The sequence below is a fragment of the Xenopus tropicalis genome, chromosome 8 (genome assembly GCF_000004195.4).
Source record: "Xenopus tropicalis strain Nigerian chromosome 8, UCB_Xtro_10.0, whole genome shotgun sequence".
NCBI classification, from domain to species: domain Eukaryota; kingdom Metazoa; phylum Chordata; class Amphibia; order Anura; family Pipidae; genus Xenopus; species Xenopus tropicalis.
Window position 1 is genome coordinate 74361594 of NC_030684.2, and position 72089 is coordinate 74433682.

The 72089-nt window shown below is 38.7% G+C and overlaps 2 protein-coding genes across 10 annotated transcripts; one reads left to right on the forward strand and one right to left on the reverse strand.

Moving 5' to 3' along the window:
• Window positions 1–1378: 1378 nt before the first annotated feature.
• rgs3 (regulator of G-protein signaling 3) lies at window positions 1379–27260 on the reverse strand. 8 transcript variants are annotated; one of them, XR_001171625.3, is made up of 8 exons: window positions 24884–25022; window positions 15508–15945; window positions 7858–7934; window positions 7693–7761; window positions 7107–7168; window positions 5940–6106; window positions 4720–5348; window positions 1379–2811 (listed from the first exon to the last, which is right to left on the reverse strand). XR_001171625.3 is itself a non-coding variant. In XM_031890945.1 (8 exons), exons 3-8 carry the CDS (start codon window positions 15943–15945, stop codon window positions 5169–5171), a joined length of 993 nt encoding a protein of 330 aa, XP_031746805.1. In that variant the 5' UTR covers window positions 18418–18593; window positions 24884–25023; the 3' UTR covers window positions 1379–5168. The 8 variants fall into 8 exon arrangements, 7 of the variants coding, with proteins under 7 accessions (XP_031746805.1, XP_012824836.1, XP_012824835.1 ...); XM_031890945.1 differs by adding an exon at window positions 18418–18593 and having other exon boundaries at window positions 1379–5348; window positions 24884–25023; XM_012969382.3 differs by lacking the exon at window positions 24884–25022 and adding an exon at window positions 27124–27260 and having other exon boundaries at window positions 1379–5348.
• Window positions 27261–28672: 1412 nt separating this feature from the next.
• ltb (lymphotoxin beta) lies at window positions 28673–36859 on the forward strand. 2 transcript variants are annotated; one of them, NM_001113691.1, is made up of 4 exons: window positions 28673–28818; window positions 32504–32528; window positions 34269–34328; window positions 36315–36851. In NM_001113691.1, the coding sequence occupies exons 1-4, from the start codon at window positions 28771–28773 to the stop codon at window positions 36713–36715; spliced, it is 534 nt and encodes a 177-aa protein (NP_001107163.1). In that variant the 5' UTR covers window positions 28673–28770; the 3' UTR covers window positions 36716–36851. The 2 variants fall into 2 exon arrangements, with proteins under 2 accessions (NP_001107163.1, XP_031762740.1); XM_031906880.1 differs by having other exon boundaries at window positions 28806–30119; window positions 36315–36859.
• The last annotated feature ends 35230 nt before the right edge of the window (window positions 36860–72089 follow it).

The following is a 72089-nucleotide window of genomic DNA, read 5'->3' on the forward strand; positions in this document are numbered from 1 at the left end:
TTACCAGGAAATTGATTCCTTCAATAATTAAGAGCAACTTACCCAAGTAAAGTAAAAAGTTTTTTACAGAGACTGTGTAAACTTTACACAGATAATGCACTGTGTTGTGACAAAAGTTGAAATTTGTATTTATTTATATTTATGATGACGGTATGCAGTAATTAAGCAATGAGGAACAGGCACCCAGCCAGGCACAAGTGGCATCTCTATGGCCTTTTTAATTGTATTTACTCTGGCACAACAAGTAGTAAAGCAGCTTCAATGCCTATATATGGATATAGAAAAACTCACCAGCACTCATCAGTGCCTAGAACCACAATAATGGGGAAATATTTCTATATAGATATATTGGTTTTACTAAATATTTATGTGATAAAGTGACATATCTATATAAAGATGCATGTATTTATCAACATAGTTTGTCTTTTTAGTGTAAACTATGGCATCAGGCTCTATTGCTTCAAAAGCATTGAAAGTAAGATGTTATAGTGTCATGAAAAATGTAATGAAGCTGTTACGAGATCCATATTGTTACATTTGAATGAGCACACTCTCTTGCTGTTTAAAAGAAACCCTGAGTAGGATTCCTGGGGCCAAATATAGGAGTCAACAACCCAATGCTTCATAAACACTTCACTGCTTGAAGCAGCCTACAGTGTTGCTATATGGTTCCTACTTGTCTATATAAAATACATAAGTTAGGGGAGGACTGGTACAGAGCTGCATAATAGCTCTTAACCTAGGATTAATATGACAATCCACTCAGCTTTGCAGATCAGTCTGAAAAAGAAATATACACGTCACATATATATTAAAAATACCCCTCATTTAAGCTTTGATGGTATTGCTGAACACTGGAAAATGATGACCATCCCTGCCTCTCAATTAAAAAATTAACCAAATAGGATAATGGTAAATGAAAAGCTCTTTAACATTCTGCAAGACAAATATATCCTACTACCCTCCTTGCTACCTGTCTAAAAGGAAAAGTAACACTAAAAATTGTAAAAAATCGATTCTACCCTGCCCCAATAATTGCCCTATCCTGCAAACCATTTATTATTTTGAATGCTTTAGTACAAAATACCTGTTAAAACTTGGCTTCCAGTCATTTGAAGAAAGGCGATAGGGCGATGCAGGGGAAGTATGGGGGAAGCAGCCACTATGCGGATCAAGTCTAGCCTTGCTTCTGTATAGGAAGGAGTCAGGCTAGGCTCGATCAATCGATCGCCACATAGTGGCATAGTTTAACCTGTTTGATTAGAGCTAGATGCAACAAAATACCTTCGTATGTGTAGGGGTCTGTCGGATGTTTTCCTAACCACACTGGGACTATTCACAAATTGTGGTCAACAGGAGTCTAATTATGCAGAGTATCCTGATTACAGATGACTTTATTTAACTATTTACTCTCCACAGTACTTGTTGTCTTACAACACATTTTCACATTGGATTATTTCCAATTTTTAATTTTTCCATTGTATTTCGAGTTCCCCCATTCTATCTTTTATACACTGTTCCCAAATCCTACCCCTCCTCTCCAGACTGGACAGCTAAATGGCTTTCTTATTCAATATATTTAAGATAATACAATCAAGTTATGGGCTGAAATTATGTGTAAATTATGTTACTATTTCCTTACAATTCATTAAAAATTACTGAAGAAAAAAATTGGACAGTGTAATCAAATAAAGTTGTTTGCAAGCTATCCTCTCTTTTTGCAATCTACTTGCTCACAGGTTAAAGATCTATAAATAGCTTGCAATCTATCTTTTTGCCACCTTTAACAAGAAAAACTGAAAAGGTTCTACAGCTGAACAAGAAAATGTGATACATCTTCCCTTTAATTACACTTAAATGGTTGACTTGCATATTCATTAGAAGATATGGTTACATTATCACATTCTATTACACAGCTTGTACATGCATCAACAGCAATGTAGAGCATCTCCAAACAAAGATGGAGCGGACCTTATTGATGCATCTGGTGCATCCAGCACACCATTGACCTAAAGAAATAAAAACAAAATGTGGCGGGATGTGGTAGATGTTTCAGTAAAGTCTGCTCCATCTGTATACCTCGTGTGACACATACATTGACCACAGGACAATCATCACTATACCCATATTTTCTAAAAGATTGTAAATGCTAAAATACAATTTTGCAGCTATATTTAAGAGTACATTTTGGCATTTATTTATACATATTAAAAGTTTCATAATTAGAAAAAAAAACTAACAAAGACAAAAAAAAACTGTATGTGCTGTTTTAGCAGGATACACAATCTCTTTCTTAACTTTGGGGTGCTTACAAAATGCTAAACAGTGTCAGACTGGGTCTTCTAAGCCCATCAGAGAACCTGACACCCTGGGCCCATTCTGACAATAGTGAATATATGTTTTTATATAGGCCCATGGGTAGATGATATATGTTTATATATAAACCCATGGTGGAAATAAAAATTGGCTAATGGCAATTATACTAGGCTGGGGCCCACTAGGAGATCCTCTGATACCCTAGAAGGCCAGTCTAAGCCTTATGTTGAAAACAGCACAGACAGTCCCATAACTTTATTTAACTAAAGCAATAGCAAGATGTACATTTATAACAGTTAAATTTACAAGTTTGTTTTAATAGTAAAAAAAAACAAAAACATTTATAAATACAAGTTTTTAAAATACTTTTAACATTAACGTACAGGCACGGGTTACAGTTTGTTAGTGTTTCTTCAATACACACTGTCCACAAGGTGTCACTGTAGCCGAGCCAAATACATAAAAAAAAATTACACTGGCTCGGATATCACCAACCTATACAGAAATACACAAATATTATCATGTATTAATACATTTTATAAATCACACACAAAGTGACTGCAGACTGCAATCAACAACGTACCATAGTCATAGTAATAGTTTTACTTTTATAAACAGTGACCCCAGAATGCCATCTTTATTGTGCCATATGCAGAGGGAATACACTGACAGCAACACATAGAAACCAGAGCAGGGGGACTTTGCCCAAGTGCACACAGAAAGTCAGCAGCAGATCCTGAGTGAATGCTGCATATTTAATTCAGTGCTTAAGACTAATTATGGGTTAATGCCTAAAAACATAAATTTAAAAAAAATAAACTTGTTTTTCCTGATTTTGTATATATAGCCACAGATATATGATAAATGATACTCTACTGGTTTAAAATGGACTAACAAATGGCGATGCTATGATATTTTCTCTAGCAGGGCAGAGGTCAACAAATAAGTTCATCCCAGGACAGTTCTATCCCTGCTAGGGAAGACAAATCAAAATGGCTGAAAACATTAGACAAAGTAGCTATAGACAAGGATGAACCAATCAGATATTCAGTTGTACAAAAGAAAAGGACCACATTCATAAATAACAGCAGCACTGGCCGTTTTTTCAAAAACATGTTGGCCACTTTTAACTGAGGCAGCAATGTGAGTAATGGTGTCGGGTAAGGGAAATGGCTTCAGTGCATTAGTATGGAGGCATTAAAATGGTGAAAAAAGGCGCAATAGGCATTAACAGTGCAAAAAAAAAAGGTGCAAGGCTTCAAAGGTTATATAGTGTTATACACAGAAGAGATAGGTTGGAGAAACACAATGAGCCCAAAACGGTCAAAAGTGCTTTGGAAAGAAATGACCAATATTCCAGAGTTTCTGTTTCAACCACAGATAGCTAAGGTTAGATTAATCAAAATGTATGGTAACCCCAAACAAGGACAACTAGTAAGAGTTTTTACTTTGTCCTTGTTCCTGAATTCACATGGTAACCAAGCTCACTGGAGACCAGATTCCACCGAACAAGAGCTTAGAATTGTGTAGGTTCTTGCAGACTGTTACTATGTAATGAATAAGGTCAGACTGAAGATACAAATTTCACAATGGCATAAAAATGTCAATGATGCAAAGGTGGGTCAACTTACTCTCTATCCATGATTGAACAAGAAAGCAGATAGTTCAAATGAAACAATTTAGTGTTGAAACTGCCAACCTCACACACGGAAATTTGAAATTGCTAGTGTAAGCAACATGGCAGATAACTCAAGACCAGCTCAGTTTACAGAAGTAGCTCACATAAATAATTAGAACAATATTTGCAAATATGTCTAATGCTTACATTTGCATGAGCTTATCTGATACATGTATATGTTGTTATTGGCTGGCTTAAATTGTATATCAAACCTATAGTAGCATTAACTGAGAGTACAGAAAAATATTCCCAAAACAATTTAGGTTTAATGGTACTAAATTCATAGTTTCTCCTGCTATCATTTATTTTGTTGCACACAGTTGCAATTTTTTTTCAAAAATACTTACCAGCAATAATGAAGTGGTAGTAGCCATCATTACCTTAACTGGAACAGGTAACATTTAGTATGTACAGGCTTGTACATCTGTGTTTCATGAGGCTGCAGGTTTATGATTTCACTAAATAGTTAATGTATTCTTAGAGAGAAAATGGCAAACTTTGGCATCTTTGGTTGGTAATTTTCAAAAGGAGAGCCAGGGGCTAACAATCACACAGAGCAAAATTAGTAATGACAGGAGACACTACATATTGCTTAAGATAAAGAACCCTAGCTTAGAGGTTTGGGCATATTTTTCTTCGAAAAGTTGTTTTTTAATTTAAGGTGATTAACAAACCTAAAGTTATTCATAGGTTATTATTCAAGTAAAAAACATATAGGATCTTACCTTGGGGCTTGGATTTTGGCAAAGAAGATAGCCATTAGTGTTCAGAATGGCTTACTGTTTTATACAAATAATGAATAACAAATGCCAGACGTGACTAATTCCACTTAAGAACAAAATAACTTCCAGCATCTGCAAGTTTCAGCCAAAAAGCTGTTATCATTTACTTCAATATACAAATGCAGGAGCCTAAGGGAAATAGATTGGTGTTCAAAATCCCAACCCTTTTTACTGCATAGAAGCATTTGCATGACAAATTGTACACTGCCAACAAATTAGACAAGGGCATCCCATTTTTGTTCAAAATGGCTTCAGTTTTGTTTTTCTTTTCATATGAGCACAGCTCACACAAGGTCCAAGTTCTGCTTAAAAAAAAAAAAAGTCTGTTCCGGTAGACATTTGGACCAAGCTGTGTTCTATCCTATACCAGTTCATGAGGTTTATCTTCCATTTTAGCATGCCCCATTGGGGGGGTGAAGCAAACTCTGGTAAAGGTCAGAGCGCAAGAAGCGTGGGTAGGAGTCACGTTCCATTAAACCATAGATTCTGCGCTGAGCCTCATCAAAAGTCGTGCGTGTTGGGATAAGAAGGTTGTGTTCAGTCATCTCTCTGGTACTGGCATCCAGATTCACCTACCAGTGAAGGGATGACAGTTAGAATCTCTAAAGTGTAAAGACAGGGACAGGTAGAGTAAGTAGAGAACTGAAGAGGGTGCTTTGTTGCAAGCATGACTTTGTTGATGTACAAGTTGCAGTATAAAACCAATGAAAGATAATATGGTGTAACTGCATGGTGCAGATCTATCTAAAGTATAGATTCACTAGACAATGCTACTCATTGTGGATAGATGAAAGATTAGTGTGATTAGACTCTGCACCATTGGGTTTAGCAAATGGTATAGTGAACTGTGTAGTCAAATTTATTTATATAGTGCCAATACATTCCACTGTGCTTTACAGAGAATAAGCATTATTCACATCGGTCCCTGTCCCTGAGTGCAATCTGAGGTGCCTATCTAATTTACTCATACTGGGCAATTAAATAAGGAACCAGGTACCCTGCCTGTGTACTTTTAGAGAGTGGAAGTAAACTGGACTACATAAAAAAAAATTCCAGAAAGACATAGGGAGAATATACAAGGAACAAACTCTTTGCAGATCCTGCCTTGACTAGAATCAGACCTAGGCAGCATTACTAACCATTGCACCACCATGCTGCCCTACCTCTTTGGGGGACTGTAGTGCAATGTAGAGCTGGTAAATTTTTCGTGCCCGGCTGTGGAGGATAAAGTTGGGATGAGTGTCTTTATATTCTTCACAGGCTAGCCAGAAATCTAGGTTCTCATCACTAAATTCAGATTGCAAGAAGACACGAAAAAGGGCCCGGCCATCTAGAGTAAAAAAAACAAACAGGCAAAATAAAAATTGTCTTTGGAAAAGAGAGTTTTAAATGATAAAAGGTGTAAATGGAAAAAAGAGTGTAATGGCAAAAATGATTAATTTGAAAACTATTTTACTTATGTGCTAAATTTAATATAGCATGTCAAATGCAGAAAATATTTAGTGACCCCATCTGTCAGTGGACTAGTGTGCAATAAAACTTATTCTTCAATTCCAGGCCATCATAAGTAATTCTAAGTAGGGTTGCAGGATTTGGATGCAGCCAAACCCTAGTGACTGAATCTGAACCTTTTGACTACTGAAGTTGAAATAAAATGTATACTTTTTTTTGGGGGGGGGGGGATTTTTCTAATTTGCATATTCAGATTATGTTTTAGATTCAGACAAAACAGAAATCGGTTTATTTTCTGCCTTCGCTTATAAGCAGGCTGGGGATCAGCCTCTTTAAGCAAGTCAAGTTACTTATAGCCACCCCTGATAAAATAACACTTGCGTCAAGCTTGCTGTTTGTCTCATGGCAACAAGGGTGCTGGCTGGCAATAAGGGAGTAGGAATACTGTAACTTTTAGGTAATTAACTGAATGTACTAAATCACATTTGTAAAGGTGGCCTTACATGGGCAGATTCGGCAGTTTATCTGTTTATCTCCCCAATGGGTCAACCTGACCAATATCTGGTCCTGAATTGGGCAGGTGTTAATTGCGCAGATTTAATATTCCCATCAGATTGGGGATCGTATTGGCTTGTTGATGCAGTCCTCGCTCTTGACAGCGCGTAATCCGATCGTTTGGCCCTAGGGCCAAATGTTTGGAATAGTCTGATATCTTCCACCTTAGGTGAGTATATTGGGGAAAAGATCTGTCCATTTGGTGACCTCGCCAAACAATTGGATCTTATAGTGTTTGGCCAACTCACTGTCCTCTATTTCTGTTTTTGTGGCAAGAATAATAGTAGCAGCTCAGAGCAGGGTAATGAATTTATTTTACTCACATGTATGAGACAGCAAATTTTCAAGAGACTTTCCCCAACTCGTAACGTCATCTATGCTTGGGCTGTGAGAGACATTGACAAAAATTAAGACTAAGTAAGATCTAGAGGAACATGGACAAACATGCCTTCAGCAAGATCCTGTTTGCAGCTGCTCTTCTTGCACCAAGGGGGTCTTTTCATTTTGATAATATTTTTGGAGGTGAAAAAGCCTATTTTAGAGTTTACAGAATCAGGCTATATAGAGACAGACTGCAAGGAGTGTGTGTGGGGTCATATGTTTATATTTTATCGGATAAGAGACCCTGGATGTTTGGACTTAGCAGACAGCAAGAATGAGGGACAGCCTTGTAACATCTTATGCTGGTTCCCTATGCTTCTATTTTTATGTATCTGTACCTATGTTGTATCTTGTTCATTTAACAAGGAATAAATATACTTATTTTTCGATAAATACTACAAGCCTAAAGATTATCATCGTACCCCTAGACACACAAATGAGTCAGCACTTGTATCAGTAGTTTTATACTGCTAAATTGGTAAGCAGTACCATTAACTACTTCCGACACAGACAACTGAAGGTTATTACCGCATTATATTAGACGAGTGAGAAGTCCAGAGACGGAACAAGGACAGATGACTTTTCTTGTGCTTCTGTCTAAAAAAAGAGAGAAAAGGTGAATACTAAACATTAATTGCAGATAGGAAAGAAATGTGTAAAGCAGAGAGCAAAATAAAATGAGGTAACACTTACTCTTTCTTTTTGTGCCTCTGTCCTTTATCAATCTCACAAAGTGAACCAATGTCAGTCTCCCCACTAGAGGGCAGGGGCTACAAGAAAGACACAATGTTAATGACTTGGTTAACATCCAGCAGGGAATGAATATTCAAGGCTGTGCTGTGCTGAAGCAAGAGGGTTTCATAATTACATGTACATAAAGGAATAATACATAGTATCTGCTATTTGTAACTATATTTCAGTGCAAACTTAAATGTGCTGTATATATCTTCTGTATGCATCCTATACATAGCTAGCATTTCTTGCAGTTTGGCCAAACTACCAAGCTTTGTCTACAAATGTATCAAAGTATGTTCTGAATGCTGCAATGCTTTACTGCTACTCAACTTTTTAAACTTGGCAGGCCAAGTTTAAATGATATCGTGCAAAAAAATCTGCCCTTGATCAGACTAGAAGCCATAAAAATCCCTTGGAGAGCCACATCCACCCCGCAGGCCTCCAATTGGACACCCCTGCTTTAGCACCAAAAGGAGCCAGAATGCTTTGTTCTTCTCATGCCCTGGAATCTGACAATTTATGTATAATTAACCCTCCTCAGTTTTAAAGGTCCACTCTGGGACAATAAGGCAATGCTTTAACATCAACTTCCCTTCCCTTTTATTCTAAGCACACATGAAGTGCTTTCCATGCATTTCACAGCCCCAGTATAATTAGAACATGGAGCAAACACAACAGTTTTGTGCATTCAGTGTTTAGAAAAATGCTTTGATAAATGCTAGCGAGTAATGAGATGTACATAATGAACTCATCATCTTTGCTTTGCATTGCAAGTGTCTTTAGACATTAGTTTAGACAGAGTTTGTGGGAGAGGGTTAATTTTAAAGAAGAAGAAAATGTTTTTTGATAACTAATTAAAAATGTAAAAGCATTTCCCTTAGAAACTAATTATATACCTTATATGCCATGCCAGCTTTGGAAAGGAAAGAGCTCTCTATACTCCAAAACCCCCAAATACATTTGTAATCTTTAAATTTAATGTGCTGCTTGGGTTGATTCTGAAACACGAAACACTGAACTTCCTAAACCTGACTGTTCTGCCAACCTTCTCAACCTCTGAAAGCCTTTATAAAACAGAAGGTATTGCCTCATACTACACACATAAAACTGCCTTTAAACCAAAAAGGAAAGGCTTTGACCTTCACTTTTGGCGTTATCTAACATTAATGGACAACTGCCATACAAATATGGCAGCTTCCTCATAAAGGAACACTGGGAATGAATAGGTAATGTAAAAGCATTGTGTAAACAGTTTTTTAATACAATTATAATGAGCATGCAAAGACTGGCATGATAGCTAAAAAAGATTTAATGTTTTTAATGTCAGTATCTCTTTAAGAAATATCCACACAAGGATTGTTATAAGCACTTTGTTTGGTCTTTAAAGGAATAGGAAAGGCTGCAAGAATGGGGTCTAAGGAAAATGATTATAATTACTGGGGGTGCCTAACATATTGGCCCCTCCCAACAATTGTAATTGCTTTCCTTAGACTAGGGCCTGGTGTTCCTCATTACTGAAAAACATGATTGCCTACTATCAAACACCTCTTTATTAAGAGCTCTCCTTACCACAACATTTGTATTTCTTGGCAACAAGGACAGCTGTATATGATCCACTGACCATATTATATCAGATCTAGGTTAAACTTTGTAGTATTTTAGTGAGCACCTTGTCGCCTTGTTTTCCTCCGAGGGAGTCAGGATGTCTGACATGTAAGCATGCTCAATAGAGCAAAACCAGAATTAGTGCTTAAAAATAAAGCTGATCATTTTACCCTACTGCTTTTGCACACAGACCAGTTCTAAAGCGAAGATCCTGAGACAGGAGAGAAGATTGTGGTGCTGCACTCACTAGTTATTTCCCCTAGACCAGTGAGGTACGCAGGTGAAAATCACTGTGATTAACCCTTTCCTTGTCCTTTAATATTTCAGAGCTTTGGAAGTTTAGTAACATAATATTCCAAATCTATTTTCTCTCTATATTATCTATATATGCAAGAAAATACTGGAAATGATGTTAAGGCTCTGTATAATATGCCTATGCCTTTTTTAGAGATTAAGCACAAAAAGTGTTAACAGTTTTCAAGTATGTGGGAATGCAGCTGTGGGATAACAGGAAATAAAGGGTCAGACCCTTTATGGACCCCAGACATATCCTTCTTGTAAAACTCCTGTATACTCTTTAACTCTGCTGCTTCTCAGTTAACTTGTTTTGTTGCTAAAATTCCTCTTTTTCATTCTGGGCACAAATCCTTATTTCTGACAAATCCCCATGTTAAAATATCAAAGGTACACAAAGCTATACATTCATGAACTAAAAGTCTCTCTACATTTTTATTTACAGATCTGCTTTAGCGTGTTTTACAAGAAATACAGCAGGGCCCTGTACATACAGTAGTGGATATTAAACAGCCTTTTGCCAAACCTGCTGCAGTCAGCCCACTCTTTATATAAATGCTGTCCCTGTCTCATGGCTTCTTCACTCTTCCTCTCATTCTCATTTACAAAAGAAGACTGTATTCTTCCATTCCTATTTTGCTTATTCCCCAGCAAACACTCCACCAACACTCACAACCATATTTTTACTTCACAAAAAATGCTTCCAGTCAAATTGCTCTCTATCTCTGCAACTTCAGATCCCCTCCATATTTCACACCTGCATTTTGTTATTACCATTGCCTTTTGCCTGTCCCAGCCCCTTCATTACTTAACTATAGTTCCAACCTCACTCTACTGATTCACCACCCAGCACAAGATATTACAGTTTGTTTGGCAAAACCACCAGCATGTCCTCTCGGTCACTGCATGTCCCCATCAACTCATCAAAAGTATTTCCACTTTAATTTATAAGCATTTCATCTCCCTGTATTTTGCCCTCTTACTTCACATATGCCATAGGAGGAGCACAACTGTGTGTTTCAGGTGAACATACATTTAGAATACACAAGAGCCATGAATATCCTGAAAATTATATCCTTAGAAATTGTGCTTAGTGATATCATCAGTTATAATTATTTCTTAGTGATGTAGTTTCCTTCACTTTGTAGTAGCACCACCCCTGGAGATGAAACATTTTGTGCATCTACCCAATAAAGGGCGGCAATTAAAAACGCTGCTTTTTGACTCTGCTTTCACAACTTTTTACTTTTACGTTTCTGTCACATGACTCACTGAAACCTGTGTATTAAAATAATGGATTATGCATCCCCTGTTATAAAATATTAGAAGTCACATCAGAGTTCCATGACATGTATAAAAACATATTTACATGGCATGTATAATATCCTCATATTACCCAATTGGGGTTACATTATTCGCTATATATATGTACTTACGCTGTGCCTATGTTATTATTATTTATTTATAAAGCGCCAACATATTCCGCAGCGCTGTACAATATGTTCTCTGTCAGTATACTCTATATAAGGTGTATAGATTATTTACTAGACCTTTTAAGTTTGTACTTTATTTAAAGTTACCAGAGGGTGAATAATGGCCAGTTTTCCATTCTGTCTCAGTTGCCATTTGCTAAATATCTGTAAATCCCTAAGACAAACAGTAATTGTTGGATAGTTGTTAGACTGGAAAATGCACAGAAAATTCTCCACCCACAAAGGCTCTGCTGCACAAATGGAAGACAAATAAACAATCAATGCAAACTTAGATCTATAGAAATTATTTTGCAATGTTTTTGCATTTGTCCCCAGAGACTTTCCTTAAAACCATCAGCCATACTAATCAGTAGCAATATCCCATATGTATGGTACAAACCGGATTCCAAAAAAGTTGGGACACTAAACAAATTGTGAATAAAAACTGAACGCAATGATGTGGAGGTGCCAACTTCTAATATTTTATTCAGAATAGAACATAAATCACGGAACAAAAGTTTAAACTGAGAAAATGTACCATTTTAAGGGAAAAATATGTTGATTCAGAATTTCATGGTGTCAACAAATCCCAAAAAAGATGGGACAAGTAGCAATAAGAGGCTGGAAAAAGTAAATTTGAGCATAACGAACAGCTGGAAGACCAAATAACACTAATTAGGTCAATTGGCAACATGTTTGGGTATAAAAAGAGCTTCTCAGAGTGGCATTGTCTCTCAGAAGCCAAGATGGGTAGAGGATCACCAATTCCCACAATGTTGCGCAGAAAGATAGTGGAGCAATATCAGAAAGGTGTTACCCAGCGAAAAATTGCAAAGATTTTGCATCTATCATCATCAACAGTGCATAACATCATCCGAAGATTCAGAGAATCTGGAACAATCTCTGTGCGTAAGGGTCAAGGCCGTAAAACCATACTGGATGCCCGTGATCTCCGGGCCCTTAAACGACACTGCACCACAAACAGGAATGCTACTGTAAAGGAAATCACAGAATGGGCTCAGGAATACTTCCAGAAACCATTGTCAGTGAACACAATCCACCGTGCCATCCGCCGTTGCCAGCTGAAACTCTACAGTGCGAAGAAGAAGCCATTTCTAAGTAAGATCGACAAGCTCAAGCGTTTTCACTGGGCCAGGGATAATTTAAAATGGAGTGTGGCAAAATGGAAGACTGTTCTGTGGTCAGACAAGTCACGATTCAAAGTTCTTTTTGGAAATCTGGGACGCCATGTCATCCGGACCAAAGAGGACAAGGACAACCCAAGTTGTTATCAACGCTCAGTTCAGAAGCCTGCATCTCTGATGGTATGGGGTTGCATGAGTGCATGTGGCATGGGCAGCTTGCATGTCTGCAAAGGCAGCATCAATGCAGAAAAATATATTCAGGTTCTAGAACAACATATGCTCCCATCCAGACGTCATCTCTTTCAGGGAAGACCCTGCATTTTTCAACAAGATAATGCCAGACCACATTCTGCATCAATCACAACATCATGGCTGCATAGGAGAAGGATCTGGGTACTGAAATGGCCAGTCTGCAGTCCAGATCTTTCACCTATAGAGAACATTTGGCGCATCATAAAGAGGAAGGTGCGACAAAGAAGGCCCAAGACGATTGAACAGTTAAAGGCCTGTATTAGACAAGAATGGGAGAGCATTCCTATTCCTAAACTTGAGAAACTGGTCTCCTCGGTCCCCAGACGTCTGTTGAGTGTTGTAAGAAGAAGGGGAGATGCCACACAGTGGTGAAAATGGCCTTGTCCCAACTTTTTTGGGATTTGTTGACACCATGAAATTCTGAGTTATGCACTGTTGATGATGATAGATGCAAAATCTTTGCAATTTTTCGCTGGGTAACACCTTTCTGATATTGCTCCACTATCTTTCTGCGCAACATTGTGGGAATTGGTGATCCTCTACCCATCTTGGCTTCTGAGAGACACTGCCACTCTGAGAAGCTCTTTTTATACCCAATCATGTTGCCAATTGACCTAATTAGTGTTATTTGGTCTTCCAGCTGTTCGTTATGCTCAAATTTACTTTTTCCAGCCTCTTATTGCTACTTGTCCCATCTTTTTTGGGATTTGTTGACACCATGAAATTCTGAATCAACATATTTTTCCCTTAAAATGGTACATTTTCTCAGTTTAAACTTTTGTTCCGTGATTTATGTTCTATTCTGAATAAAATATTAGAAGTTGGCACCTCCACATCATTGCATTCAGTTTTTATTCACAATTTGTTTAGTGTCCCAACTTTTTTGGAATCCGGGTTGTACAAGGATGTAATTACCAAGGAAACACTGATGTCTGAAGTTTCTGTCAAAAATCAAGGGCACCTTATTAAAAAAAGACTCATTCAGTAAAATGATCAATAACAGTTCTTAGTGGCAAATTTATTAAATATTGGACTGGGGAATTCAGGACATTTCCCAGCAGTTCTATATTGTTCCCATTTATCAACATTTTTCTGACAATCAGGAATGTGTTTTAATGAATTTACACATTTATTAATGCAAATACCTTTGTCAATTTGTCTTCTTAGAACAGTTGAGCATTTTTCTGCTCTATGGAGTGTTGGAGCTCATGAGCAGCACTGAGCTCTAACACTCCTCTAAACTGCTAAGCACCACAGCAAACAGGGATTGGCAAATCAGACATTTCTCAATGATGGAATAAATTGTTCCAGTGGAGAAGATACATTGTTATATCTTAAAGGACATGTAAAGCCTACATTTGCCTACAATGTGGCATGCCTCCCCGGCCCAAATGGCATCATTTGTACTGCATATATCCCCTCCGCTTGCCAGCACCATCACATTTTCCTAAAGCAAATAGCAGCTTTCACGCGGTGGCCATTTTTCCTCTGATACATAATCAGTTATATTTAAATCTGCAAACAGCATACACACACACAGACCCTTATTCAGCATACATTTCATCAAGAATACAGGCTCACACAGGCAGAACTGCCCACAAGCCAACAGCCAAAGCAAATTTCTGAGGGAGGGGGCCGAGTGGGTTACAGGAAGAGAAGCAAATCTAATTCATTAAGGGGATGTTGCAGCCTTACTATTAACCTCTGGTAATCACTTAGATTTCCTTCTCCTCCTGTAACCCCCTCAGGAATTTTCTTTGATTTTTGGCTTGCCAGACATGCTCAGTTGTTTTAAGCTCAGATTACTAAACAATCCCTCCGTCTAGCAGCCAGTTAAGAGACATTACTGGTTCCCATAGAAACTCGGCTCTAGCTGTCTGCCTCAGTTTTTTTCTCCTCAGCTCAGCTTTGCCATTACGGTGCTCAAACAAAGCAGAACTTATATCAAAGACAGTTCTGCCTGTTTGCGCCTGTATTCTTGATGAAATGTACGCTGAATATAGGTCTTTGTGTGTGTATGCTGTTTACAGATTTAAATGAATTAAACTGATTATGAATCAGAGGAAAACTGACCACCAGGTGAAAGCTGCTATTTGCTTTAGGAAAATGTGATGGTGCTAGCATATATCTAGGATATACTGTGTACAGTACAAATAGATAGAAATAGATAAAATCTAGATATATACAGTACAAATTATGCCATTTGGTACAAATAGATAGAAATAGATAGAATCTAGATATATCCAGTACAAATTATGCCATTTGGGTGGGGGAGATGTGCCCAACTGATATACATTGTAGGCAAATGTAGGCTTTACATGTCCTTTAAAGGTATCACTGAATGGTAACTATCGTTACTACTATTAATTATAACTATAAAACTGCCATGGCATGATAAATTTGTCCCTTAATTACTGCTGCCAAACCATTTCCTGAGAAAAGACTGTTAAAACTGTTATTTACTTTTAAAAAAAGGATAACAACTTTTCTCCAAGCACATTTCTTGGGGGTGATCTTTGACAAAATGACAGTTCCATCTGTCTGTGTTACCCCTCATGGTGACTGACGAACTCAGAGCAAATTTGTAGTCCGCCCCTTTCAAACTACAAATGTGCTGTTTGTGTCAAACCAATTATCTCTCTTCTCTTACACATGGAGAAATTGTTCTATGGCATGCAAATGGCAGCTATCCTGGTTTTGCCTTAAACCCCATGCACGAGTTTCTATTTTAAGAGCATTTTAAAATTATGAAACATTTTGGAGCAAAACCTTGCTTTCTATATTGAAGTGTCATTAGTGGCAACTGGAGGAAAAATGTAGTTTCATACCACATACAGTACCTTAAGGGATCCTGTGAAGAAGGACAGAAGATGTTGCTTTGCTGCAGTCACCTTTGCTGCTCTTCTCTTCTTTCTTAGTGTTTTGGGGGATGGCAGACTCCATCCACTGGCAGATTTCTCCTTCTGCCCTAGTGCTTCTTGCCCTCCTGAGTCCAGATGTGATTCGCTCCGTGTTCTCCATATGGCTAAAGGAACTCTTAAAGTTTCTGCTTCTTTGGCTTCCTCCTCATCACTGTCACATGCCAAATGGCCAGCACTGAAAGACCGCTCCACCCGCACCTCTGGGACTGGGAGGACTGGAACAGGATGGGATGAGGTGGTAGAATCTGTAGATGGGTGAGGTCTTCGAATAGCCACACGCTTCCAATGTTGAGGATTATCGGGAGAAAGACAAGTGTCACTGCCAGACTTGCGCAAAGGGTTAAACACATGAAGCATCTGTTAAAAAAGAGAGTAAGCTATGCAGTAGTTAAGAGAATATATTGGTATTTCTAAGATTAACATAATGCATATATTTGCAGATTGTGTTGTGCGTGCATTCCAAAAGGCTTTACACAAATCTTAAATATTTCTATTCACTCAAATTGCACATTGAGGCACTGTTCTCGGAGAGAAAAATGCTTCAGTTATATATACAAAATATCTCTGTGCTATAGGCACTGGAAATAGTTGCCTTAAGGTAGTTTAACATTACTTTTTATGACAGACCTCTTTTTTTCTGCCCATTTACAGACCACCCTTAAAATGTCTCTACTTTTCTGTTAGTCAGCCCTAGAGGCAAGAGAAAAAACTCAATTTGCTTTCATAAAAAAATACAGATTTGCAACTCTGAATCAACTGAATTAATTTATACATATGATCAAAAAGCTGTTACTTGCCCCGAATCCAGTGAATGGAAAGTCCCTCAAGTCAATAGGCAACCAAGAAAAGGTATAATCACTGGGGGGTGCAAGTGATTATAATTACTATCCTCAGACCCCAAGCTGACACTTTTCATGCCGGCCAGGATTTTATCTTACACAGTCTTCATTCTGGCTACACAAAGTAGAACCTTGTTCATCTCGTTATGACTAATCTAGAACAGAGATTCTGGATGGGGAAAGTACAAGTCGCTCTTTTAGATTTATTAATAGCCAGTATACAGTACAGCTACAATAAAAATGTTTAAACTACATATTGCAGAGTTTGAAAAAGCTGCTGGCAAAGGCTTAAAGGGGGTATTTGCAAATGTTATTTCTGTTGAAAGCTGCATTTCCTAAACACCTGATTTTGACTTTTTAAACAATGTTGCAAAAGTCAGAGCAACCAGGGCAGGGAATAGAAAAGGACAAACACTTCTTTTTATAGAAATTATATAAACAAAAACGTAACCATTACATATAAGGTATATTGTAAAGTTGCTAAGAATTATGCTTTCTTTTATTAGGCAAAAATTAATTTTGGGTTGATATGTGTTTAAAAGAAGACATATTGGATAAATGGAAAAAAACACAATTATGAAAAATATATGGTGCTGGTTTCACTTCGGGATAAACGTTAATCCTACCTGTAAAAATGGCCCCTATATTGGAGCTCCCTATAGATCCTATCAGTTCTCTGTCCGTGTTTCCAATGAAGGGCGGGCGTGTCCTAACAGTCCCTGCCAGAAGCACAGCAGGAGGGGCAGAGCCAATCACAGCCTTGCACTTACACAAGCAAAGACAGGCTTCAGTTCCCTATCAGGTCAGCCTAGCTGCTGACTGGTTCCTGACCTACAGTGCAGTTTACCGAGAGCCGCAGCTCCCCTGCACATCCAGAGAATTCAGCCAGCAGGAAGTGGAACAGATGGGTGGGACTAGTTTTGGTGGAATTTCTCGATAAATCAGTCCAAAACACAACTTTTTTTAAGCACAATCCTATATTCAGAGGAGTATAATTTACTGGTACATTCTTAATTTTTATATGATATGTCTCCTTTAAATTTTTATTTAGATTTTTTTAACTGCAGGAGTTGCCAAAATGAATTTTAAGGAGATATCTATGGCTGTAACCATCCATGCCAGTGTCAGCTAACAACCACCTAACCTTCTGACCACCCCTACCAACCTCTCTCACAATATGCATGTGCATTTTTATTAATGAGCACTATGGCAAAATATAAACAGCAAACATAGGTCAATAGTGAAAAAGAATGACTACCAAATATGATAAAAGAAGGAATGTCTCTCCTTGTGACAAAAAGCAGCAGTCCTGTCTTGGGAGACACAACATGGCCGTTCTCTTTTTAAGACATATCGGTAATGTGAATGGCTCATAAAGACACAAAAGTCAGAACACCATATTTTGTCAGCAAAGTAGACATGCCACTGTATGTAGTAGGCAGATAAAACATTGTTGTCTCTAAGCTACCAGCCACAAGCAACTAAAAATCAATACTAACAGCAAGCAAAAAGATGACCAGGAAAGATACCTGTATGCACATTTAACAGGGTTGTTTAGCTAAGCTAAAACCAAGTTATCTAACATAACTGAATACATACATGTATACATTTTTACCATTTTACAATTTTTTATAAATACAGGTATGGGACCTGTTATCCAGAATGCTCAGGACATGGAGTTTTTTGAAATAAGAGTTTTTTTAAGAGGTAATTTGGATTGCCATACCTTAAGTCTGCTTAAAATGTATTTAAGCATTAAATAAACCCAGTAGGTTTGTTTTGCCTCCAGTAATGATTAATTACAGGCATTTACGTGCCTGAGTGGGTTTCCTTGGGTACTCCGGTTTCCTTCCACACTCCAAAACATACAGGCAGGTTAAAGGAAAAGTAACACTAAAAAATTTCAAGTAAAAAATCTATTCTACCCTGCCCCAATAATTGCCCTATCCTGCAAACCATTTATTATTTTGAATGCTTTAGTACAAAATACCTGTTAAAACTTGGCTTCCGGTCATTTGAAGAAAGGCGATACGGCGATGCAGGGGAAGTATCGGGGGAAGCGTCCACTATGCGGCGATTGATCGAGTCTAGCCTTGCTTCTGTATAAGAATGGAGTGCATGGGAAATGGCCTTCCCATAATTTAGAGCTTTCTGGAGAACAGGTTTCTGAATAATGTACACATGTACATTTGGTTTAAAAAATTCTCCCATTAATATATATATGTATTGTATACACTTATATGGGTATCTACATGACCTATAGCTACCTGACCAGTTACAAATCTAGGAAGGCTGTATGAGCCAGCTTTTATTGATAGCATTCCTTCAGCAGAACTAACTTAACCTTACAAATTTTGTGTCCCAGCAGTAGTGCCCTAATCCATCATGCCTGTAAGGCTTTCTGGCACTTACAACATAGCTGATAACATTGAAAAATTTCTAGTGACATTTTGTAGCTGAATCATTATAAAGAGACGTGTGCACAATGTAGGCATAATGTGATGCATTGACCATATGACATGCTTAATTTTCTCAACAACAAAACTGTAAGAGTGAGAGCAAATGCAGCATTGAGAATTGATTTCTGTTTATAGGAACGGTAAAATTATTTCTGTGATGGTGGTTAGTTTTTTTAAAAAAATAGGCATTTCCAAGAAAAGAAAAATTGAGGGAGAGAGTTAAAAGCAGGGAGAGTCTCTAAAAAATATAACTGTAAAAATGTTACAAGGCTATAAAGGGGGAAGCTATAGTCCAAAAGCAAGTGAGTGAATTTTGCTACTATAAAGTATCTTTGTTTGAAGAAGAGGCTCCACACCTCTTACTGGTGCGTGACAGTGGCACTCCTATCTACTGAGAAAAGCAACAGCCAATGGGAAATATGTAGATGCTCACTGCAGAGCAAGAACAAGCAATGCCTTGTACTAACTACCTATTTATGACTGTCTGACACTCTGGATAGCAAAAGGGAGTTGCAGTTGACTCTCATTAGCTGAGGGACTGGAGCACCTTCTTTTTTAAGCTGCAGATATACTGTACTGACAAACTGGGTTTTATGATAGCCACTATCTCTAGTGGAAAACAGTAACTTTCGTAATGCCCATGTCTGTCTGTACCTCTGCCAATGTTATTTAATGGCTAGTGCCATGACTGATGCATATGGTTCACTGACAGCTGAATGCAAGGCAGACAGGGGTGTTTTGTTTTAGCATAGAAAAGCCAATCAGAATTTTTAATCTCAATTTAGAAAATTCTAACTTGTATAACTGAGTATTTTGGGGCAAGGTGAGTAGTACAGGAAAATGGCTACTGAAATAAAGTCAGATTAAGCAGAACTAATACAAGACAGAAAACGGTAGAGTTTAGCAGAGCATTACTACAGTAAAACTGTGGTACATATAAGTGAAACACGCACAGCATTATAATAGATTGTTTAAGCCAGACCCTTATAAAAAAGGGAGTACTAGGGCAATGACCATTTGTTTGCCTTCAATATCATATACAGCATTTGGCCTTAGAAAGGAAAATCAAAATCTAGAAATCCCTATTCCATATACCTTGTAATAACTATGTGAAACACAACTTTTTCAGCATGGTATGGCTAACTTTATTTACATCTAAAGAATATATCTATTTGTGCAGCACTTGCAAGTAAAATAATACTCATCAGCAGTGGTACTATTTACCCCACAACCAAGTAGACAGCCACAAATGACACCTGACCTCTGTTTATATTGAGTGAAATTCTGCATAATGAAAGCAAATGTAATTCAAAGCCAACATACATTACAGATTTTCCATGATTTAAAAGTTAATTTAAAATATAATTTAAAACCAGTATGTTTGTCGTTTGCTATTCTCTGCACTGCTAGTTCTGATTACATCTAACATAGAAACAATATAGTAGCAGTCAGCTCCCCTCCGGTCAAGACTTTTCTATTCTATTAATGCCTAGCATATTTTGTGCATAACAGACCTGCAAAGAAGCAGAATCACAAGGCAAGGCATTGTGGGAACTGGATCACTGACTGGATAAAAGATACATTTTGCAACATTGTTTCAATGGTACTGTACCACGGGACAATAATTTGTGTTTAATGTGTATTGGAAAGGTGCTGAGGATACAGTTTGCTATGTAAAATGTTATATTTAGGTTACAAACCTCTTTCTGTTATCTTTTATGCAAATATGGGCCTATCGAAGATTGAATTGCAATTCTATTACTACATAGTGTTTTTAATTATGCAAACTATTTTACAGTCTCTGATGGAAACCACAGTTCTTACCAATGCATAATATTTAAATGCATATAGCCCTCGTTTATTTTCCTTGTCTTACTGGCCCTTTAAATCCTGCCTCTCAACACAACTTGTGTATTCCCACACCTCATGTCACTACCAATTCTGTTAGGACCAAACTACATGAACATGTTGCAGGCTAAAAATAGAATTTACTGATTCCAATGGGACAGACTGTATAGTCCGCAAATTGTGCTATGGACAGCCCCACAGGAAACAATAAAAAAAACATCCTGGACAGCTACAAGGAGCCATTTGCAAGTAATGCACATAAATTAGCCCTATGATAGAGCAGATAACAGATACCATTAGTAGTTACTTAACTGTTTCTTCTACTGCACATATTTAGACATTGAGTGACAGTAACATTGAGACTGTAAGTCTGCTGTTTATTAAAGTTTTTCACCATGTAAATTGCACCCCTTTCACTATTTACAGTAAGTGTTTAAAAGAATGATAGGATACACCAAGATATTTATGTAGCGTTATATATATATGTGGATAACTTTACATTATCCCAGTGTCTGTGTGTTTACAGGAATATGCATGAGTTCTGTGGTTAGTGCTAATTAAAGGGCTTATGCAGAACAGAGCATATAAATAGCAGAGAGGCTGCAGGACAGGGAGGGGATGTGGAGACTGCACTGGTTATGAGGTTGGTGCTGGAACAGCAGAGTGGGCTGCAGGGCAAAGCATGACAGAGAGAATAAAATGCATTGGTCAGTACAGGACAAACAGAGGATTGCAGAGTAATATAGGAATAAAAGTTATATTATTAGGTTGATACACAGGGTGTTATGAATATAGCAAACATAGGAATGACACTAACTTTCACTTCAGACACTAAGTCAGTTAAGAAAGCCTCAGTTTGTGCTTTATAGTTATGCCTAGCTGGGTGTCCAGGCAACAAGAGCACCACGGAAAGTCCCAGAAGGAGTGTAAGTGGCACAACATTCCCAAAATCCACCCCAGGGACATTAGTACAGCACACGGGCTGCAGTGGAGATACAAAGAATGTATGTAACTTAAGGACAATAGAAGACTATATAAGGTGCTGTATCAATATACGAGAGGGGGTATAGAGGAGATATTAGTGTATCAGCATATATGACCATTGCAGCGAGATGCATGTAACATACTATACAGAAATACCAGAGTATTGTTGAGATAACATATTGTACTGAACCAGTAGTCTGAACCGCAATTCCTATTGTTGATGTGTGACATAGCTGCTGTGCAAGTGTTGCAATGTGACCTGGAGGAACTAATGGGGGCTTGATGACTCACTATGATGCATAAAGGCAGGATAATGCCATGATACTGAGGACCGAGGGGTGGTTTGGTGACGCCTCTATAGATGCAGAACAAACGCAGTAACACTGGCCTGTGAGAAAATGTAGCTTGGGTAAAGGTGAAAGCAAAAAAGGGGATGAGCCATACAGTAATGAAGGTGTGAGTAATGAAGCTGCAGTGAGAGAGAGTTCATGGATTAAATGGACTGTAAAAACAGACCAGCATAATGACCCTCATAATATGAGGTAGGTGGAAATGTATGTAGCATTGTAGCAATACAAAATAATCGTTTGGTCTACAGGACCAAGGTATATCAGGTATTTTGTGTGGTACATTACAGGAACATCTAAAGGGGTACAGCAGTATATAAACTGTTTTTGATTTACAGTAATGAGAAATATGGGTCTTCTGGCAAAGATAAAGGGTACTAGAAACACCCATAACCTTAATATACTATTTACCCAGCACTTGCCCCTTACCTGTGCTCTAATAGAGGAGTGTACCACATTAGGTACAAGATACAGCAGGCTTACCATGCTGCGCCCAGGTGAATACCCTCGTCACCCCCATGTGCCATTCTTTACATGGTGGGCAGAAAAATATGAGACTCATAGTAGAGAACACAATTATGCTAGAATGCTGAGAAGGAATAAGTACCTGTACCTAGCAGGAAAAAAATGTCCAGTTCATGCCAGTGTATTAACTTAATATATATTTAGTGAATGAGCCCCATAGGTGTAAGGGGCATATAACAGAAAGAGGTCTGATGGGACAATTGAGAGGGCAGAAACAAAATAATGCCACCTGTTGAAATGGTGTGCAGTAAGGCAGCATAAGGTTGGGGAATGTATGGGACATCCTATGGACAAAAGACATTTAACAACCTCTGCACCTGTCATCAGCTCTCTACAGATTTTTAACTTAATTAAAACTCCATTGGGTTTATATCAACAACGGAGGTACACAGTAACATGAATCCACAACAACTCTGCTCCAAGATGTGAAAGTATAGTTCAACAAGACCTGCAGGGTCAGGATTGGAGGGAAGTTTTGAGAGGAAAGTGATTGAAGGGCATGACCATAGGTGTAGGGTGACCTTTTTGTTTGGGGAGGCTAAAGCTAATGTGAGACTAAATGGATTCACTGCTGGTGTAAAAAATGAACCTCCCAACTACCTCTTGCTGTTCCCAATGACTTCCAGGCATACTTTGCAATAGTGCAGATGGGAGTGCTTTTTTTTTTTTTTACCCTAAAATGCTTAGGATATAAAAGTATTTACTTCTGTGAGGGGTTCTCCATACATTTGTGTTTGGGATCAGTTAACTGAAGGGTAGTTCACCTTTAAATTAACTTTTAATATTATGTAGGCATTGATATTCTGAGACAATTTGCAATTGGTCCTCTTATTTTTAATGGTTTTTCAGTTATTTAGCTTTTTGTTCAGCAGCTCTCCATTTGGTAGTTTAGCAGCTATCTGGTTGCTAGGGTCTTATTTACCCTAGCAACCAGGTAGTGGTTTAAACAAGAGATGGGAATATGAATAGTTAAGGGGCCCTGCATGGAAAAATAAGTAATAAAAATTACAATAATATTAAAATTGTAGCCTCACAGAGCAATACTTTTTGGCTGCATTTGAAAGCTGGAAAGTGGCAGAAGAGAAAGGCAAATTATTCAAGAACTATAAAAAAAATTAATTAGGAAGACCAATTGCAAATTTGGTAGGAATAGGCCAGTCTATAACATACTAAAAGTTAACTTAAAAGTGAACCACCCCTTCAGATGTGTTTATGTTGGTTTTATAGAAAGAAAGGCAGTGGGTACTGACATCCCAGGCACATAATATACAGTGAGATACAGTCGGTATTTACAAAACCAGCACATTATATACAGTGAGAGGCAGTGGGTACAGATGGCAGATATTCAGGCCCTGGCATTATAACACTGGCACTGATACCAACATTGGCTCCACTGTAACTAGAAATGAACAAAACAATGACAAAAGTAGAAAAAAACAACAAATATATAAAAGCACAAGAACAATTAAATTTCAGCTAGTGATTCAGCCTTTAGAACTGTATAGTACCTGCGTATTGCACCTGGGTATAGCACCTGTGGGAGTGGAATGAAATCTGCAGCAAAAGTTCAGAGTTGGTTCTTAGGTAAAGTTTACAGCCTGCAGATTCTCATTATGAGTCTTCATTTCTGCACTGCCTTTAGTTTGTAACATCTCCCCAAGCTCAGTCTGCATCTGTGCCTTGATTGGTCAATTTTACTGTCTGTCAAGAAAGCTGTGCTCTGATTGGAGATCCACAAGAAGAAAGATCCAATCAGTGCATAGCTGATTACAGCAGAACGGAGCTTGCAGGAGGAGAAACGGAGTGAGTTTTTTTTGGTTTGTATCTTTTAAGGTGCCAAGCAGGTTTGGGGAGCCTTAGCCTCCCCTAGCCTTATTGAAAAGGGCATGAGGGACCTGGTGGGAGTGTAGTTCTGCATGGTATGGCAGTGAAGACACGGGGGTGAGATGAGTAGTGCATCGCTGCTGAGAAGAGATCGCTGCGACCTTGCGATTTCTCACAGGACTAAGATAAACAAGCATGCTGCATTCCCACAGGCAACAGCTTTTCCGCACTGTGCACTTCCACTGCTAGTAGCCATGTGTGTAGCCTCGCCTGACTAACGGAAAGGAGAGCTCTCTTATCGCCACACTGGGGCTGATGCACAGCTGGGAGAACTCTGTACCTGCAGGATACGGGGAATGACCCCCTAGCATGCCAAGTCCCACTGCGCCACCGTCCCTCACATCAGCCCAAGCCAATATTAGCAACGCAACAACCATATTCCCACACACTGACAGGCAAAGCGACTCACCTTTCTATGTAGAGAGTCGGCTCCTTTGCTTCCACTGCAGTGTCTGGGAGTCTCCCTGTGCTATGTCACTGCAGTGTCTCCTTCTTTCTCCCCTCCCCTCGATCTGTGACGCTCCTGTATCTCTCCACCTTCTTCTATCTATTCCCTCCCCTGTCTCCTCCTAGAGATGTCTAACACTACAATATATGGACTGTTGTACTACGGCTTCCAATATTTCCTGCCAGTCGCTAGCGTTGTATTCTGGGAGTTGTAGTACACTGCGTCTCACTGTATATAATGTGCTGGTTTTGTAACTACAGACTGCATCTTGCTGTATATAATGTGCCTGGGATGTCAGTATCCACTGCCATTCTTTCTATAAAACTAACGTAAATACATCACTTTTACTTAACTTTTAGTATGTTATAGAATAGCCTATTTATAGCAACTTTGCAATTGGTCTTCCTAATTAATTTTTTTTATAATTCTTGAATAATTTGCCTTTCTCTTCTGCCTCTTTCCAGCTTTCAAATGAGGGTCACTGACCCCGGAAGCCAAAAAGCAATGCTCTGCGAGGCTACAATTTTATTATTATTATTGTCATTTTTATTACTTATTTTTCCATGCATTTTCCCATATCTTGTTTAAACCACTACCTGGTTGCTAGGGTAAATAAGACCCTAGCAACCAGATAGCTGCTAAACGAACAAATGGAGAGCTGCTGAACAAAAAGCTAAATAACTGAAATACCATTACAAATAAGAGGACCAATTGCAAATTGTCTACATCATATTAAAAGTTAATTTAAAGGTGAACTACCCCTTTAAGTTAACTGATCCCAAACACAAATGTATGGAAAACCCCTCACAGAAGTAAATACTTTTATATCCTAAGCATTTTAGGGTACTTTTGCACTATAGCTTTAGTTGGTTCCTCTCCATTGTATTGTTACTCTTCCTATGCTCACATTATGCTGCAAATAAGAATATTATTTTTTTATTATTATTTATTTAGACATCCAGAGAGAACATTTCACTGGGTTCACGACCTGATGAAGGCAGGTCCCCTAGAATGATTCACACAATAGCTGGCTAATTCAATTATATACACTTTTCCCAATTGTTTTAAAAACAAAATAATCTATGGTTTGTTATTTGTAGCTACACAGGGCAAACCGAGTGTCTCTTCCATTTTCTCAAATCTGGCATTTTGTCACTGTATTATCCCATTTCCCAACAACAAATATTTTGGCACTGGACCTCTCTTTCTCAATATTTTGCCATTCTGGCACTGTACCTGTAAGGTTAGAGTAGGTGGGCTAAAAGGAGCCAAACAACTATACTGTATCTTACATACAACACAAACCTCAAAACAAAAGGTATTCACATGCCTTATGTACCACACATTGCACTACCTAAAAACAAAAACATATTTTTTTTTCTAACGCCTTGTCCAATTTTGGCTCCAGAACCACTGGTATAATCAGCGCCGGATTTCAAATTCGCTGCTCCGTACAGGAGCAGAACTTCGGTGCGGCGGGGTGGCATGCCGCCCCTAGATGTTTGCCGCCCCAGGCCCGGGCCTTTGGGGCCTCGGCACAAATCCGGGCCTGGCCATCGACCTTCTATACTTTTTTTTTTTTTTTTCTGTGCCGGTTTTTGCATTTTGCCTCTGCACATTCATTATTATCTTGTTATCTCTTTCTCCTGCTTTCTACAAGTGCTCTGTATTACAAATAGTACTTCTCTTTTAACATACATATTGATTTACCATCCTATGTTGCAACCAATCTCTACTTATTTATTACGTCCCATGATTTTAGGTAATATGTCATCCTTTAATTTTTATTATGCCCACTTAAAGGACAAGGAAAGTCAAAATCAATTAAGCACACTATTTAATAGTACTACTATCGCTATGTAGAAACGCTATATTTCTGGCTTGCCTAATGAAAGATTTACAGAGATACACTTACTACATAATCTTTTCAGTGGACGGCGCCGCCGCCATCTTTTTCCCTCACTACTCTCTACTGCACATGTGCACATGTGTCTCCGGCCAGCCTCCCCCGCTCCCCCAGCACCTGCAGGCTGCGTCTGTCCGACACACCAACAGCACCCACCTCGATCCGACTCACACGCGACCTCCAAAAGCCATCCCTGTCCGTCCGCGCTGCGTGGCAGGGCAGCAGGAAAACTTCATGAAACTATCAGGAAAACATCCCCCCACCCCGCTTCACTCTGCTCCGCTCCCCCCAGCACCTGCCGGTGTCCTCTTCCTATGCCCCCAGCTCCCCGCTGCTTCCACTTCTTTTACAAGCGTCACCATGGCAACCAGACGCTCCTGCTTCTGCGCATGTGCTTGCTAAGGAATTGGTCGTAGTGTCTGTGAAGGAGCGTTGCATTATGGGAATCTTCTCTACCCAGCTCAGCGTTTTTTTTTCTTCCTGTTTGACTTCTGATCATCTGAACTACTGAAATCTGGGGAGACTTAAGGACACTATTGAGACAACTGAAGGTATGCCTGCATTTTGAGATTAACTCTTTACTAGCCTTTCCTTCTCCTTTAAAGGGAACATATAGGAAAAGATTCCCTAGATCAATCTTTTTTCCCATATCAATTTTTAGCACTGGAACAACTCGTTCATTGTAATTCTTTAAATTTATTGGTCATTTAAATTATCAGTAATGCTTAACAGAGTCGTAACTATTGTCAATGTGAGGTAAAACCCATTTATTCGCTTTGCATTATATATCTGGAAATACGAATGAATGTACCTCTAAAAGTCAGTTCAAATAAAGTTGTCATTTTTAAAGGCATGTTATATTATTTATATGCTAAGTATGTGATAAGGGTGGAAATGTTAATGTTGTAACCAGTAATTAGGAAGGCATATACAAAAAAGGAGGAAATGATTGTTGCTGGCAAAGACTGCAAAACAGTCTTTTTTTAAGCATATCAGTGGTACAAAGATGCAGGTTGGGACTGTGGCTTCATTAAAACACAATTTGGTGCTTAATTAGTTTTTAAACTTAAATGTTTACTCAAAGTTAATGTGATCAAGGTACCAGACCCTGATGGAGTACACCTGTGGGTATTTAGTGAGCATAATTCAGTTTTAGCTAGGCCTCTATTTCTGATTTTCTTATACAGGTATCGGACCCCTTATCCGGAAACCCGTTATCCAGAAAGCTCCGAATTACGGAAAGCCCGTCTCCCATAGACTCCATTATAAGCAAATAATTCAGAATTTTAAAACTGATTTCCTTTTTATGTAGAAATAAAACAGAACCTTGTAATTGTTCCCAACTAAGATATAAATAATCCTTATTGGATGCAAAACAATCCTATTGGGTTTAATTAATGTTTTATTAATTTTTTAGTAAACTTAAGGTATGGAGATCCAAATTATGGAAAGACCCCTTATCCGGAATACCCTTGGTCCCGAGCATTCTGGATAATGGGTCCTATACCTGTAGTTCATTTCAACTGGTATAGCACCTATATACCTAAAAAAAAAAAAGTATTACAATCTCAGTCTGGCAGTTATAGACCTATAGTTTTATATACGGGGATGGGCAAGTTATTTCAAAATGTATTAGGAGATCACATTTGAGATTATGTTCTGGATGTCAGGGTCAGACTGGGGGGGTGAAGGGCCCACCGGGGTCCGCCCATATGGCCCATGCCCATAGCCTACCCCCCGAGGTGCCCCCTAACCCCCCTCTCAGGGCCCCCCACCCGACGTCCTTCCCCGAGCGTGTACATTTAACGCGTCGGGGCAGGAGCAGTCGGGCAGGGGGAGCGCCTCAAGGTTCGGGTCTGGGTCTCCGGGGCCCCCCAGGATTTTTCCCAGTCCGACCCTGGATAATGTCATAATATAAAATAAGTAGAAATCAACTTGCTTTATGAGGGACAGATCACGTCAAAAAACTGTAATTGCTTTTAATTATGAGGTAAGTAGAAAGTTGGACTGTGGGGTTGCAGTTATTTATTCGGATTGTGTTGAAGCTTTTGAGACAGTGTTGCATAAACAACTCCTTTCTAAATTAAGGGCTGTTGGTAATGCTGTATGTATATGGATAACAAACTGGATAAAGGATTGTGTACAGAGGGTGGTTGTCAAAAGTACATTCTTTATTTGGAATAGGTTTCTTAGTACAATGCCGCAGAGTTTGTATTTCATCCACTTTTATTGAAACAGAGAAACATTTCTGGTTAGGGTGAAAAGGACTAAAAGGAGCCCTTCACATTGCAAAACATGCAGGAGCAGATTTGTGAGATTAGTACTTACCACAGAAAAAATATATATATAACTGTAGTCCAGTTTGTGCCAGCTGATTCCACCATAAAATAACATTTCAACTGAAATTAGTATGCTAAAATGTGATGAAAATAATAAACTCACTACTGTTTTTTTATTGATTAAAGAATTCAGGAGCTCAAAGCTACTGGGATCCATTCAAATCAATAAGTACTTTAGTGTGTTTGTTTGAACGGAATTCTTTCTGTCATTCCACTTACTCAACAGTTGTTGGGATTTCTTGGTTTGATTTACAGTTTTATATTTTGGATCCAAGCACAATGCAAGACAAATATTCTTAGGTGTTTTCACTCTTGTAACAATATGCTAAATACACAAGAATAAAAAAGTAGAGAAATGGTCCATGACATTTATTGTTTTTTTTATAGTGGTGTAATAGGCTGGTTGTGCCACAGTAGCAATAATACCTGTTTCTGACCAGCTACAGCTATTAATCTGCTTCATTTCTACTACTGTTTCTATCCAGCCTGAGCCTAAGGTCTGTAAATGAAAGCATGGTAACAAAGCCTGATACCAGGCAGCTGGGTTAGTGACATTTGTCTGGGGAAGTAAGAGTGAATTACTTGTCTGTATAAAGGTGATAGTATCTCTTTTTGTATATCATAGAGGCTGAGAGTGAAACTTCACCCGTGTTAAAGGCAGTAGCCTATTTTTGTTTTGGGGATCCCCATTTGGAGGGGTGCCCCCTGTCTCTTTATATGGACTTTCCACTGCCAGACCTACTTATTCACAGTTCTGAAGGTGATTCCCCAACACAGGATGCTGAAGGAGGTGTTTCCCCTGTTTCTGATGTCTGTGTAAAATTGTGTTGCTGGGTCATTTCTTTATATGAGATAGAAGAGGCAAAGAATGAGAGCCAGTCTGGGACCCCTCGTTGCTATACTCTTTGGCACCTTGGTTTTATTGCAACCAGTTGCAGGGTCCAGAGCAAAGGTGGGTAATAACAGCTGAGAAAAGTATTAAGGGAAAGGAGATAAAGAAGTTGGGAAGGGGTAAGATGACTTGCATAAGACCTGGTGACTAATTTATTAAACCATATATTATTATACACATATACAATTATTATTGTATATATAGGAACATACTTTCGGACAATATACAAAAATTGCCTAAATGATATCTGTATAAACAGAGATTTTGTTTCTGTCCTTAATTTGACCTTGATACTCGCATTACTATCTTATTTTAAACTAAAAAGACTTAGTAAAATAATTTCATAAATTGTAATTTATTTACTTATAACATGTTATAATTTTATTTTAATATATTGTTATATTGTATTATTTTTCTTCAACAGACATCCATTGTGGCTTTCTGTACCTTAAATATCTTTCTTGACTGCACTGTTAAGGTGGCCATACACGTGGTGATCTGACGATGTTTCGTACGACCATCGGTCGCATGAAACATCGTAAGATCCGCCACACACCATTCAGGGCTGAATCGGCAGGTAAGGAGGTAGAAACAATAGGATTTCTACCTCCTTCTGCCGATTCAGCTCTGAAGGGAGAATTTTGGTCAGGCGCCTTCTATGGCGCCCGATCAAAATTTTCAAACTTGTCCGATCGGCGAGTCGTCCGATATCGGCAGCTTCCTGCGATATCGGTCGACTCGCCGACATGCCATACACGCACCGATTATCGTACGAAACGAGGTTTCGTACGATAATATCGGTGCGTGTATGGCCACCTTTACTTTGGCTTAAATAACAGATTGCTGTGCTAATAATGTTTTACGGGACTGATTAGAGAATGAGACTGTAATGTGAAGGATGGCTACGAATGAATTGGGAATTCTAGGATAAGTCAGATAAGGAGAACATTAGAGAGATTCACTCAGGGTAGAGATAAAGGGGTGAGCTTGAGAAACAGAGGTAATTAGGAGGACATAGCAGGTGATAACAAGAGATAGTAATTGTAGTGCCGAAGATTGGCAACGGGGGTTTTAAGGGATAGTATGAAAGTAGACTGTATATTCTCTCAACTCACTGACAGTTATTATTTCTTAAATGGCATCTGTCTATTTTTGTAAACAAAAAATATATAAATACCAACACACATATGCATGCATTTATTTTTATATAATATATATATGTGTGTGTGTGTGTTGGTATTTATATAAGAAAACATTTTAAGTAAAAGCCAGTGTCTTGGTATCACCTAGCCTAATACTGTTTCCCATTACTGCCTGTACTTTGACCTTCATACTGAAATTGCTTTCTGTACATGCTTTAGTAGTGATTATCTTTCTCCTTGGCACTATTGTTTTGGCAAAAAAAATAGCTATGCTAATAATGTCTTGTGGGTCTGATTGGGGAATGTGACTATAGATGTGAAGAATGACTTGATGGAGGTGGAACTTAGGATAAGGGAGATAAGGAGGACAGTAGAAAGATGCAGGCATGGTTAGAGATAAAGCAGAGAGCTTGAGAAGCACACAGTTACAGTTAGGAAGACATAGCAGGTCATAAAAGATGTAGGACTTACAGTTGGAATGATTTAGGGGACAAACTCCAGTTTTTTAGAGCTGCATTTGATAAAAGCTTTTATCTAATTCTCCATTGCAGCCCCTAGTATAAATTCACTTGAGCTTATTCACCTGCTTTTTCTGTCTGAATTTATGCACATCTGTAAGGGCTTCCGTGTAGTGGTTTCCTGTTCATCATTTTTTTCCTGTACTGTATGCTATTAAACAGTCACACTGCAAAGGGCACTAAACTTCTATAATTATAGGTGCATTGCCAAATAAAGAGCAGGGGAAGAATACAGTAGTTAGAAAGTCTAGAAAGAACTCTGCAAAGAGTCATTAATTTTAAACCGAGAACTAATTCTTACCTTTGGCATTTCCCAAACGTAAAAATAGATCATATATATTTGCATGGTAGAAAGGAAAAGCTGATGAAACCACATTACATTAGGCAGAGAAAGTAAAAGAAAAGGGTGTGGGGGTGGTGATGATTTAGTAGAGAATACATAGTCAAGACAATATAGAGTAAAGAGACTTTCAAATAAATACTCCCTCATGTGCTCCATTCCGTACAATGAGACAATGCTTCCTTGTTCTTGTAGCTTGCAATTTAATATCTCTTGTTTGAGGTCTTGGAACCAAATAGCCTATATTAACATGTGCTGTTTGTTTTTGAGCTGTTTGGTTTTTTTCTCCTTATACTTTGCACAAATTCAGACAGAGAAACTGCTGTTGATTGTTTAATAAAATAATTTATTATACTAAAGTAAGAGCAGGAATGGTAGGATTTTTTAATGGCATTCTATCTTTGCTATAAGTTTTTTTCTCATCTCTGATACTTGTCATTGCAGGGCACTGATGGAAAACCACAGAGAGGTACTACTCTTACGACTTCTTCAATTAATGATTTGGTGCTTGCACACACATTTCAGTACTTATTACTAATAGTAATTGTGACTAGTGATGAGAAAACTTTTACACCTGGTACAGTCTCCATCATTTGTTTTGTTGGAAAAAAAATGTGTGTTTTTGCGACAGATAAAAACAATATAAACACCAAAGTCATTTGGTGGCGCTCATTGCATTGAAGGGTGTAAAGTGCTAAAAATAAGTGCAAAACAACATGTATTTTTGCCCACATTGACTTTGGCCCACATGTAGCATTGTTTCTGTTTGGCATCTCTCTATTCATGGGGAATGGCTAAAGGGGGCATGTACATGTCTCCCATCCCACCACTTTGTACATTACATAATTCAGACATGCAAGTTAGGGACTGTTGGTAGGTGCAGGATGCTAAGGAACCCTTATGTCCTGTGGTAGGTGGCATAGATAGGACTGCCTATACGGTTGCCAAGCAAAATATGGGCCAGCTCAGAAAAGGGACTGGGTGATGATATAAGTGGAGAGGTAGGGACTAGTGAAGCAGAGCTGGCTGTAAAGGGGACAGGTCTGTGATGTTGATAGGTATGTAATGATGATAAGTAATGTAGCAATTACATTACCAGGAGATTTATAATACTAGCTAAAGCCTTGGCTGCTATTTTGGCTGGTGAAATACAGACCAAGTGACAACCCTAACTGTTTGTTCCTGCCAGCACTGCCCTCATTACCTTAAGTGGTATTTTTCATCTGGCACAAGGTGCACATTCCTGTAAGGCCCCAGATGCAAGTGCTTAGTGAATGAGCAGTAAAGGGGCCCAATTTTGCTTTATCGCGTGTGCCCAGGGCCTTTGTAAATGACCCCTCTGATAATTACATTATTGCCAATTGTTCTGCTCACAGCTGGTTTGCCACTTGTGCTAGGCACTTAATTAGGCATAGCTGACTCTAGAATTCATTGGTTTTAGCATAATAATGATAATAGTGCTTTTTAACACTAAATACTTGCTTGAAAACTTAGAATTCAAGGCGTAACAACAAAAGGACAATTGTTCTGGTGTTGTGCTTGGTTTACTTTTAATCTGTAGTTACTAGCCACACGCAATATAGCAGAAGCAAAGTATCTGGCAAACAAAAGGTTAAATGTTTCTCTCTCTATATATATATTGTTAGTCATTCATTTAGGATTTTCTTGACTTTAAAATATACAATATGGTTCCCTTGTTTGTTTTTATGACTGTTCACATTCTTTCTAAAAGTTTGCTAAACCACATTCCCTTGCAGATCAGCTTTGGCAGCATCCCAGCAATTTCTATCAATGCATAGAACAGTCACTCCCTTTAATAACTTAGCTCTGCCCTAACGTGTAAGGAAGCTAGAGGCAATGCTAGTTAGAGTGAACTCTGGGTAGTCTAACTATTCTTCTCTTAATGGAATACAGAATTAGATATGGTCTTCCTAGCCATATCTATTACAAGTACTGCACTTAATTCCTTGTTTTATTGATTAACACAAAGGGTGCTTAACTTCCACAGCTGCTCCCAAGCCTTTTTTCCATGTATCTTTGCAAAGATATATTTATATGAAGACATTTAAAAATAATTCTTGATGTAATAATATTTATTTCATACTGTTGAAAGGATATGTGTATAGTTGTTAGTAGGTTAATTAGAACCTATATGCTTTTATTTTTGGCTTTATGAAACTAACCTCAATGAGTTTTGTTTATACCTCAGGTAAACAAGTAAATAACTGGCAAAAGCGGAATGCCAATAAATCAGCAGCTCATCTAGTTGGTAAGTTGAAGGATCACAAAGCACATTTTCTTTAGCTACTAGTAAGAAAAACTACTCCTCTTCTTTCTTTGGTAGTAGGCATGCAACGAACCCATTATTTTGGGTTCAGCCGAATACTGAACCGAATCTGAATCCTAAATAGCATATGCTAATTAGGATCTGGAAGGGGTAAAAGTCGCCACGCGCATGAAAATTTTTTCACTTCTGTGTTCACGCGGACATTTAACCCTTCCTAATCCCAATTAGCATATTCTAATTTATGCTAATTCAGATTTGGCCGAATCTGAACCCAGCCGAATCCTGGCAAATACCGAACCGAATCCTGGATTCGGTGCATCCCTGCTTGGTAGTGACAGCTTGTTTTCTTCCCAGTCAAATAAAAAAAGAGTGCTTGCTCCCTTTTCCCAGGAAGTGAAGGACCACTTCTTCCCACTCAACTGAGAAAGAATGTGTTCTTTATTATTGCTAATAAGAAACAGTACCGTCCCTCATGCATGTAAGACAGTAGGGGTGCAAAATACAGGGGCAGTTAGAGCTTGTGCTCACGAGTTTTTGTGTGCACTCCCATATGCCCCTGTACTCACACATGTAAGGGTTGAACACAGCATGTTGTGTTCCACTTACATGCACCTGTGTGAGTACAGGCATGTAGGGAAGTATGGAATGTGTTCCTTCCTGTGCTCCCCTGCGGTGGAACACACCACAGGGCAATGCAAGAAGGAACACTCGTGAGTATGACAGTTTTCTGCACTTTTTGCTTTACAAAATGGGGCAAATGGTGTTCCAGCCATGAATACAACGCTGCCTGTGTTCAGCAGTATTTATGGGGGTGGGGGGAGAGATATCGGTATTTTTAAAATTTAATTTAAAAAATTGCAGTAGCAGTATTTAAACCATTTTAGGCTGATGCCACACGTGGCGTAGGGCTGATATTTTCTTCAAGCGGAAAAACGCTTGGCGAAAATTCAGCCCTACGCCTGCTACTTGTGCCTGCACCCGAATGAATGGAATATGCTCGGGTGCAGGCACATGTAGCCGATATACGCATGAAAACGCGTTTTCATGCGTATATCGGCTACATGTGCCTGCACCCGAGGGTATTCCATTCATTCGGGTGCAGGCACAAGTAGCAGGCTTAGGGCTGAATTTTCGCCAAGCGTTTTTCCGCTTGCCGAAAATATCAGCCCTACACCACGTGTGGCATCAGCCTTAAATGTATATTTCTGTTTTTTAATTCCACCAAAAATTTAGCTATCTCAGCAAGCTCAAACTGTCATACGTTCTTCTGACAGATTGCCCAGAAAGATGTGCTTACAGTCCTGTGGGCTAAGGTGCTGGGATACCATGGGTGACCAATATGGAGTCTGTTTTTTTCTGATGTTATCTACAAATGTTAAGCATGGTGACATTCTGGCCTTTTGCCAAATTCATAATATAAAATCATTGCTGACCTGGGTTCAGCGCCTGTTATAACAATAATGTTTGTTGTGGTTATTTACTCCAGGCTTCATTCCTGACTATCCAGATAGCTGCTAGTCCTGCCTTGTTCCTGAAGTCCAAGTACTGCTAAGTTTAAACCTTCTGATTCCACACCATTGGGTTTTTGGCTGATCTGCCTGCCCCCCAGTGGCAGTTTCATTCCCTGCTTCATTATCTATGGCCTGCAACCCCGACACTACTAACTATATTACATCATGCTAAGAGAAGAAAGATAGTGCTTTGATAGTGCTTTATAATATACATTTCTCAAGTCATTCTACAAACCTGAATAACTGGAAGTATGCAGAAGTTTTATCTTATGAATTGATTTGTGGACTATGATGCTGTCATCTACTGGTATTTGAAATCTAATTTTTTAACCCCAGTTAGCAGGAAAAACAGTATAGAAAATCTTAGGTGTGCAATTTTTAGTACAGTTTTGTAGACCAGCATCTCCAGCTTTTAGTCATAATAAGATAACAGATAATAATCTGTATACATTTCCAGGTATCATACATGGTACAAACAAGACTCTGAGATGGAAGCCAACACACGAATTGTCCTTTATCCGTCCTTCTATGAAATATGCAGACACCAATCTGATAGTCCATCGAGATGGTCTCTATTATGTCTACTGTCAAGTTGGATTCTATGGCAAGGTGCCAAATATTGTGCTTTTTAATCACGTTATTATCCAGCATGATTCCGATACCGTAACTACCCTACTTTCGGGCACAGAAAGTGTTGTGGGTCCTCCACCAGGGTCCTCAATGTGGTATGCAACATTGGCACAGGGAGGGCTTGCAAAGCTGAAGAGTGGAGACCACATTTCTGTAATAGTTAGCCACCCAGACCTTATATATGACAGTGATGGCATGACTTTCTTTGGACTTATTATGGTCTCCTGAACCAAAATTTGTTATATATTTAATGTACAATAAAACAGAGAGAAGCTTTTATTTATGTAACAAAGTATGGTTACATTTTTATAACATATTTTATAAATGTTTTCTTATCATAATAATAACATTACAAAATAATAAAAGTGCCTTGTGTTGCTTTTTGAAGACATGCCAACAAAAATGAAGTTACATAAAAAGAACAGTGATATTGTCTATTCCTAATAACATGTTCTGCCAAGATAGAAACTGTCCTGCACATGCTTTAAGCCATTATGAGAGTGGCACACCATTCCCACTTATCTTAACTGCTGGATTTTGCTGTAAGTGTCCATCAAAAGGCAGAGGAGGCGTAAGCAAAAATACATTTTTTCCTGTGTCGGATCATGTACACTGTCCCTGTAGGCTCTGGTCCGAAGGTGCCTATATAGAAAATACAGTGCTGCCCAATTCACATTTTTTGATTGTCCTATTTTAGGGACTGATTTATTCATGCTTGAACCCCCTGGCTCAAACAATCAGTTACTGAAACCATGCATGAGTTCCTTTGGAGCAGATTTATCTAAGTTTGAAATTAGAGGTCAGCGCAGTAAACTTCTGCCACTCTATATTAATTTCTATGGTATTTTTAAAGGAGAAAGAAAGGTAAAAACTCAGTAAGCTTTATCAGAAAGGTCTATGTAAATACAGCCATAAGCACTCGCAGAAACACTGCACTGAGTTCTCTGTCAAAAGATTTGTTGTCAGTTTTCCTGTGCCAGAGACACACAGCTCTCTCCTCTTCTGCTCCCCCCTCCCTCAAGAATGCTAAGAACTCACTCCCCCCCCTTAGGAATGTGGATCTAACTGATTTCGAATACAAGGAAACCGTCAAGTTAAATTTTTTTTATTTATCTGTTCTGTTCTTTCTTATTCATCCTTTGGCCCCATTATACACCAAAAATGGGACCACCTCTCTCTCTCCTTCCTTCCTTCTTTTCCTTTCTCTTTAAGGATATAGATTGTTCAATACAAGATAACGTTATATTGATATCCAATCTGTAAAAGTTAAAATGCAAATAAAAATCATTGAAAAAGGAATGTGGATCTAAGCCAATCAGCAGGAAGCTTCATCATAGTCTTACTAACTGAGCGTGTACAGGAGTGAGGCATTATGGGAACTTTCTTTACACAGCTCACTGTTTGGCTTCTGATCATCTGAACGGGAGAAATATGGGGAGACTTAAGGGCACTATTAAGACAACTAAAGGTATGCCTGCAGCTTGAGATTAACTCTTTATTATCCTTTCCTTCTCCTTTAAAAGCGTATTTATGAAAGGGTGAACGTTAGAGTTTGATAAAGACACCTCTAAAAATTCCATAGAAATTAATAGACAGCAGAAGAATTTCACTGTTGTGAATTCTGCTCTGCCCCATAGTGTTTATTTAAAAATGCTGCCAATACATGTGCTAGAGCAGTATGTGGCACCAAAAGCTGCACCATTTGGTGCTCACTTTGGGACAGGGTGCAATGTGTGAAAAACATGGCAGCTTACTCTTGCATTTTGCACTCTTCTTCACCATTTGTATGCAAAGCCTCTAGTGTTTTACTCTGGATACTGTGTCATTTTCTTTATTGAGAAATCCATTTTCTTGTTTATTCAAATCTTGTGTAACTGCGACTCCATTGCTTCTCTACTTAGGCACATGTATAGCAAAAAATATGCTAGCAGTGGGTACAGTTGCTGGAAAGAGTGCTTGAAACCATTAAAGCACAAACAATCAGCCCCCTAGCATCCAATTATTGCTTAATGCCACAAATGGAAAGATAAAGCTAATTGCAAATATATTCTATTATTTTTGTAATGAACACTTCTATTTGCAGTCCATGTAGACTACTTTTATAAAACAAACAAACTGTATCTAGCTACAGTCTCTGTATAATATTATGCTTTCTACTGTGCTTTTGCCTTCTCTGCTTTAAGCTGCCTTATCTTTTCTATAATTCTGTATTGTAGTATTGTAAATATAAACAGGCCTTGAAGGAACGAGAATAACCAGTTTACAGTTACTTTGCTGAAAGCAGCACTTGATGCATAACCATGTAAGTACTACACATAGAGGATCACAACTATTGCCATTAGTCAGATTAGACCCACTGTCCTTTAGACTATGAGGTTTGGTTGCCTTGGCTGCTGGGGAACCCTAGAAGTACACCCAGGTGTTAATTTCAGGGTTCCCCTGTGAGTTTTGCCCATGATTAAAAAACAGACATGTTAAATCAGATGCTAATGCAGTTATAGATGCTATACTTGTCGTGCTGGACATGAATCCATTTTGAAAACAACTTGCCAGTAATTGGAAAAGTGGGTGCCAACTTGTGCCTATAGAGGTGCATTGCACACACATTGCATCGAACACAGTTACACTAGAATTCAAAAACATTTGAGATTTCGGTCAGAAAATTGCACTTTTAAGAATGTGTTGTGTTTGTAGATTAGCCCATGTAACCACTAGTTATTGACAAAGTTATAGATAGCTTTAGCAGAATACTCATAGTAAACACACACATGTAGTATATGTCATCATGCTACATGGTATTCTCTCACCAGGCTATAACTACTGTAAATGGCTTCACCACAGGGAAAACTCATTCCTTGTGCCCTACTGTGCCTGCATGATATCAAGCTGAAAAGTCCCAATTCTGGAGCCGTTAGGAATTTTCCATTTAAGGTAACGGGAGATGGAACAGGGCAGTGTCTGTGCTATTAGCTCCTCTACTGGTTCTGTAAGGTATTTCTCTTTCAAGTCAATGGGAGGTAGCAAGGCAGGATTTCACACCCTTTGAAGCCAGCAGAAAAACAGTTTCCAGCAGCTCTAATCCTGCAGTGATATGTGGGCTTTATGCAGAATCATTGGAATAAAATAGTATTTTGGGCTTTAGCAATGGGGAAGTGTATGTTCTCATGCAAAAGTAATAATGGTTCCCAATGCAAGTATCATTTTCAAAAATTTGGGGATAAAAACTATGTGCAGCAGTAACCAAAAGCTATAAACAGAGTTAGGGACCCCAAATCTCCTTCTACAACTGATTTGATTTATATTGTGTTATATTACCTTGACCCCAATTTTTACCCACCCACTTTATATAAAACATTGCTATGGGTCCCCACACCAAATTTTGACTGTATACAACTTCAGCCAACAGTAGAGGAGAATCCTTCCTAATACACCAGGTGTTTTTTTCCCACTTATGTCAGCCATTGCCTGTACCTCCTGGCTTGAGAAACAACTGTACATGCTGAAATCTATTTGAATGCTCAGAACAGGTGTTGTCTTCTCTTCTTTAAAATATCAACCAGCCCAGGGTACTTTACTGCACCATCTTTCCTGTGTCCATAAGTCTCTTGGGGCAGTTGAAACTGGGTGCATATGCAATGCAGCAAAGGAAGGCAGAGGAACACAAGGCGGGGCTAAAATATTAGCAATTTTGATCACAGGGAAGTGCCTAACAAATTGGCACCCCCATGTTCTTTTACTTATCTTATCTTTAAAACATATTATTATAGTAACTGTGGCTCTGTATTCATGTCCTATACCTTTACAGGGAAATATTTCCCTTAGGACCAAGGCAAACATATGACACACTTCTGTGCCTCAGCTCATTGATATATTTGGAAGCTGCTTGTCACAACTTGTAGCAGATTGCTCTGGCATAGCTCTGAATACAGTTTAATGGTAATGTCACATACTTTGTGTTGGCAGTAAATCTCTGTACCTCTAAATAAAAACACTTAAAAAAAAGTGGGTGATGACCATGGAATCTTGCATACCATGTAATGTTGGTTATCACTGGTAAATCCACTAGAGAGGCTCAAGTACCAGTTATATCTAAACAGATACTTTTAAACCCACTTAAGTTAGTGTATCAGAGCTATAATATTGTTGAAATAAATGTTGACAATAAAATTAAATGTGTCAGTATGGATTAGTTCAAGGTGTTTATGGTATTTATTTTGTTCGGTCTTGCTTGCAAGTGATTCACTGCCAATGCTGCAGTACCTGAGGCACAAGAACCCATTGATGGAATGTCAGAAGCTGCCCAGAATCACAGAGGTAGGCACAACTGCAAAAGGTTTGTTCAGTCTGTAGCTTAACACTTACCAGGCTGTAACCCTAATAGTAGATTAAAGGGACACTGACACATTCCTATGAAAATCCATAGGAACAAGTCGGTATTACTAAACAGTTACACTATAAAAACCTAGCTAGTGAAAAGTCCCATAAAGGCACCCCGAGTACTTACCCTAGTGACACTCCAACACAGTGAAAAGATCCTCTGCAGTTGTGTCCATCACGCAGGGTTGGGGGTGGCGCAAATATTGTTTCCATTTGCAATTAGACTATGGAAGGATTTTGTTGCCCCCAACACAACTTGACACAGGAAAACAGCACATCTCTTTCTAATCTTGGACCCCTGCAAGAGGAGCAGGTACCATTGGCTGTGGGGAATTTTACTTAAAAAGCTTTTTGTGCCACAACCTTTAGTAATACTGACATCTTCCCATGGATTTTCATAGGAATGTGTAAGTATTCATTTACGTAGAAATCAAGTTAAGCTGAATAGCTTTATGGAATTGCTACAAACATGTAATTTTCATTGAATTCAGAACTTTACTTTCACTTCTAGGCATATTTATCAAGATGCACAATTACAGGATGGTCTGTTGAAAGTGATGCCCAGAAGGTCAGGTAGCATGGTCAAAAACTATCCTCAGTGTCAGACTGGGGCACCAAGGGCCCATCAGAAAACCTCATATCAAGGGCTGACCAACCATTAGGCAACCCTTAATTATTCTTATGTGGCTGGGAAAAAACACTTAAGAGATTAATTGAACCATAATACAGCCAACTAGGCACGGTTTGTTAAAACAATTTGCCTGCTTTATGCAAGTTCACTAAAGTCTATGGGAAACATTTTATACATAGAAATCACAGCAACTAGTGTTGCAGTTTAAAAAAAAAAACCAAAAAAAAAACAGATTTGGGACCAATGCTATATGGGCAGTTTCCTTGTGAGTTCTGTTTGTTGCCTTGTACTACATTTGCTAGTACCAGCTGTCTAAAAGCAATGTAGTACATACTGACAGCATGCAGGCCAAACCTCTCTATGCTTATGCAGTGTTCACACTGGAACAGATATGGTTGCTTTGGAAATCTGTTTGTTTTTGCTCTTCCACTTACACCAAGCAAATTCGGACTGAGCACAACAAACCCTGCCAGCGGTATATATTTTACAGTTTCCCTAAATATTCCTGCTAATCTGTGGCAATAGATTTGGCTTCTGGCTTATTCCTAACTCTACTTCATAGACCTAAAGCAACTTTTTTGTGTCTTTTTCACTGCTTGGAATAAATGAAACACATGCAGAACCTAGAAAAGATGATTTAATGAACTGTGATTTAGAAAGGGCAAAGGGCCTACTTGGGAAAATCCCAAGACTCTTATAGGCTAGTCCTCTCAGTCCTCTAAATTATCACTAACAAGTCCTCTTTAATAAGTTTCCCCTCCCCTTAATTCAACACTGCAGGGCTCTTCTCTGGGATCTTCCCTACTAGCCTCACTCCGCTGCCCACAAACAACTGCCGTGGATAAACAATTTTAATGCTCAAGGAAACCAATGAACACTCTTGTATCCAACAACCATCCCACCCACAGGACACGCTTAAGCCTTTACAGGTTGCACCTCTCTCCCTAAACATTTGTTTTTAAAAATTGGGGTGCAATGAGGATGTAACCACATAATTCATACAGAAAGAAAAATCCATCCTCTTCACTCATCCATAGCAAAAAGCCACTAAGAAAATGGTCTTTAAAGGAGAAGGAAAGTCAAAATCTATTAAGCACCCTATTAAATAGTACTACTATTGCTGTGTAAAAACACTATATTCCTGGCTTGCCTAATGAAAGATTTACAGAGATACACATATTAGAACTTACATACTTGTTTCAGTGAACGGCGCCGCCATCTTGTCCAGCGTGTCTGTATGGGCTGAAAAGCACAAGCCAGCCCCCCTCCGCTCCCCGCTCCTGTCACAAAGATTCAGCAGCTCCCTGCTCCTGCCACAACCCCCCCCAAGCTCCACAAACCCCCCGCTCCTGCCACAAACCCTCTGCCGCTCGCAGCACCTGCCCCTCCGCTTCCCCCACCTGCTTGTCACAGAGTTCATTGTATTGTTAACCAATACAGTATATTGCAATAGATTTAAGTCTTTATGTTAACCTTATGCCTTTAAGGAAACTTTTAGTATGTTAGCAACTGTACTTATAAATAATAAAACAGCACAATTTTTATGCATTTTCTGATATGTACTATTTGCTTCATGGCACAAATATTTGTTCCTTTATTGACACAAAGCTTTATATGGTATTTGGGGTATATTTATTAATAGATGAAAGTGAGAATTCACTCTTTAATAAATACACCAGAAATAATTCTATACAAATAAATCTCCCTTTGGTGAACTGTGCAAAGTTCTAATTCCACACTTTAATAAATTATATCCATATGGGCATATTTATCAAAGTAATAGCAAGGTGTAAAAACTGGCACAAAGGGATATGGTTTCTACTTATATTGATGCCACCCCTTTCTTATGCTTATGTTCCCCTATGTTCCCCTATATCATGCAATATTGGCCTGAAGCCTTTTTCACAGGGAATTCCAATCCATGACAGGACCAGACAGATTGTAAGACAATAAGGGAGAGAGAGAAGGGAAATATGGAGGCTATTTTTGTGCAACATTGTTCTTTAAGTGTATAACTCAAAACCTTATGCCCCTACCTTCTTGCTTTGCTACATAGTGCGCAATGAATCAATTGCTGTAGAGGTAATAGTTAATTTTACACTACTGCAGCTTTGCTTGCTGTAAACATTCATATCTGGCTTTTTTTAATGCAATACATGTTTCTATTTATCACCTTTGTGTTTCTAAACTTAGCTTTCACACTTGTTTCCTTTGTCCTCTGTCCTTGATTTTCTCTTGGGCTGCTTGTCTCTGTACCACAGTGCCTGGATACTATCCACAAGCCTTTCTTTTCACTCTTTCTATGCTATTTGCCATTACCTTCAAAATGTCCTTGTCTTTTTGTGAATTGTCCCAACTGCACGTATTTTCCTTTTCCCATTAACCAGTCTCCCCCATTTTGTTTTATTACTTTCCTTCTTGAAATTTCCTTATAATGTTTTGCTCATCATCCAGTGCCCTACTTCACTGTTTTGGCATCTACAGATTGATGCTATTCTTTTCCTTTTAACGGACCATTTCTATAAACCATAAAGACAAAACTTTAAAATCTGTCCCATTCTCCCATATCCATGAATGGAAAATCTTTAAACCATATTAGTCTAAATCAAAGGGCTGGTTATTTTTGTCTGAGGAAAGCTAACAAACTCCTCTTACCCAATGAAAGCTCAAGATTTAGGGTAAAGCACCATGTAACTTTTCTCCTCCAGCGTATTTCCGCCAGTGCAGAACTGCCTGTAACCACCACTGCCGCCTCCTAATTACTTGAATTGGAAATGGCTGACACCGCCAGTACAGGCAATTTGTAAGCGTTTTGAAGCACTTTTTGTATCAGCCTTAGTGTACAGAAAGAATAAATTAACATTTTTATTTTTACGGATGAGTGGGACTTCTCAAGTTTGCATCAGGGTATTTAAAATTTAAAGGGGTTGTCCACTTTTAAATTAACTTTTACTATGACATAGACCTTAATAGACAATTTGCAACTGGTTTTCATTTTTTTGTTATTTACTGTTTTGTTCAGTAGCTCTCCAGTTTGGAATTTCAGGAAGAGGACTGGAAAATGTGTAAGAAAAAATAAAAAGTAACAGTATTAATAAAATTGTAAGATCACAGAGCAATCATTTTTTGGCTACCGGGGTCAGTGACCCCCATTTGAGAGCGGTAAAGATGTAACAGAGAAAGGCAAATAATTCATAATTCATAACATTTTTACAGCATACAAACAACTGTGGTACACCCTACCCTCTAGTATATATAGAGAAATGCTATTAAGTTTATTTCATAGAACCTATCTAACCCCACATATCCTGTTTAAAGCCCAAATGAGACAAGATAAACACAGTTCCAAATGCTGGGGAACCCCAGCTGACCTAATGCATTGCCTGTGGAATTGCCCACTTATTAAATGCTTTTGGTACCAGATATGGAATTATGCAACCAGATATCTGGTCAACTACTTACCCTTATCAACACAATGGGCGCTATTGGGAGTGAATCCAAATACTGCCATATGAATGACTAGTGGAGCCAAGAGACTCCTACTTATTCTATCTGCTGTTGCAATAAAAAACGTCCTACAAGTATAGATCAGGGAACACCCTAACACTTAAATTGTTCCAAGAAAAACTAATACGAGTATTCTACATGGATTGGGTAGAGGCATATTTGAATAAACCCAAAACAGTCCAAACATTTTTTGAAACATGGGAATCCTTTATTAGCAAAAATTCCAAAGGCACTGAGTCAAAATACTCAATTGCTTTCAAACTACCGATTGGTACATAGCACAGATCCCAAGGGGAGTCCAACCAATACAATTAGAGACAGAAAGAAAGGTTAACCCGTGATACAAACTTAGAAACAAAACACTACACTTCCAATATACAATTATACTTTGACAGTGGATTCAATGATCCACAATTTACATGACCGAAACAGCTGCTTTTTAATAACATGTGTATCTTCCCAAGTCATATAGATGCTATAAAACTAGGCAACTGGACTAATGCACGGTAATATGCTAATGGTCTTGTAACGTTTACTGAATAATCTATGTGAAGCTTTCTATGCACTGTACAATAATTCATAGAATAAAAGATTATTCTTAAAAAAACAATAACGGAAGCAAGGAATAGAACATTCGATAAAATACTAAAAGTGAATTTAAAGGTAAACCACCCCTTTAAGCTGTAAATGGTTATAGGGAATGTTAAAAAAGCAGATTCTTTGAGTGAAAATCAATATATATTTTCTAATTCAGAAAACTAGGTGTGTGGAGTTACCTGGAATGCACAACTGAATCATCTAACCCTGTAACTGTATTTGGCAAGAGTAAGTATAGAATGCAACCCATTTACTGCCAGGCCCCTAACATGACCATTATTTCTTTTATTCTGTTCCTGTATTTTTAATTCTTTATACACAACTTCTTCAGATTACTTAATCCCTTCAGAAAAATTACCTACCTTCATTTTTAAATTTGTACTTAATTTGAAATAATTTGAAGTGCTTTATTTTAGTTAATTAAAATGCAGACCTAGCCTTCTCTTATATTCCTATACATGTGGTAAGTTCTGTGGAGGGATGTCCTCTCAACACATTTTGTGCCAACACAACCCTTGCCATGAGACATCTTTGATTGCCCTATGGCAAATGCAACTGCATTTTTCTTTTCAGTACTCAGACAAGTTAGACTTGGGTTCCACTATATTTATCTTATTTGTATCTGTTCGTTGTGGCATGGACAAGAAAATTAATAAGATAAAAGTTGTCACCCATACCTGCCTGGACATAAGTTCAAAAGCACTCAGGGTGCAAAACTGGTCTTTTAGTACCTTGCACAGAGCACGTTTGTCAAGGCATTGGCTGTGCTTTGCACATTGTGCTAGACTGATAATCTGCTATGCAGGCCAAGGCGCAGGTGACAGAGGACCCCTATATTGCGCCTACTTCCCACACATATATATGTAATGCCAGCACTGCCGGTGATGCTGCATAAAAAAAGCCCTGCAAATCATTGGTAAGTGCAAATAATGATTGAGGATACTGATTGAGGCCTGATAAGAGTGGCATTGGAATAAGGTGCACAATACTGCCCCATAATAATAATAATAACTCTGCATTAAAAGTAAATTCTTTATCTTGCATTTTCTTGCATCCATTTCTTTTTACCTCAAGATGGATTATGTTTTTCATGATCACAATCAGGTGTTTTATAAAAAAAATTAAAGGCTTGCCACCTAAAATCTGATGAGCTTTTTGTTTTTTTAAACAAATCACACTTTTTACCCCTGGGCCAGTGCACTATTTCCTAAAAAAGCACCGACCAGGAAATTTATTGAGAGTTTACCTAACATAATAGAACCCCCCACTGAATTAAATTTTTTCTTTATTCCTTCAGAGATAAGTTTATTGTTGTTCTCTGTTTATTTAAGATCACAAAAGTGTCTGATGACTCTCACTTTGACCGCAGCTACTATATGGAGAAATATTAATCAATGAAGCGCTCTGTTTAATACTTACATAGTTACATAGGGTTGAAACAGTTCAACCCTTCCAAGTAAACCAAGGTGTCCTCGTGCTTAATTGATTTCAGCCTTCAATGTAGACAATAAGCGTGGTGCTCAAATCTCCTGCTGCTTCCTCCAAAGAAAATACCCCTCTTGGATGGGTATTAAAACATGTGCAGACCCAGTGTGTTGGAAGCACATGAAAAATAAAAATACAAAATAGTGCAATAGGTTTCAAAAGTTAATGAAACTGAAATGAAAGAGTTATGCCTATAACTCCAAATAATAGCAAAGTGAACATAAAATATACAAATGGCAGAGTGGTGTAGTTGCACACTCACCAGATGGTAGTTAAGATATGCAGAGGTAAATGAAATCCACTGTTGATAGAGGTAGGTTCAAGATCTCCATTCAGTTTGGGAAAGCAAAAGATAAAAACAGAATATAGTGTAATACCCTTTATTAAAAATAGTCCTGCTGCAGTACAGGCTACTTACAGTATCGGGATAAGAACAAAACGTATCACAAATAGCTCTACGCGTTACACATGTCCGCCACGCTTCATCAGGAGCAATAAAAATGTGATGTAAAAACAACATCTTATACTGGCAAATCACATGCATAAAATGGTAATTAAGATGAGAAACAGCTGTCCCAAAGAGCATAGGTGCACATTAAGTATAAACCAATGGGGAAAGGAGGAGGGAGTAGTGACATAATCAATGTGGTTGTGATCTGCCCACCATATAGAGGAGCTGCATACAATTCCCATGAGTCCCCCCTGGCCAGATTTTTTTTTTCCCTTTTTCTCTATTTCCCTCCCTTTTTCGCTTTACCATTAATTCCTTTAACCTTCTCACCTTCCTTTCCTTCTCAAAAGTAAAAATAAAACAAAACACAAAATTGTACAAAAACACTTTCTTTGTAATGAGTTATTTGGGAATAAATTCATTTTTAGAGTGTGCAAAATCATCCAGGAATGAGACACAGATGGAGTTTTGGAGAGGTATGACTGAATACAGGAGACTGCCGTACACTGTGTTACCATAAAGGAGATGATAATCCGCCATGTGAAAAGCAAAACTTGTAGGTGACCACCCAAATCTAATGTCACGGCTGGTATCCCAAAACTCAGAACAGTCTCCAAGGGTCCGGTCACGGCTCACACTTCTGCCTATAACTGCCGCCTTTCACGTTGGGAGGAGCCCTTCACTACTCGGATGCCGCCAGGTCTTACAGTGAGAGACCCAAGGAGAGAGTTCTGAGCAGGCACGGGAACCAGAACCGTGTTGCAAGAAGAAGGGGTACAAGTAATCGCAGTCAGAGGTCAGGCCAAGGCCAGCAACGTTCAGAGAGTGCAGTACTAAATCGGAGTCCAAAGAGAGTAGTCAGGGGTCAGGCCGGGGTCAACAACAATCAGGCAGCGTGGTACCAAACAGAATCCAGAGGGGTAGTCAAATTCAGGCAAAGGTCGGTTCAGGCGGCAGTACAGGACAGGTCAAGAACAGGCAGGGGTCAAAACAGATCAGAAGCACAAGAATAACACACCCAGGAACTAACAGGAGGTAGACCTACGTTGGGCAATGAATATCCTACAGAAAACGCTTTAAATATTCAAATTTGGCGCCATAGTGACGTCACACGCAGCGCAGGACAATGAACGCAAGTGCACATGCGCACGCAAACTTGAAGAGGAACGCGCATGCGCGCGCTTTAAAAGGACGGGTAAGGTGCGAGCACGCGCATAGAGGAGGTAGCTGGCGGGCGTCCCCGCACAGGAAGCAGCGGGCCTCCCCGCCGACCCCCAGGTACCCTTACATCTAACTTCAGATGGGCAACATCACCAGTGATGTTTGTCTCCAGTGTTAATAAATATTGCCCTAAATTTAAGAAGGGAATGTCCCAGTAAAAACTGACTAAAGATAAAAGTAAATACTGGGTAGTGAGAAGATGGTAGTGAATGGTCATTATACTTTAAATAGAGGCAAAAAGGTAAAACAAACACTTCCCAAACAAATACTTCCCACCACCAAAACACCAGTGAAGGTTGCCAAGCTCAGATTGTTTAAATTGGTTTGGGTTGATATAGGGAGAATGCATAAATGTATAATGTATAATCATATAATACAAATGAGCCATAAATATCTTGTAAAATCTATCTATCTACCCCACCCCCACATTTCATCTTGTTTATTAGGATATACATTAAAACATGTGTATTATAAAAAACAATGTACCCCCTTGTTGACAAGTATGAGGATTTTAGAAGTCACTTTAGAGCACTTGGCCTTCACTCTTGTACCTTGACAAATATGAGGGTATTAGAGGTCACTTTGGAAATCCATGACTGTATAAAAGCACTTGACCCTTGGCCTTAAATGGTCATGGAATTATTTAATGGCTTCTAATATCCATATTTTTACAACAGGATGTACATTATTCCCTATATAAATCTCTATAATATCTCTAGCTACAAAACAGAAAGTATCCATTTAGCAATGAGACAAGAGTGAAAACATGCAGCTAAAATGACTGAGGCTGCTTAAAAGGAAGGACCCATGGAGGCTTGAAACATGTTGTGCACCACATCTCTCCAATTAACTTGCTTTACTTGAATTTCAAGAGCCCTTCTCATGGTGAACTTTATTGTTTCTTGAAGTGAAACCAGTGGTGTAACTATAGATGAAGGAAACACTGCAGTTGAAGGGGGAAGATTTTTTGGCAGTATCATTACACTGCCAAATTAAACCTTTATTTCATTGTCACATCAGCCACATTTCTAGCCACATTTCTGCATTAGCTTTACATCTGTTGACTGTTACAGAGATCTTTTTTATTCACTATTTATTGGAGCTGTTTCTCTGCTCATTATCTTGCCTGTTCTTGTTTTTCTCACTAACTGGTAGAAAAATGAACAGAGATGTAAGAGCAGACGTTTAGCTGTGATTAATAGAGATCTAGCAGCACTTGTCCATGATTGCTGCTCATTGACTGTTCTTTGTGTTATAAATATGTGGGCTTTGGTATTGGTTGCTGTTACTATGTTTTTTTCTGAAGAATTATTTGTATTTGATCTTTCACAGTATGCTTTCCAAAAATATGAAAAGTGTTTTAGCTATTGCCTTTGGATTTTATCTTATGATCCCATTTTTAATGTTCTTTGTGCCTTCAAGTTAGGTGATCTCAGTATTTTTCTTTGATGGTTTTGTTGTGTGTCCAGGGCCTGATCTAGGGGTGGGCAGAAAAGGCACCTGTCTAAGGAGTAAGGGTGGGGGGGGGGGGCGCTAGGCACATACTTCTTCTGCCTACCCCTAGTCCAGGCTCTCATCCCCCCCACTGGTACTCATCACCACACAAGCCACCCCTGGACTGTCACCGCATTCGTACGCACTTGTTCACGTGCACATGGGGGAGCAACATGGTCACCTGGGTTGCCTAGGGTGCCCAGCTAACGGCCCACCTCGGTGTTTTTCCAAGACAAGAATACTTCTTTTACACAGGGAAGCAGTAGCTTTGTACTCACTAACTACTGAGTGAGATGTAAAAGATGCCTGCATTCTCAGCTGAGCGATAACCTGCTGTCTTGCAGTTTCTACCACTGTTAAAAATATAAAAATGACTTACAGAAAGCATGGTTTTAAAAAGCTGAGCTTGAACTACATTAGCTTCCATTATCGGTCCTTCATGAAGTCCATGGAAAAAAAACTGTCCCTTGCTACTAAAAAAAATTGCATTATGTAGTTTAAAGGAAGGACTTAATGGCTTTTCCAGTTTGAGACAATGCTAAAAAAAAGGGTAATAAAATTAACAATCTTGGTAAAGAGTCTATCCATTGATTGGTCCTAGTGCCCTAGAAATCAGGGAAGAGCTTTTCTGTATGGAAATTATTTGGTGAGGCATACAGGAAAAGCAAAAGAAAATTAAACATTTTCATAACTGCTCGCTTTCACTAAACCAAGTATGTTGTTTTCAAAACAATTCCCCTAATAATACTGTTTTTAAATTTATACTTTAGGGCTCACCTGGGGTTTAGAATGTCACATCTGGTGTTTACTCTGCTTTAAAGTTTTGAAGTAAAACTTCAAGCTAAACAGTAGCTCCAGGGTTTCCACAGTGGGCTGTGTCAGTAGACGCAGGATAATTGCACATAAAGAATCAGGTCCAGATGTAATTTTGATGTGTGAGAGATTACAACATCCCAACACACAAATTTTCAGTGCAACTGCAGCCTTTTTAGAAAGAAAGTAAAATGGTGTGCATTTTAATGCATCGGATATACTGTAATTGCAGTGAGCACAGCCCGCATCATGGTTGCAATTGCACTGGAAGCATGGGAAAAAACTTTGCATCTTTGGTATAAATTATGGCGACTTGTGGGCACAGATGCACTTTGCACACTGGACTTGAATGAACCATTTTATATTTTGACAACACTAGCCTTTTAATTGGATAGTAAAATTTGGACATATTTAATGACTATTACAGAGCTCTCAACCTATAGGTTGTTTAGTCAAGGAGTTAACATCAACTAAATTAAACGATAAAGGACCAGTCTATAACAGTACTATGGAATGGGGTTCCATAATCTGTTTTTAAGACTATATAGTGTGCTAATAAAAGGGTCATTAACACCAACATTGTACAATTCTGCATTTCAAGAGTGGTAAGGGGGAACGGGCATTCTTGCCAGGTTTCTTGCTGCTGATCTTGGGTTGGGGGGTAGTAGAGGTGACCCCTGGTGAAACATTTAGTCCAGTGGATAAACAGAGTTGGACATTTAATCCAAACTGCAGGTCTAATGTGCCTGCAACCTAGCCTACAGGGAAGCCTTGTGATATAGAATGCCAGGGATAATAATTTTGTAAGTATATCTTTCCATTTCTGGCCCACTCTACCCAACTTCTGTAATGGAAAGTGTATATTAACAGGAAATGAATAAAAGTTTGATGTGTGGGAAGGACTGAATGCACAATTTCCGTCCCACTTAATTGGAAGCCTAAACTGGATTGATAAACAACACTGAATATTCTCTGTTTATAACCACATCCCCCCCAGGTTTAAGTAGGTCACCATCCTCACGCAAACAATAATGTACACAAACTATAAGGTAAATGGTTGCCTGTTGCTGAATTCTAAGAATAAAGGAAATATCCGGAAAAATGGTATGAGAATGAGCACAAAAGTTCACCAAAATAAATAACACACAGAAACAAGTATACAATGTTACCTTTCAAATATGTTCAAGATCTCAAATAGGTCAATGGCATTCATCATGTTTTTCTTTGCTACCATAAAAATGCCATGTGTGTAGTGACACAAATGCAATCCACTTGTCACTTCACAAGGGATTATTTCAGTCAGAAATGCAAACACTAGTGAAAAAAGATCAATAGTAATATTCCTTTGCTACAGTGGTTTGGCACAATACCAGTATTGACATCCAGTGTGCCTTAGGTTATTTATATGTTTAATGTTTAATTACTGTATAATTATTCTATAACTATGACAGACTGGTGGCCAATTTGGAGCCATATCCACATGTAGTTTGCAATCCGCAATTTATTGTTGGTGGTAGGTTCTTACCATAGAAGGGAACAATATCATGGCATAATAGTTTGGAATTAATCACATCATCCAGTTATTAGGTGCTTACCAGCTATGGGTTACTGCTAGGAAAATACTGCATACGGTGACTAGGTATAGCAAGTAGGTAAGGTCTGTGAGGATTGTATATGTTACCCTTATGGCTGAGAGAGTTTTCGCAAAATACCCTAGTTTCCTCCCACACTTAAACCCACCCACACCAACCCATCTCAGCATGGAGTATTTATAGGCCTAACCTGCCCATCTCTGACGTTATTACTGAAGTGGTGGGGACTAAGCGGTAAGGTCACTGGCAGGGTATACACATCTCAGATTTCACTTTACATCTCAGATTTCACTTTACATCTCTCTAGTCATTTAAGATGTGATATATACAAAGCAAATTTAGAAAGTTACACTATTCAGTAATTTGGATCTGGGACCAATGTGTATAGACACAGAAATTATGTATTGCAGCAGTAATTACTACATAAGTTCAACTGCATTCTAATAAAAATGATAATAATTTGCATAAAAATTGTACAGGTATGGGATTCCTTATCCGGAAACCCGTAATTCAGAAAGTTCCAAATTACGGAAAGGTAATCTCCCATAGAATCCATTATAAGCAAATAATTCTAATTTTTTTAAAAAGATTTCCTTTTTCTCTGTAATTATAAACCAGTACCTTGTATTTGATCTCAACTAAGATATAATTAATCCTTATTGGAGGCAAAACAATCCTATTGGGTTTATTCAATATTGAAATGATTTTTAGTAGACTTAAGTTATGGAGATCCAAATTACAGAAAGATCCTTTTATCAGGAAAACCCCAGATCCCGAGCATTCTGGATAACAGATCCCATACCTGTATTAATGAATACTAAAATATATTTTTTTTATTCCTACATACAGTGGCTTGCAAAAGTTTTCGGCCCCCTTGAACTGTTCTACATTTTGTCACATTACAGCCACAAACATGTAGCAATTTTATTGGAATTCCACATGAAAGACCAATACAAAGTGGTGTACACGTAAGAAGTGGAACGAAAATCATACATGATTCCAAACATTTTTTACAAATAAATAACTGCAAAGTGGGGTGTGCGTAATTATTCAGCCCCCTGAGTCAATACTTTGTAGAAGCACCTTTTGCTGCAATTCCAGCTGCCAGGCTTTTAGGGTATGTCTCTACCAGCTTTGCACATCTACAGACTGAAATCCTTGCCCATTCTTCTTTGCAAAACAGCTCCAGCTCAGTCAGATTAGATGGACAGAGTTTGTGAACAGCAGTTTTCAGATTTTGCCACAGATTCTCGATTGGATTTAGATTTGACTGGGCCATTCTAACACATGGATATGTTTTGTTTTAAACCATTCCATTGTTGCCCTGGCTTTATGTTTAGGGTCGTTGTCCTGCTGGAAGGTGAACCTCCGCCCCAGTCTCAAGTCTTTTACAGACTCCAAGAGGTTTTCTTCCAAGATTGCCCTGTATTTGGCTCCATCCATCTTCCCATCAACTCTGACCAGCTTCCCTGTCCCTGCTGAAGAGAAGCACCCCCAGAGCATGATGCTGCCACCACCATATTTGACAGTGGGGATGGTGTGTTCAGAGTGATGTGCAGTGTTAGTTTTCCACCACACATAGCGTTTTGCATTTTGGCCAAAAAGTTCCATTTTGGTCTCATCTGACCAGAGCACCTTCTTCCACATGTTTGCTGTGTCCCCCACATGGCTTGTGGCAAACTGCAAATGGGACTTCTTATGGTTTTCTGTTAACAATGGCTTTCTTCTTGCCACTCTTCCATAAAGGCCAACTTTGTGCAGTGCACAACTAATAGTTGTCCTATGGACAGATTCCCCCACCTGAGCTGTAGATCTCTGCAGCTCTTCCAGAGTCACCATGGGCCTCTTGGCTGCATTTCTGATCAGCGCTCTCCTTGTTCGGCCTGTGAGTTTAGATGGACGGCCTTGTCTTGGTAGGTTTACAGTTGTGCCATACGCCTTCCATTTCTGAATGATCGTTTGAACAGTGCTCCGTGGGATGTTCAAGGCTTTGGAAATCTTTTTGTAGCCTAAGCCTGCTTTAAATTTCTCAATAACTTTATCCCTGACCTGTCTGGTGTGTTCTTTGGACTTCATGGTGCTGTTGCTCCCAATATTCTCTTAGACAACCTCTGAGGCCGTCACAGAGCAGCTGTATTTGTACTGACATTAGATTACACACAGGTGCACTCTATTTAGTCATTAGCACTCATCAGGCAATGTCTATGGGCAACTGACTACACTCAGACCAAAGGGGGCTGAATAATTACGCACACCCCACTTTGCAGTTATTTATTTGTAAAAAATGTTTGGAATCATGTATGATTTTCGTTCCACTTCTCACGTGTACACCACTTTGTATTGGTCTTTCACGTGGAATTCCAATAAATGTTTGTGGCTGTAATGTGACAAAATGTGGAAAAGTTCAAGGGGGCCGAATACTTTTGCAAGCCACTGTAGCAATAAAATTTCTCTAGTATTACCTCAGCTCTCTTATTTTGTTACCAACCTTCTGTTTTACTTGGTGCTACCAGCTGAAGTTAAGACTTAAATTAATAGAGCAAACAGGGGGCAATACTATGATAAACACAAATAAATACAAAGTTAATTTTACTTTAAATCCCTATCCTTTGGAGCAGAGAGAGAATACCTTTCTTACTCGTGAGCCACAGTCAAATGTAAAAAGACTTAGAGAGCAACATAAGCATCATAAAAGTTCATGGAGGTGGCAAATAAGGGCTAAGATTGGCTATTACGCAGCCTCTATGCACACTATCAGCTTACAGGGGGATTTATCTGGTAGTAAATCTTGGGGATCACAGCCTTAGAGTTTACAAACTAAGTGGATGCTTGCCCGATTTAGGGACCAAAGCAAAAATTTGTATGTTGGTGCTTCTCTTCACTTTGGGCCATTAATTAAATTTTTTGAGTTTGAAGTTCTAATTATGTAATCTGTACTGTAGAACATTCTGTGGGATCTCAACAAGATCATAACAAAGGTATCAACTTCTTTAGGGTCATAGGAATAGAAGTATTTTATATAGGCTACCTGAACTAATGGCAATAGGTCATATGAAAAATGTAAAATGTTTTTAGATCCTTCAATGAAACATAACTATTGACAGGAAGTTCTTAGATTAATTTTTTAAGAGGTTCATCAAAAATGTACAGAGAGACTTGCATAGCACTAAATCCTACCAAACAACTGCCATAAAGGTTGTTCCAAAGATTTGTTTCAGAATGATTGATATGAAGTCATCTGGCCCAGCAACATAATGACCAATATAAAAGTTCATACTGTATAAATTGTATCAGCATTTTTTTCAAAACATCAGAAAATGTTCTACTTTCATCCTAAAATCTGAAGGACAGAGTAAACAGCATTACATTGTCATGTCAGGCAAGCTGAGATTCACCATCCCAAGAAGCAAGGAATAAACAAAAGTTCCTTTGAACAAAGATTTCTAAGTGTGCCCTCTAGGCTCTGCCAGCTAAGCAAAACATGGCTTAAATGCCAGAAGAAGCCACAAACCAAACCTGCAAACTTGGCAGGTTCTTCTTACCCACATTTGCTGACACATCACTAAGTTTATTGCCCCTAAAAGGCATTTCTGATGGCTCTGAGGTTATGAAGTGACTCATCAATACTGTCAGAAATGACTCTGAAATAGGTCAACCTCAGCATTGTATTTGGGTGTATGAAGTGGGAGGCTTGCACTTAAATGTAATTTAATCTTGCAAGCTGTAGTGAGCCAATGTATATACAGTAATTCAGGCTGGGCCACCCTGGAAGAAGCTGCCAGGCAAAATGCAAATTTACTTCTGTACAGGGTGTCTACACTACATGTTCCATGTAACTGAATTATGGTGTTTTGCAATTTGAATTGGCAGTAATTGATTTTTAATGGTTAATAGAAGAAGCACATGATTAAAACCTGTAGTTGTATCCTTTGATTGATTTCTCTGTTTTTTTGTGTTCTCTTAGTATTATTTATACCCTAGAAACTGTGTCTCCCTGTTTAAGAGTTCTATATAATGTCTTTTTTTAATGCCCCCTCAGTTTTTATTATAATTTAAACTGATCCAATTTTGAATACAAAGGCATATCTATAGACAGAGCAGGAACTATGGGTAGGCAGAAGAGTTAAGAGTGCATTAGTTGGGGGGGGGGGCATTAGGATCTTAGGCATATATCATTGCTACCTCATCTATCTCCTGCCTTGCACAGAATCAGCAGTAGGGATCGTCAAGCTGGGGGGAAGGGTTGGGAAGGGAGGAATTGCAGGTCTGGGGCATTATCACATTATGACATGAGGGTAGTTGACACTTCTGGTAATATCCCACAAACATATGTAAATGTACATTCAGTGACAGCTTCAAGTAGTATCCCGCACAACACACAGAAACCCAGATAAGATTGCAGCTTCATATAATAATGCCCAAGAACAAATCTCAATACTAGAATAAAGTGTGATGCCCCTAGACCACATGGCAGTGTAAACATAGTATCAAACCTGTAATATTTCTTACAATATTGGAAAAGGCAAATGCAGTAGAATTTGAGTCATTTCCCCCAGGACATGAGGGGGCTGATTCACAAAAGGGCGAAAAAAAAACTGTGTTATCTTTAGCATGCGTTAAAAAAATGATCACTTCTCATATTTTTATAATTAACAATCGATTCACAAAAAGGACATTTGTCTGAATTAAGAGGGGATTTTTATTGACGTTATTTATCTTGCGATTAGATACTTTTAAGTGATATTTTAAAGCATGCAATATGTTTATGCATTATTTCATGCATGATTTCAAAATCAGCATTTAGTCCAGACTGCTTCAAGATGTAAGAATAACGTGAGGAGCCTGGAAATCCTGACACAATACTCATGATATTCATGTTAGTGTCAGAGAATGGTATTTTTGCGATTCCAGAAAATATGCTCTTTGTCTAGTGGCGGATTAAATGCCACATGGGTGCAATCTATGGCACCTAAGACATTTGGGATGCCACTCACACAATAGAACTCTCTTTTTACAATGTTCCAGTCATTTCTATTGATGGGAAACTTTATATAATTCCCTGACACTGAATATATTGCATCCAGGACCTGGCCAAGGCAATGTGAAAATGTGGGCTGTGACACTCCACCATAGATCCCTCCAACTTTCTGAAAACTTTCGTTTTCAGCACAGAAGTTACACTATGCCAGGAACAGCATGGCTTCTGTGTTTTAGTGGCTGCAGGTAAGGCTTCAGTACCTCATGCAGGCCATATAGATTGCTGCTCTACTTAATCTATAGTGCCTTACTATTTCCTCCTCTGATAATCCATCCCAGTGCTGTCCAACTGGCGGCCCGCGACCCCCCTCTGTGTGGCCCCCCACCTGTCTGGCTGCTTTGATGGCTTACCTTTGAGTAAACATTAAATGGTATCAGTACTGAGATTAACTGCCCCCTGCATGGTTCTCACCTCAGATTCAGGCTGTAATCCCTCTGTATTGTTTAAAAATGTAATCCCCTGTGTTTTTCACACCTTTTAATACCTGCATTGATCCCCCCCCTGCAGTGTTCACGCCTCAGGCTCAGACTGTAATCACTCCCATTGTTCACTTATTCACACCTCAGACATAGGTACTGTAGGCAGAGTATGGCACATACAGCCAGCATAGGGCAGGTAGAGTATGGCACACACAGGCAGCATAGGTCAGGGAGGGTATGGCACACACAGGAAGGGTAGGGCAGGCAGAGTATGGCACACAGAGGCAGTGTAGGACAGGCAGAGTATGGCACACACAGACAGCATAGGACAGGCAGAGTGCTGCCTGTGTGTGCCATACTCTGCTTGCCCTATGCTGCTTGTGGGAGGTGAACCTGGCAGGGGTTTGTTGTGGGAGTTTGTTAGCAGTTGGAAATAGCCATTAAATGGTCCCAAAGGTGTGTAATTATGTACTAGGGGTTGCTCTGCTATCCACAGGGGAGGAGGAGGCATATGGAATTTAAGGGTATATCTTAATATGACATAATTCTTTCACATATGAATGATGGTTGATATCCCCACAGTAAGGACCAAGCATTTGGGATTTTGCTGTGCTACCACCATTGTGATAAAATAGGTGTGGTTTGAAGTGGGTGTGGTTTCAAAAAGGGGAGTGGTCAAAACTGGCTTCCATTAGCGGCCCACCACCATGAATGCTAGAGAAATTCCGGCCCTCGGCACCGTAGAAGTTGGACAGCACTGATCCATCCCATCCATCCATAATCCAGTTCCCTGAAAACTCTAGGACGATCACATACTTGATTCTCTTCTTCATTCAAGCAAAAATCCGACTGCAAACTCCATCTTGTCTTCACAAATGCTCGCAAACAGCAATGTTTTTTTAGTAACTCCCACTCCTAGTAGGTGTTAATATTCACAATAATTATCGCCATATTTCATGCTTTTAACGCTTAAAATACATCTATGAATTATGCGTTAGTACTGTTTCTATTAGATAATTATTGCAATGCGATGGACATAGTGCTTTTCAATAATTGCGATTTTTGCGCATGCAATATGAGTAGTAACTGATGCGAAATTACTTTGATGAATCATTACTTAATTAAAGAACACTTTTTAACACATAAAACTATGCATTAAGTGATAACAACCTTTTGTGAATCAGCCCTGAGGTTGGGAAAATTCATACAATAAGTCACTAAATAAATTAATAAACTAACCGTTTCAACAATGAAAGGTGGTTGAGAGAAATTCTGAGCTGCAATTGACACATTGGGTCAGATTCAGTTCTATGAGAAAACATTATTTTATGGTTTGTCATGTGATAAATTATGGGCAAGATTCAATCTGAGGAGAGAAAACTTTTCTCCTAATCCAGTTCCAGTTTTTTCCCATACACGTCAATAGAATTTTCATGTGAGTTGCATCTAGCTCTACGGGAAAATCTGGAACTGACTCAAGAATTAATCTTTTCTCATCAAATTGAATGTGGCCCATTATCTGAAAGACTGTATCATTTACATCCACAAACACAGTGGGCAACTTTCTATTTTCCCTGCAGTGAGTTGCATCTTAAACAGCTTTCATTAAAAGGAACTTGCATCCAAATGCACTCTGTGCACTTCTGTATAGCTGCACTTAGCGCTGATGCTCTCAGTAATGGAGAAGGAAAGGTAAAAACTAAGTAAGCTTTATCAGAAAGGTCTATGTAAATACAGCCATAAGCACTCACAGTAATGCTGCACTGACATCTTTGTCAAAAGAAACAGAATTTGTTGTCTCTTTGTTTTCCTCTGCCAGAGACACGCAGCTCTCTTCCCTCTCCCCCTTCCCATAAGAATGCTAAATAATCACCCCCCATAGGAATGTGGATCTCAGCCAATCAGCAGGAATCTTCCTCATAGTCTTACATACTGAGCATGTACACCGGTCTTGGTGCAGGAGTGAGGCATTATGGGAACTTTCTTTACAAAGCTCTGCATTTTTTCTTCCTGTTTGGCTTCTGATCATCTGACGGGAGAAATAAGGGAACTATGGAGAGAACTGAAGGTATACCTGCAGCTTGAGATTAACTCTTTATTAGCCTTTCCTTCTCCTTTAAGCCGTGCGCTTATGGGCATGTACACACACATTTTGAAACCAGTGCACACAATAAATTGGGGCATACACAAAGAATTGTGTATGCAAACACATTTTGTACTACGCATACCAGTTTTTTAAAGTGTGCACATAGTTTTAAAAAGTGCACACAAAAGAAATTTTTTGTGCACACAGCCAAGAACAAATTAGAGGGAATCGCTGATCAGTCATTCCTGGCTTCCATTATGAATTAAGCTCTGCTGCAGCCAATGATGCAGGACACTGTGGACTGTGGTTAAAAAATTCAGTGCAGACATGATTCAGATGCCAAACACTATAAAAGATGCCAAGCAGACTGCCAAACTATTTCAGCGTAACTGCATTCGCTTTGCAACACACAGTTGCATCTATTTTGATGCCGTTGTGTTGGATGCAGCACATTGTGCCCACATTGAAGAGAGAACTGTAGCAAAAAAACTGCGAATTGTGGGAAAAAACATGGTGACCAAAATCTTTTGCTCACTGCATCTGGGTAAGGGAGTGTGGTAGAAGGAATTACTCATACATTGCAATTCTCATTGTGTTTTTGGGCAAACTTTTACAAGTTTGTTTAGATTGAAAAGGGTAATTCCTAGCCTCTATTGTTAGTTGACATATTACATCATAGCACATACCATCATTGCATATGCAACTAGGAAATTTAGCAGAATGAATTGAGAGAGGCAGCTGCTTTTGTTACTCAGCTTTTATTGACTTGGGAAATTCTCCCATTAAGACAGCTGCTTTAGTCAGACATCAGAAAAAGTTTGTTAAGATGATGAAAGGAGCATAAATCAGATAGCCAGGGCTGCCTTTTTCCATAGTCATACTTTTTCTTTTCAGTACAGAGAAAAAGGTGAAGAGTCAAAACCTGTCAACACAAATGGAAAAACCTATCAGAGCACAAAGAATGTTTACTGATGTGACCTATAAGCAATGGCAAAGGACCAGCTTGGGTCAACATATTAATCATGTAAAAACATATTGCATTTCCATTATCTGAAAAAAAACACTACATGAAATGGCCACTATGGGGCAATAGAACTGCACTACAGTTCAAGTGCAAAAACATTCAAGAGATAATAATAACTAATTAACAATATACAAACCCTGTACCCATTATTGATTCCAGTGAACATGTTAATAAAGTATTGGAAGCGCCAAAACCTTAATAGGAATGACACAGCACTTTTGGATACAAGCAACAAATAAGTAAATGTTTTCTAAAATACATTACATTCTAAAATATAAAAATATGAAGTGCAAGTTAAAAATATACTGTTTTTTCCTTATGCTAGGTTTGGTTCTAGCCAGGGCACTATCTACATAGAGTTTGTATATTCTAACCTATGATTGTGGAGGTTTTCTTCCAGATACGTTGACCATAGTATGAGTTAAGGACAAGTAGATTGTAACTGCCCCAGAGCAGTGTTTTATCTAACTAAATTATGTTTTTCATTACATATTTATTACATACTTATTTCTGGGGTCTTTTTGTATTTTCCTTGTTAGTGACCAAAACTGGTAAAACTTTCAGATCATAGGTTCAGAGCTGTCAACTCTGAAAGAGCGTTTGGCAGAAATATTCAGCTCTATTCGGAAGTGACATCACATGCATGGATGTGCTTGGAAGTGATGTCACGTGCATGTGCACATACTCTTCTGAAGCTGCTGGAATGCTCTCTGTGCATGCACATATGCTCTCTATGGCATCAGTGACTGCATACTGTACATGAACCCCATGAATTTAAAGATAACCTTTAAAAAAATTGGGAGAATGCGGTAGTTAATGGGAGACTGAAGGAAGGTGGCCAAAATGAGGTAACTCTTAAAAATATAGGGGGAACCAACAGCTCTGTAGGTTGCATCTAATCTGCTATCAAGTTTCTGGATATCAGTAAGCACAAAAAGAAAAAAGGAAATGCACACAAAACAATTTGCTGGTGTAAAAATACCTCCAACCTGTTTTTTGCAGAGTGCACATACAGACCAAACATTTCAAGGGCTTCACACCCTCTGCATCAGTGGAAAAAGTACACACAATTCTGCACCAATGGATAATTAAGGGAACCATGAGTGTATGGACTTTTTTGTATCAGTAATGCTGAGAATGTGTGTAGGCGGGATATATACAGTACACATATATATATAAACTTGCAACACCCCGAGAGCTATATTGGAATAAACTGCGAATTCCCTTCTCCGCAACGCCTCAATTGGAACAGACAAGTTTTCAGAACAAGTGCCAGCCGGCTTTTGCAGACTAGCAGTTTTGTCTGCTGAATACTGAAGCAATAAGGGACCTGAAGGCTGCTATGCATAGGCTGATCCTGTATGGTATCCAAGTGACTGGCCCATGGGGTGAACAGATGGATGCTCTATATGGGCCCATACATGCTATGGCCACCTTTCTGTTGTTACAGATATGTGGGCTGACAACCCAAATGATTGGAACAGTAGGTAGTGGGGAAAAGCAGTGGCCCCTTTTCACTTTTTCATCTACCTATGAAGTATTCACTTAGAATGATTTCTGCAGAGCTTTGAATAATATCTACTCCAAGCAAATCTAATAAAGATAGTCAGATATTTTCCTTCATGTTTCCTGGGAGTATAATATCTGCTCATTTGACTGAGCGGTAGGGAATTCCCCAGCTCCATTGAACTTATTCAGGTAGCTGAAACTCATGGAGGTGTGAAAATGCGGTCCTGTCACACTAGTACAATGATTCTCATTCAGGAGGTGTTTATTTCTTTCAGTGTACTTGACTGGAACTGAACCATAGGAGCCGCTCAGATGAGTGGTGACATTTTTCAAGACTGCTCAGAAAATTCAGATGCTTTAGAATTATTTCTAGTGGACACTGTATCATCATCACTGTATCATGTCCTGGATGAATAAAAAAAAATCTTCATAGACAACTGAAACCACTGTGTCCTACAGAGCTTATGTGTTATCTGTTATGTAAATATATGTCTATATTCAATAGAATGGCTGGCATTATGGCTCCACAACACCTTATTTATACAAACTTTATTAGTGTTTCTGAAGCAAACATGCAGTTTCTGCCACTGCTGGGTAACAGTACCTGATACTGGAATATGGAGAAGATAAGCTCAGAAACAGAATAAATTGGCAAATATCAGGGCTCAGGGATGAGAATAGAGTTAAAACAAAATGAGATGCTTTTTATCTCATCATCTGCTCTTGGTAATGGGGACGATCGATAATGCCTTGTTGGAAGTAGGAAAATACAATGAGTCATAAGTAGAATATATCCAGGGCAGAGAATATAGCAAAAAAATACATTAATAATATGTGGGAATAATGAATACAGAAGCGAAAATCAAAGAGGGAAGAAAGAGTAGGCTTGGCAAAAGGGAAAAGTAGAAATAAGGGAGAGATAATGAAAACCATAGCAGGGATCAGAACACTTAAAGTGGACCTGTCACCCAGGCATAAAAAGCTGTATAATAACAGCCCTTTTTAAATTAAACATGTAACCCAAAGTCATTTTTTTATAAACACATCTATACCTATTATATAAGCATTTAAAAATCCCAGCTGTCAATCATATATTGCCTGACCCGCCTCTATGCCCCTCCCTCCTACCATCTAATTATGTAACCAGTACATGGATATGGGTATCAGGTCCCCCCATACTGACACAGAAACAAGAATTTGGAAGGATGCACAGCTTGCCTTAATAACAGTGTCCACAAAATGGAGCCTGCCTGTTTTCTGCAATTGTGGATTCCAGTGCTGAAGGAAATAAGTTTAAAATAATTTATATAATATAATTGAAGTTTATTTTGCTTGACAAACACAATACAAAGAATTTGTAATTATTTCTTAGGGTGACAGGTCCCCTTTAAAAGGTCATTTATGACCTCTGGGGCAGTGCACAAAGTGCAGATAATGGGACTTTTGCGCTTTGCACTCTGCCTTCTGCTATTGCAGAATTTCTGCAGGTCTGTGAGCTCTGTTTGAGCGTGAAGAATACTGCAGATGCCCCAGTTAGTAAAGGTATAAACCCTCCTGCTATCAGTCCTCCCCTATCAGTCCAACAACTTGTACTTAATTCAGAAGCACAAGTTAGGACAAAGGACAGGCAGTCCCACCACCCACCTGTGGCCCAAGTGTAAAGTAATGTGTCAACCTGAAATCAGCCATTTAGCAGGTAGACCAACAGTTTAGAGACACCCACACATAACTACTGGCCTGTGCCCCCTGACGCTGCATTGTGCAGCTTGCACCAGATTTTTCACATGCCACGAGGTGCACCTTATAGCCAACTTTTCCTGCAGAATTGATCATTGTGAGGGGCATGCTATTTTGTTGGGGCCCCTTAACAAAAAACAAAGATGTGGATACATGAACATCAAATCAGCAACTACTCTAATTTGTTGGCTTTGAGGCTGTGGCCCCTTTCAGCTCATTTGGACCTCTGAAATTTGGTATGAAGGATACAAGCAAGATTGAAGAGGAGTAATTGAGTATCAGAGAAGAGGCGAGGTTCAGTCAAACATGTTATTTTTTATTACAACAGATAGAATGACAAAATAGAACTGGGTGTGCTGAAACCTGAAATGGATTTTGCAATAAAAGTGTGGGAGAATTTGTGAGAAGGTGGAAAGATGAATGCTTAAAGGAGAAGGAAAGGCTAATAAAGAGTTAATCTCAAGCTGCAGGCATACCTTCAGTTGTCTCAATAGTGCCCTTAAGTCTCCCTATATTTCTCCTGTTCAGAAGATCTGAAGCCAAACAGTAAGAAAAAATGCCTCACTCCTGCACAGACATGCAGACCAAACTGAACATACTCAGTTAGTTAGACTATGAGTCAGCTTCCTGCTGAATGGCTCAGATCTACATTCCTAAGGGGGGGAGTGAGTTCTTAGCATTCTAGAGGGAGGGGGGAGCAGGAAAGAGCAGAGAACAGAAAGCTGCGTGTCTCTGGCACAGAAATTACAGACACAACTAATTTTTTTCAGAGAAGTCAATGCAGCATTTCTGTGAGTGCTTATGGCTGTATTTACATAGACCTTTCTGATAAAGCTTACTTAGTTTTTACCTTTCTTTCTCTTTTAATATGTACGGGGGAAATCAGTTAAAGGGTTATTGTACTGTTTGGCTACTAGGTGGCAGCATAGCTATTTAGCTATAAGTATAAAAGTTAAGTGTAAGGTAAACCACTGGCCACTGGGGGCAGTGCAGGCAGGACAATGTAAAAGGAGCAGGTACACTCAGGTTCAGGGTCTTTGACAGGAGGGCGTGGTCGAGTTAACATCTATCGGCAGGAGGAGTCAGGACCTGGGCAGTAGTAGAGGAATAGCTAGCATAGGTTAGCAGGGTGTAATAGCAAGCCTTACGTGCACAAGGCAGTCAGGGTAGATAGAACGGGCAGCCTCTGCCCCAACCAGGAGAAAAAGGAACCAGGTTCCAATGGGTACCCCCATAGTCAGGAAATCCAGTGCCAGTATAGGAACAGTTAGGAAGAGTGTAAAAGGCTTCTGGCCAGAATCCGTAGATAAAAAGTCCTATACGGAGAGAGTGGAGGGGTATCACTGAGGAGTACCGGACCACTAAAGAGAGTGGAGGGGTACTAGAGTGGATACTGGACCACTAGTGTGGATAGGTGGGACTAGATCCATGGTAGCGGAATCAAAGAGATAATTTACTCTGCAGTGGGCCTAGGAAGTCCTTGGAAGGAGAAGGAAATGTATGTAACATTTAAAGTGCTCAACTGCCTGCCTGTCTGAGTGCAATGGTGACCATCGGCTGTGAATAAAAAGTTATTTGCGTGAGAAAGAGTCTACATATTCCTTTCTAACTAGAGTCGGACTACCGAGTAAAGGTATGGGCGCTGTCCCTTTAAGGTATTGTCACCCTCTCCCCTCGCCCTACTTACAAATTGACCTTTTCAAAGCATCAGTAGGGAGTGGTTTTAACAAAGTAAAAAAGCAGAAGGTAGGATATGAGTTATAGGACTGTTGTACAGAACAGAACATTTTGTGGGAAGTGCAGCCTGTAGCTAGCAACATCATTTTGAAAGTGAAGGAAATAAGTAATTGGAAAAAAATAAAGTTATGGGAGAAGTGATTAATACCAAATGTAAGTGGGCAGCATAATATCAACTATGTAGGCAAATGGGTGACATCACTGCGTTATAGAAATGGCACACCATACCATTTGTAGAAGTTTGCCCTTTGTAGAAATTTTTTATTAAAAGGATGACCTGGTTGGAAATGATTAAAGTTAAAGCAAGGAGATAATAAGAGTTACTGTATAAATGAATATTAAAATGGGAAGCTGGTTAATATGTTATTTTGTTTTATAAATTACTTGTAGGAACATACCATGAGTCTATAGTACTAAAGAACTCTCCAGGAATACTGCATATACTCATCTTAGGGATACTGTTTACAGAGCATGGGCTCCCATATAAAATGCACCAAAAATAATATGGGAATGTAAGCTTGTGGAACTTTAGAAATAGATTCAATCAGATGTTTTTTTTTTACTTTCTCTGCCCTTTAAAGTATAATATTTGGTGAGGCCCTATTAGCTTATAAATAAATTATACATATACAGTATGAACATGTATATATATTATATATATATATATATATATATATATATATATATACACATATCAGTAAAGAAGTCATATTTAAAAAACAACAACCCATCAACAAATAAGTGTTCACCCCAACCCATCCAAAATAACCCTCAGATGTGCCTAGGAGATTTCCCCCTTGCCAACCCTCTGTGCCCTCAGCCCCTAAGTATGGGAACCAGTGACTTAAAGAGAAACTCATTCCAGAAAGGTTTTGTGCTTGAAAACAAAGTTTACATTAAGAAAAGGTATAGGAACTGGAATGTATTTTGTGGTTCTGATTTGACTGTAGGAAAACTGTACCTTCAGAATATATACTTAACCAACAGATAGGCCATTTAGTATGATATAAACTACTAAAGAATTTTACAAAACTGGAATATTTATATCTGTAAAAATTGTTATTTTACAATTTTCTCTTGAGCTGCCATTTTATGTAACAGGAGGAAGTGTGAGAGCAAAAGACCTTTGTCCATTAATTGGCTGATGTGACCTAACATATATGTGTGCCCTTGGTGTGTTCCTTGTGTAAGCAGTGCCATTTTGGGCTCCAATCCATAAGAAGGATATTAATGAGCTGGAGAGAGTGCAGAGAGGTGCAAATAAACTGGTAAGGGGGGTGGGAGATTTAAACTATGAGGTTAGACTGTCAAGGTTGGGGTTGTTTTCTCTGGAAAAGAGGCGCTTGCGAGGGGACATGATTACTCTGTACAAGTACATTAGAGGGTATTATAGGCAGATAGGGGGTGTTCTTTTTTCCCATAAAAATGACCAGTGCACCCCTGCGCTGGTTGGAGGAATGGGACTTTCATTCTCCTCACAATGAGGGAAGTGAGGTTGGGGGAATGCCCTTCCTAGAGATGTGGTAATGGCAGATTCTGTTAATGCCTTTAAGAGGGGCCTGGATGAGTTCTTGAAAAAGCATAGTATTCAAGGCTATTGTGATACTAATATCTACAGTTAGTATTGATGTTGGTATATATAGTTTATGTATGTGAGTGTATAGATTGGTAAGTATAGGTTATGTGCTGGGTTTACTTGAAAGGGTTGAACTTGATGGACTCTGGTCTTTTTTCAGCCCAATGTAACTATGTAACTATATAACTATGCGTTTGTGCACATCGTTAATCGTAAGATTACAGGGGGTGGCCCTTAGTACTTAAAGAGATTCTGTCATGATTTTAATAGTGTACTTTTTATTTATAAATTAAACTGTTTACATACCAAATAATTCACTCTACCATTTAAAATTTTGTTCTTGAACAAACAAATGTACTTTTTTTGTTGTTATATAGGTGTGTAGGCAGACATCTCAGTGCATTGTGTCTGAGCTTTCAGGAGGAGCCAGCGCTACACATTAGAACTGCTTTCAGGTAACCTTTTGTTTCTCCTACTCCCATGTAACTGTTTAAATTGCTTCTTTAGTTTTTTTTTTTTTAAAAGAAAGAAACAAGGTACAACTATACAAGAAGTACACTACCTCTAAGTTACATAATTAAGTTGGGTTGAGAAAAGACCAGAGTCCATCAAGTTCAACCATTCCAAGTAAACCCAGCACACACACAAACCTCTACTGACCTATCTATACACGCACATACATATATCATATATACCAGCATAGATACTATCTGTAGATTATAGTACAGGTATCGGACCCCTTATCTGGAAACCCATTATCCAGAAAGCTCCGAATTACGGAAAGCCCGTCTCCCATAGACTCCATTTTAATAAAATAATTCAGAATTTTAAAACAGATTTCCTTTTTCTCTGTAATAATAAAACAGTACATTGTACTTGATCCCAACTAAGATATAAATAATCCTTATTGGATGCAAAACACTCCTATTGGGGTTAATTAATGTTTTATTGATTTTTTAGCAGACAAAGTATGGAGATACAAATTACGGAAAGACCCCTTATCCGGAATACCCTTGGTCCCGAGCATTCTGGATAATGGGTCCTATACCTGTATCATAATAGCCTTGGATACTATGCGTGTTCATGAAATCCCCAGATCCTTCTCAATTAAGGATCCCCCCCAACACACTACCATTTAGTGTATAATTTGTATTTACATTATTTCTACCAAAGTGCAACTTTGCACTTTTCAACATTAAACCTCATTTTCCTGCCCAGTTTTCTAATTTTGTCAAATCGCTCTGCAAAGTGGCAGCATCCTGCATGGAACTAGTTTTGCACAACTTTGTATTGTCAGCAAAAATAGAAACAGTACTCTCTATGCCCACCTCCAGGTCATTAATAAACAAGTTAAAAAGCAAAGGACCAAGGACTGACCCTGCGGTATCCAGAAAAATTAAGTGAAGAGGTTTGGCAATCACAGCGCTCAGCTTGTTTCATACCCTGGGTGAATACTATCCAGTCCTGGACCTTTGTTTACCTTTACATGTTCAAGTCTTTTTTGAATTTCCTCCCGAGTGACCCATGTGTCAGTAGCTATATTACTAGAACTGGGTCTATTAAAAAGGAATACATGATTAGCTGACTCCTCTGTTGTGTAGACAGATGAAAAATAAGAGTTCAACATTTACCCAACTGACCCACCTGTGATAATAAGGTTCCCACCCCTTCTTGCTTTATTTTTTTTTTTACTATTTATATATTTAAAAAATAGTTTTGGATTCCTTTTACTCCTTGCTCCCTTAGCTTGCCTTTTTTGCATACTGGATCTGTTAACTTGACGCTTGTTTTTTCTTACCAACCTCGACACTAACACTTTTACTCAACCATAAAGCAGGTATTGCTTTAGGATGTCTTTCCTTGATTACAAGGGAAATATACTAATCTGTATACTTGTTTAGCAATAATTCAAAGATATTTCATTTTCCTTCTGTGTCTAACCCTATGAAAAGCCTTTCCCAGTTGACACATTGCAGATATGCACTTACACTGGCAAAGTCTGCATGTCTAAAATTGAGCGTTTTAGTTACTCCCTTATAGAGCTGTCTCTGCAGCATTAACTCAAAGGAGACCATGTTATTATCATATTCTCTAAATGCTCACCCACACAAATATTAGAGATAAGTTGGAGTATTATAAGATATCACCAGGTCCAAAAGAGAATCATTCCTAGTAGGTTATTGAACTGCCTGAAATAAAAAGTTTTCATTTAGCATATTTACCAACCTACTAGCTTTTTCTGACTCGGCCATCCCATTATTCCAGTCAATGTCCTGATAATTTAAATCCCCCATAATAAAAACTTGACCTAGTTGTGAAGCCTCCTCCATTTGCAATAGTAGCTGGGTCTCATCCTCCTCACTTATACGGGTTGGTTTATTGCATACACCAATGATAATTTTCTTTGGAATCTTTAGCCCTGCTGAAATCTCTACCCAAAGGGATTCGATACCCTCTCCATTTTTGTCTCAGGTAATCTCCTTAGCACATGGCTTTTTGCTAAAAGTTCAGTTTGTACTCTACCGTGCATGTGCACTAGGAAGAATTTGAAGATGACCGTGGTGCTCGTACAGGAGTACTCTGGACTGGAGCAGTTTTCTGCTAACAGGAGCACTGGTCCAGGGTCCAGGGTATCAGGTACGTCATTATAAACACATTTTGGCACCCGCAGTGATCACAATGTTCCTTCTGCTTTAATAGTTCTATGTGCATCAAAAAGGATAAACAAAAAGATTAATACAAATAAAGTAAAAAAAAAAAAAGTAAATTCCACATCCTGAATGATGCCCAGTCTAAGCCATTGGGTTCTCTGAGAGGTTCCAGCCACAGTTTTCGGGAACCACTACTTTAGGGTCTAGCTCTGTATCAGGAGCAGATTCACATCTACAGAGAACACAATATTCATGCTGTCAAGGTGTCACAAAACGGTAGTATAAGTTATTTAATAGTGATTACACTGTGGGATATTTGTCCAAAATAAAAATTCCAGAATACCGTAGGCAATGATTAGATTAATAATTATCCCAATTATGATGCAGCCAATGCTGATAGGTAATTGAATACATGATAAATCTTTAATTGCATTTAGGGATTTCCCAAGCACTGACATAACATTTATATAGTATACTGTAGGTAAATATGAGGTAATCAATTGGTTAATATTATATGATGACAAATTTAAGTTTTAAAGTTTTCTTTGGCAGGACATACAACGACATGTAGCATTTTTGGCACTTTGTTTATGAGACACTAAGTGCAATATGAAATTCAAAGAAATATGTGTCAATTGCATACTGGCATGACAAACGCAGAAACCCATCTTTACCATATGCACTGCTTACCCTTAGGCTACAGTTAAGATCCAGAAGAGAGTTTTCATTTTGGGTCACTCCCCCAACTTCATTTTGTAAAATATCACGGTGATTAAAGCTTTTCACTCAGTAATACTGCCATATCGTTTCCTCAACACATTTGTAGGTGTCAGCCTGCCTTTATGATACACTCAAAAGAAGTAAAAACGTCTACTATATTTTTAATTTGCCTATTGCTGTACATGTTGTTCCAACCAATATGCTTTTCAGATGTGGTCTAGCTGGTTTATCAGGTTACTTTCGGAGTACATGTGGCTGATACTATTTGCCATTCATGTTTCATACTGAAACCATCCTCCTATAGTAGGGAGAAAAGAGTATCTAACCAGTGGCCAAACACATCCAAATAATGGACAATATGCTCAATGTACACCTGGCATAAATTCCTGGAATAATTTACTGATTAAACAAATGTACATGCAAATAATAGCTTTAGTATTGCTAAAAGAATAACAATTTTTATGTATTTAAATTCAAGCATTGCACACAGTAAACAGTTCATTGTTGCACAATCAGGTCACACTAATTTATAATGTGATTTTTGCTGAAAAAGGAAGCTGTAGTATATACCATGTATTTGCTACAAAATCTACATAGTGTAAAGTCATGTTTTTCATAGTTTTACTGTTATATTGCTTAATCTAGTTTAAGGAACTATGTAAGTACTTTACTTTGTACTGAAATCTAAAAATCCCAGATTTTTTTTCCATGCTTAAAAAGTTTTATATACCACAAATCTAGATATTTATATATTGCACTATTCTTCCCATTTCTGAGCAGTCTCATAAAATATAAATCTTTCATTATTTTCCAAAAAACCTTTGCTTTGGGAAATATGGATGATATATTTTACCACATTTACAGCTCTGCAGATAAGGTGCTAATACAGCTATCAAAGCTAACCTTCTATTTAAGATTATCATGAGAACATCTTTGT

What these genes read in the sequence shown, in the direction of transcription:
- ltb (XM_031906880.1), top strand. Translation starts at nt 30,036, where the DNA reads ATGAGAGCCAGTCTGGGACCCCTCGTTGCTATACTCTTTGGCACCTTG. An exon ending in TGATGGAAAACCACAGAGAG is followed by an intron (nt 32,529 to 34,268) that starts GTACTACTCTTA and finishes TTTATACCTCAG; the next exon opens with GTAAACAAGTAAATAACTGG. An exon ending in ATCAGCAGCTCATCTAGTTG is followed by an intron (nt 34,329 to 36,314) that starts GTAAGTTGAAGG and finishes ATACATTTCCAG; the next exon opens with GTATCATACATGGTACAAAC.
- rgs3 (XM_012969382.3), bottom strand. Translation starts at nt 15,945, where the DNA reads ATGCTTCATGTGTTTAACCCTTTGCGCAAGTCTGGCAGTGACACTTGT. An exon ending in TCTTCACAGGATCCCTTAAG is followed by an intron (nt 7,935 to 15,507) that starts GTACTGTATGTG and finishes TCTTTCTTGTAG; the next exon opens with CCCCTGCCCTCTAGTGGGGA. An exon ending in CAGAGGCACAAAAAGAAAGA is followed by an intron (nt 7,762 to 7,857) that starts GTAAGTGTTACC and finishes CTCTTTTTTTAG; the next exon opens with ACAGAAGCACAAGAAAAGTC.